The 70177-nt window shown below is 45.5% G+C and overlaps 1 long non-coding RNA gene, 1 other non-coding gene and 1 pseudogene across 2 annotated transcripts; 2 read left to right on the top strand and 1 right to left on the bottom strand.

The window, feature by feature from the left end:
• Positions 1 to 14675: 14675 nt before the first annotated feature.
• Positions 14676 to 25562, top strand: LOC139359581 (TBC1 domain family member 3G-like; annotated as a pseudogene).
• LOC139359582 (uncharacterized) lies at positions 20060 to 62291 on the bottom strand. Its single transcript, XR_011615659.1, has 4 exons — positions 62222 to 62291; positions 61872 to 61946; positions 51347 to 51463; positions 20060 to 20510 (listed from the first exon to the last, which is right to left on the bottom strand). It is a non-coding gene; the product is annotated as an uncharacterized lncRNA (long non-coding RNA).
• LOC112424618 (U6 spliceosomal RNA) lies at positions 47473 to 47579 on the top strand. The gene has a single exon (XR_003015404.1). It is a non-coding gene; the product is annotated as a U6 spliceosomal RNA (small nuclear RNA).
• Positions 62292 to 70177: the final 7886 nt, after the last annotated feature.

The following is a 70177-nucleotide window of genomic DNA, read 5'->3' as shown; positions in this document are numbered from 1 at the left end:
GCTGGGATTACACACGTGAGCCACCGCGCCCGGCCAATTTATCTATTTTCTTTTGTTGCCTGTGCTTTGGATGTTATATCCAAGAAAACACTGCTGAATCCCATGTTTTCAAGGTTTTCTCCTATGTTTTCTTCTAAGAGTTTCATAATTTTAGCTCAAGTTTATGTTTTTGATCCATTTTGAGTTAAATTTGTATATGGCATATGGTAACAATCCTACTTCATTCTTTTATATATACTCAGTTTTCTCAGCACTGTTTATTGAAAAGATTGTTTTTTTCCCCATTAAATGGTCTTGGAATATCTCTTTCCTTTCTTTCTTTTCTTTTATTTTCTCTGTCTCTGTCTCTGTTTCTCCTGACTCAGCCTGTTTATTGAAAAGATTGTTTTTTCCCCATTACATAGTCTTGGCACCCGTCTCTTTCCTTTCTTTTCTCTGTTTCCTTCCTTCCTTCTTTCCTTCCTTCTTCCTTCTCTCTCTTTCTCTCTCTCTCTCTTTCTTTCTTGTCTCACTTTGTCACCCAGGCTGGATCACAGTGGAGTGATCTCAGCTCACTGCAACCTCAGTCTTCCGGGTTCAAGTGATTCTTGTGCCTCAGCTTCTCGAGTAGCTAGGATTATAGGCATGCACCACCATGCCTGGATAATTTTTGTATTTTTGGTAAAGACAAGGTTTTGCCATGTTGGCCAGGCTGATCAACCTCCTGACCACAAGTGATCCTCCTGCCTCAGCCTCCCAAAGTGTTGGGATTACTGGCGTGAGCCACTGTGCCTGGCATGTCTTCGCACCCTTTTCAAAACTCAACTGACCACTGACATGAGGGTTTGTTTCTGGGCCCTCTATTCCACCCCATTGATCTATATGTCTGTCCTTATGCCAGTATCACAGTTGTTTTTTTTTTTTTTTTTGGCTTTGTTTCGTTTTTGTTTTTTTTTGACAGACTCTCGCTCTGTCGCCCAGGCTGGAATGCAGTGGTGTGATCTTGGCTCACTATAACCTCTGCCTCCTGGGTTCAAGTGATTCTCCTGACTCAGCCTCCCGAGTAGCTGGAATTACAGGTGCATGCCACCACGCCCAGCTATTTTGTATTTTCAGTAGAGACAGGGTTTCACCATGTTGGCCAGGCTGGTCTCGAACTCCTGACCTCAAGAGATCCATCCACATCAGCCTCTCAAAGTGTTGGGATTACAGGCGTGAGCCACTGCACCCGGCCTGGTTTTTTTTTCTGAGACAGAGTCTCCCTCTGTCGCCCAGGCTGGAGTGCAGTGGCACGATGTTGGCTCACTGCAAGCTCTGCCTCCTGGGTTCACACCATTCTCCTGACTCAGCCTCCCAAGTAGCTGGGACTACAGGTGCCCACCACCACGCCTGGCAAAGTTTTTTGTATTTTTAGTAGAGATGGAGTTTCACCGTATTAGCCAGGAGGGTCTCGATCTCCTGACCTTGTGATCTGCCCGCCTCAGCCTCCCAAAGTGCTGGGATTACAGGTGTGAACCCCCGAGGCTGGCCTTTTTTCCTATTTTTAGTACAGACAGTGTTTCACCGTGTTAGCCATGGTGCGGCTTGTGCATTCATAGGTTGGGATAATACCTACCCCTTCCAGTGCCATTTTAACGATTTCACATAATACTTTACACAAATACACATAATACAAATAGTTTCCCACTCAGGACAGTGCCCAGTAGAGCTGGTGGGTCAGTAACTGTGGTTCCCCCACCTTGCCCTCTCCCTACCAAGCTCCCTTTCCACCTGCCCTGTAATTCCCTTCCGTGTTCTCTTTCCATATAACATGCCTGGCTCTTCCACTAGAATCAGCTTCTCAACAGCAGCGCTATTGACAGTTTGGGCAGAATCATTCTTCGTTGTGGGGACTGTCCTGTGCGTAGTAGAATGGTCACAGCATCCTAGTCTCCACCCCACTCGATGTCAGTGGCACCCTCCAAGCTGTGACAGTCAAAAGTAACTCTCAACATTGTCAAATGTCCTCTGAAGGACAAAATCACCTCTAATTGAAAACCGCTGCACTAGAATAACAGCTACCAAAGTTTTCCCAGCAAAACCTACAATAAGAAACATTTTGTATGTGTATATACACACAGTATATGAAAATACTTCATTAAATCAATCTTTCCCTGACAGTGTCCCACTCTGATACATTCTGTTCTTTTTAAAAAAACGATGAGTAGGCCAGGCGTGGTGGCTCATGTCTGTAATCCCAGCAGTTTCGGAGGTGGAGGGAGGCGGATCACAAGGTCAGGAGATTGAGACCATCTGGCTAACACGGTGAAACCCTGTCTGTACTAAAAATACAATTAAAAAAAAAAAATTAGCCGGACGTGGTGGCAGGCGCCTGTAGTCCCAACTACTACAGAGGCTGAGGCAAGATAATAGCCTCAACCCGGGAGGCAGAGCTTGCAGTGAGTGGGGATGGTGCCACTGCACCCCAGCCTGGGCGACAGTGCAAGACTCCGTCTCAAAAAAAACAAAAACCAAAAAACAAAAACCCCAAAAAACGGGGAAACTAAACAAAACAAAAAACAAAACAAAACAAAGGCAGGCCGCGGTGGCTCACGCCTGTAATCCCATCACTTTGGGAGGCCGAGATCACGAGGTCAGGATATCGAGACGATCCTGGCTAACACGTTGAAACCCCATCTCTACTAAAAAAACAAAAAATGAGCAGGGCATGGTGGCGGGTGCCTGTAGTCCCAGCTATTCTGGAGGCTGAGGCAGGAGAATGGCGTGAACCCGGGAGGTGGAGCTTGCAGAGAGCCGAGGTCCTGCCACTGCACTCCAGCCTGGGCAATAGAGTGAGACTCCCTTAAAAAAAAAAAAAAAAGCAGCAAACTGGGTATGTGCCTTTAGAGGTGGTGTACATTTCCAGCATTATAAATGAATAGAAATGAGTGGCAGTAGTTACTTTGGTCCATAGATTTTTGGTATCTTAACTGGTTTTGGATCTCTTCCACTGAAGAGATTGCCTATTGAACGTTGTTAGGAATGTAAGCACTGAAGGCAAACTGCTTGGGTTTAAATTTTGTTCTGTCCCTTGCACCCTGCCTGGGTTCAAATCCTAGCTCTACTTAGTAAGTTCTTTTAAGGTGATGATCTTTGAGCAAATGTCTTAGCTCCTGTTTTCCCAAGTAAATGGACACAATAGTTGCTACCTTGTGAAGGATTCATGTAATTGACCAGCCTTTACCAAGTAGCATCAGTGTTGTTTTAGTCATTGGTGATTCTGTATTTGGACTGTGAGAGGGTTGGGGTGGGGGATGGTGTATGTGTGTGTGTGTAGCACTTAATTCCATGTAGAAAGGAAAAGATACTTTTGAATGGAGAGGCAGCTTTTCTCAGCTTTTGTGTCAAAAGGGAAGAAGGGAGTTTTGGAGAGGGATACTAATTCTGTTCAATACTAAGCTCTCTTCCTCAAAATCAGAGGTACATAGAATGTGTAATAATTTACAGAATTTCTTGACTTCAACAATTTGATTTTTTAAAATTTATTTTTATTTTTTCAGGTTTAGACTGAGCTACAGTTAATCTGTGGCGACATTCTGGATGCACTGGACAAACAGCTCATTCCAGCAGCTACCACTGGCAAGTCCAAGGTTTTCTATTATGAAATGTAGGTTCTATACTAAGAACTAACAAGTGTACTTCAATAATTTTAAACACTCTCAAGAATAATTGGCTTTGTTTCTTTTTTTCTTAGATATTTCCTATTATTTTCCTTATTAAATATAACCAAAAATCCCACAGAAATTAACTGAGGAGCCTCTAAGTATCAACAAAATTATCACTTGATAGACTAGAATTAAACAAGCAAGTGGTTCCAAGAAATGCCACAAGTGTATGAATCATAAAATAAAATTTCTACATGAAACATTCAGCCAGCACTGTGCAATGTATGGCCGTTTGGGGAGGAGAATGAGATAGGTCTCATGGAAGCAAAAGAATATAAATAAGTAAAACAAAAGCTAATGTGTTTTTATAATAGCCTGACCATCTTTTTATTCCAATATTAACTATTCTTCTAACATTAAACAATTATTTTTAAATAAAAATTGGAAACCTACATAAAAGAAAGTCATGATTATAAAAAGGCCAACTTTTAATCTTACATTTTCTTTTCTAGTATAGAATCTATATTTCATAATAGAAAACCTTGGCCTTGCCAGTGTTAGCTGCTGGAATGAGGTGTTTGTCTAGTACCTCCAGCATGTCGCCACAGATTAACTTTCAGCTCAGTCTCGACCTGAAAAAATAAAAATAAATTTTAAAAAATCAGATTGCTCAAGTCTAGAAATTCTGTAAATTATTACACATTCTATGTACCTCTGATTTTGAGGAAGAGAGCTTAGTATTGAACAGAATTCCTTTCCCTCTCCAAACTCCCTTCTTCCCTTTTGATACAAAAGCAGAGAAAAGCTGCCTCTGGATCATCAAAAGTATCTTTTCCTTTCCGCATGCAATTAAGTGCTACACACACACACCACCCCCCACCCCAGCACCGCCTCACAGTCCAACTACACAATCACCAATGACTAAAACTAAACACTGATGCTCCTTGGTAAATGCTGGTCAATTACGTGAATCTTCCACAAGGTAGCAACTATTGTGCCCATTTACTTGGGAAAACAGGAGCTAAGACATTTGCTCGAAGATCACCCCCTTAAAAGAACTTACTAAGCAGAGCTAGGATTTGAACCCAGGCAGGGTGCAAGGGACAGAACAAAATTCAAACCCAGGCACGCCTTCAGTACTTACATTCCTAACAGGGTTCCACAGGCAATCTCTTTAGTGGAAGAGATCCAAAACTAGTTAAGATACCAAAAATCTATGGACCAAAAAAACTATTGCTACTTATTTCAATTCATTTGTAATGCTGAAATGTACAACACCTCTAAACGCACATTCTCAGCGTGCTGCTTGTTTTCTTTTTTTTTGTTTTTTTGAGACAGAGCCTCACTTTGTCCCTCAGGCTGGAGTGCAATGGCGCAATCTCAGCTCACTGCAGCCTCCGCCTCCAGGGTTCACGCCATTCTCCTGCCTCAGCCTCCCGAGTAGCTGGGACTGAGAGGTGACAACCTGCTAGCAGCCCTCGCTCTCTGCGCCTCCTGGGCCTCGGCGTCCACATTGGTGGCGCTTGAGGAGCCCTTCAGCCTGCCACTGCACTGTGGGAGCCACTCTGGGCTGGTCGAGGCCAGAGCCGGCTCCCTCTGCTTGCCGGGAGGTGTGGAGGGACAGGCGCGGGTGGGAACCGGGGCTGCGCCCGGCCCTCGCGGGCCAGCGCGAGTTCCCTGTGGGCGTGGGCTCGGCGGTCCCCGCACTCGGCCCCAGGCAGTGAGGGGCTTAGCACCTGGGCCAACAGCTGCAGAGGGTGCGCCAGGTCCCCGCAGTGCGGGACCGCCGGCGCTGCCCTTGAATTATCGCCAGGCCTCAGCTGCCTCCCGACGGGGCAGGGGCTCGGGACCTGCATCCTGCCATGCCCGAGCCTCCCCGCACCCCTCCGTGGGCTTCTGCGCGACCCGAGCCTCCCAGACGAGCGCTGCCCGCTGCGCCGTGGCGCTTGGTCCCATGGACCGCCCAAGGGCTGAGGCGTGCAGGCTCAGGGCGGGACTGGCAGGCCGCTCTGCTTGCAGCCCCAGTGCGGGATCCACTAGGTGAAGCCAGCTGGGCTCCTGAGTCTAGTGGGGACATGGAGAACCTTTTTGTCTAGCTGAGGGATTGTAAATGCACCAATCAGTACTCTGTGTTTAGCTCAAGGTTTGTAAATACACCAATCAGTACTCTGTATCTAGCTAACCTAGTGGGGACTTGGAGAACTTTTCTGTCTAGCACTCTTAGCACTCTGTGTCTAGCTCAGGGTTTGGAAATACACTGATCAGTACTCTGTCTAGCTCAAGGTTTGTAAATACACCAATCGGTACTGGAGAACATTTCTGTCTAGCACTGTGTGTCTACCTAAAGGATTGTGAACGCACCAATCAGCACTCTGTCAAAATGGTCCATCAGCTCTCTGTAAAATAGGCCAATCAGCAGGATGTGGGTGGGGCCAGATACAGGAATAAACGCAGGCTGCCAGCGCCAGCAGTGGCAATCCTCTTGGGTGCTCTTTCGCAGTGTGGGAGTTTTGTATTTTGCTCTTTATAATAAATCTTGCTGCTGCTCATTCTGGGTCCACTGTGAGCTGTAACACTCACCTTGAAGGTCTGCAGCTTCACTCCTGAGGCCAGCGAGACCACAAACCCACCAGGAGGAATGAACAACTCCAGATGTGCCACCTTAAGAGCTGTAACAGTCACCACGAAGGTCTGCAGCTTAGCTTCACTCCTGAAGTCAGCGAGACCACGAACCCACCGGAAGGAAGAAACTCTGAACACGTCCAAACATCGGAAGGCACAAACTCTGGACACAGCATCTTTAAGAACTGTAACACTCACTGCGAGGGTCTGCGGCTTCGTTCTTGAAGTCAGCGAGACCAAGAACCCACCAATTCTGGACCCAGGACTACAGGCGCCCACCAGCATGCCCGGGTTTTTTTTTCTTTTTCTTTTTTTTTTTTTTGTATTTTTAGTAGAGACAGGGTTTCACCATGTTAGCCAGGATTGTCTCGATCTCCTGTCCCTGTGATCCACCCGCCTCAGCCTCCCAAAGTCCTGGGATTACAGGCGTGAGCCACCATGCCCCGGCCACTTGCTTTCTATTTTCTGTGAACTCATGGCACCACTGTTGAACCTTTCTAGGTTCCTCTCATGTCCCTGGAACCTCCTTTCCACTGTAAAATATTCTCTCAGTCTGTTTTCCGTAATTGCATCCTTATCTTAGCTAAGCAAAACTGTTTTCTGAATCAGCTATCTCCCTGATAGCTTTTCAAATAGAGACTGCTGTAGGAGACGAAAGGTTTCCATGTTCTTCTAGCTCCTCACATACTGAATGACTGCTCTCCTGTTTCTTCAAACCCTTCTTCAAAAGCCGATATTCTACATTCCATTTCTCCATTTCTGTCATCAATAGATCTCTAGGCCCTTCTCCCACATTCATTGACTTATCTACAGGCAAACTATCCTATACCTGAGATCACACCAAAGTATGGTGTGGCCACGTTCCCGTCAATAGAGTTCTTTGCTTTCTACTCCAAGACTTGCACTTGTCCATACCCCTAACTGTGCTGCTCCATACTAGAAGTCTTACATTGTAATGCTCCACTCTTGGCCATGACTTCCTCTTTTTGTTCCTTTTCTCTTGTTTCTATTTAGGGACTGACTGATCAAGACATCTACACTCTTTTTTTTTTTTTTTGGTTTTTTCTTTCTTTCTCTCTTTCTCTCTCCCTTCCTTCCTTTTTCTTTTTCTTTTCCTTTTCCTTCTCCTTCCTTCCTTCCTTCCCTCCTTCCTTTTTTATGCATATATCTCATGTAAAACATCCAGACTCGAACTTTTCACATCTTCTCCCAATATATCAGCTGCTGTCTTTGCTTCCTGCTTCCCTTTCCTAGCTAGCCCAAGTCCCACAGTGTACCTCATGGACTTCTTTCTTCAGCTTTTTCAACTTTCTCACTTCCTCATTCCACTGGGACACAAAACTTGTCTATTGGTCATCGAAATTCTTTCACCCAACATATTTCATGGTAATGGTTAACATCAATCTCAGCTTACAACTTTACTTTTAGAGACAGGGTCTCACTTTTTTGCCCACTACTGCAGCTTCCAGGAGAAAAAGTTACTCACCTCTGCCCTGAAATATTCTATAGCCTAATCCACGTGAGCAAAAGACAAAAATCTACCAAGATGTAAAATGTGCACTATATATACAATCATCTGAGCACTAGACTGTGACCTCAAATGCCAATGACTATGGCCAAATTACTAACAGACATAAGCCTGAGAACTAAGCCAGACATTCAAACAAGCCTCCCTTTTCAGAGACATTTTCTAGAACCACAAAAATAAAAAGCAAAAATTAGGACATATTCAGGTAACAACAACCTCCTTCCCCCAGATAATTTCTGTTGTATAAAACCCAAAGATTAAAAACTATGACATGGGATTAAAAAAACTTGAGTCTTTCAATAAAAAAAAGAATGAGACAAATTTAACAAAAAACACTCATCATTTTTCTTGAAAATACAATAGTTCCCTTTTACCTGAGAGGGATCCATTCTGAGACCCCAAGTAAATATGTTGAAACCATGGATAATAGCAAATCATATATAGACTATATTTTGTTCTGTACATACATACTCATGGTAAAGTTTAATTTATAAATTAGACACAGTAAAAGATGAATACCAGAACAATTATAACGTACTCTAATGGAAGTTATATGAACGTAATCTCTTTTTCTCTCAAAATATCTTATTCTGCTGTACCACTGGTAACTAAAACTGCGGATAAGGGGGGACTATGGTACAACAGTCTCACCATTTGCTGGTATTTCTGAATCATCTTTAGCTTGTCTTCTCTTCCCTTGTTTCCCTCTTTCTGTTCAAGGCTGCTGATTCTTCTCCAGGAGGCTCTTCTAGCTCCAATCACATTCTTACATGTAACAGAGAGGAGGTTTCTTTCTTCAGCTGTCAGCTCCACATCCATCCCTGCTACTTTCTTCATTGACTCCACCATTTCTATAAGGGAGAAGCAAAATCTGTACACCTGCAGAATTAGCATCACATGGAAGCTGCCGAAGGGTTTTCTGCCTGTGTTCCCTGGAGGGGTGACATCATGTCTCCCCTGGACAGGAGCCCATTAAGCAACACTTGGAGCAGTCAAGGAGTGCCACACCAGAACGTGGGGACCAGTGACGTCAGGGAGTGTTGGGCAGCAAGCCCCAAGGTCCTCAGGGCGCCCCAGGGCCTTCCTTGGAAACCGTACTGCTGTCACTGCCCTGGCACCACGGGCCTGTGATGAGAGTGCAGCCTGAGCGATCTACAAACTGCCTTCAGGGTCTCTCTTCCATTGTCCTGGTGAAGAGCACAGCCCTGATCCATGCAGGCCTCCTGACCCACACCCTCGTGTTCTCTCCCAAACACACTTCCTTATCTGTTCAATATGGACAGGCTGAGAAGGCTAAAAATTTCCCAAATTTTTAAGTTCTGCTTCCCTTTTGATTATAAGTTCTGTCTCTAAATCATTCCTCTTTTCTTTCATTTTCCTAGAAACATTCAAGAGAATGAAGGTACTCCTTCAATACCTTGCTTAGATATTTCTTCTGCCAAATTTCAGGTTCATTGCTCACAAGCTCTGCCTTCCAGAAAACACTAGGAGCACAATGCAGCCAAGTTCTTTGTCACTTTATGACAAGCATCACCTTTCCTCCAGTTTCCAATAACATGTTCTTCATTGCCATCTGAGACTTCATCTGAATGATTTTTCCCTTCCATATTTTTATTTTTTTAAGAGACTGAGTCTCCCTATGTTGGCCAGGTTGGTCTTGAAGTCTCATCCTCAAGCGATCCTTCCATCTTGGCCTCCCAAAGTGCTAAGATTCCAGGCATGAGACACCATGCACGAACCCCTCCACATGCTACCGACATTCTGTCCAGCTCTCCTCTTCTGAGCCCTGGCCAGAGTCACCCTTAACCAAGAGTCACAGGGAGAAGACGGCCACCCACACGCCAAGAGACAGGCCTGGAACAGAGCCTTCCTGCACAGCCTCAGAGGGACCCACCCTGCTTGATCTTGGACTCATGGCCTCCAGGACTGCGCGACAGTAAGATTCTGTTGTTGAGGGTGCCCAGTCTGTGGTCCTGTAAAACAGCCCTAGGAAACTAACACAGCCTGTTAGCCCACAGATGGTGAAGGGATGGAACGCGCAACGGAGCTCCAGATTTACTGTCTACAGCTCCCAAAGTGCACTACGGGACCGTCGGGTGGGTGTAGGTATGCAAGATAATTTTGGGTAGTGGAGGATGAATAATTTCAATTGACATAAAAATGTGTGTATTTTGCTGGGTAAATCAGGGGTCCTGACCTGTTAGGAACAAGGCTACATAGCAGGAGGTGAGCAGTCAGCCAGTGATCAAAGCTTCATCTGTAGAAACAGCTGCTTCCCATCCCTAGCATTACCCCATGAACTCTGCCTCATGTGAGATGATCAGTGCCGTTATATTCTCACAGGAGCATGAACCCTACTGTGAACTGCGCATGCCAGGGATCTAGACTGCGTGTTCCTTATGAGAACCTAATGCCTGATGATCTGTGACTGTCTCCCATCACCTCCAGATGGGATCATGTAGTTAAAGGAAAACAAGCTCGGGGCTCCCACTGATTCTATATTATGGTGAGTCGTGTAATTATTTCATTATATATTACAGTGAAATAATAATAGAAATAAAGCACACAATAAATGTAATGGGCTTCAATCACCTCCGCATTATCCCTTCCCCTTATCCCAGGTCCGTGGAAGAGTTGTCTTCAAGATAACTGGTCTCTGGTGCCAAAAAATTTGGGAACCAATGATTTAAATGTTTGTAAGAATAGTTAAGGAAGTTAAGCTTTACATGCTACAAAAAATACAGGTTTAAATGCTAATAAAAATGGGTGCAAATGAAAACACTCTTTCTGTGGTCCAGGGAATGTTAACCATTCTATCAGAAAGACTTGCTGCTTGGAGCTGCAGCTGCCCTCCCACATCTTGTCCACTGTAAAGCCCTGCAACACACACACACGTGCCCCCCCCATGCACACAGATGCACATACATAAATACATTCAAATGTACATACCTGCACACACACACGCACACACACACAGATGTACATACATAAGTACATTCACATGTACATACCTGCACACACACACACACAGGCACACACACGCACGCACACACACAGATGCACATACATAAGTATATTCACATGTACATACCTGCACACACACACACGAACATACATACATACACATGCATATACCTGCATGTACGCGCACGCACACACACACACAGACACACACACACACACACACACACACACACACTGTGCTTCATGCCCTCACTAGGGTGGCCAGGGAGGGAATGCGTGTTTTTAGGAGAAATGAAGACAACTCAGGCCCCTCATTCTCCTGGTGTTGGCACAAGTGCCTTCTCTGCAGACCATGCTTCAGTGTCTTTCTTGGTTCTCCCTCTTACTGAAAGACAGAAGCAGAGGCCCGGCACATACTCGGCTGCTTAGGGCTCAAGCCAAGTTCGCAAGCTTCCTGCGGAGCCTCGTGAGATGAAGGCACTGCACAGCCTCCCTAAAAGAGGTGTCGGCTTTTCCTGGATCCTTGAGCCCAGGAAGGCGATAGGTGAGACATCACAGTTCGTCAGAAGACACAAGCAAACTCCAGTGAGAAAGGGCAAGGGTCAAAGATTTGACTCTCCCGGAGAAGGGGTTCTCGGGCTATAAGCAGCAGGCAGAAGACTTCATTGCATGCGCAGTGAGGTGACGGCGAGCTACAGTTTTCACTGGGAACTGAGATCAACAGTGACCTGACCCCCTACTCATGCTCGTCTCTCCCTGTCTCTCTCTTTGCCTTTTGTGTCTCTCTCCCTATCTCTCTTGTTCCTTTTCCTCTCAACCTCCTCTGTCTCTCTCCCTATCTCTCTTCCTCTCTCTCTCTCTCACTCCCTTCTTCCCATCTCTCTTTCTCTCTCCTTCTTTTCCACTTCTCTCTCCCTCCTCATCTCTCTGCCTGCCACTGTTCAGGCTCCTGGGGCCCCACGTGGATGGGCGGACACAGGACTCCTAGGCTACCCGTCACAGCGCAAGCACAGGGCTGCAGGCCCTTGGTCCCCCACCTCCCAGCATCCTCAAAATGAGGGGTGTGGGGTGTGCCCGTGCTCTCCTGGGTGGGCGCCCCACACTCCAGGAAGCAGAAACTGCAAGTCACAGCTGGCTTGAGTGGTGCACCCATGGGGCTGCCAGCTTCCATCGTGCCATCTGCTGAGGCCAAAGCAGAGGACAGCAGCCCAGGCCGGTCTCTGCAGCAGGGTAGGGGTAGGGGTGGGCTTGGGGTTGGGGGTGGGGATGGGAAACGCCAATGCAAACTGGCCCCTGGCTGGTTTCCTATCCTTCACTCTACCATGCAAGGCCTGTCCCACACCTGCCCTTGTCTCCCACCACCTCCACCCCTAGGCTGCCCCAGACCCAGGCTCCAGAGGTCTCCCAGGATCCAGGAACTAAGGGCAATCACTGGGTTCCACAGCCTCTAGTCCATGAGTCAGCCACCCCTCTGTGTGCTGACAAACCTTGGCTCTCATGCCCCACCCCAAGCCAGGACACACCCCCATCCTCCACCAGCATTATTCCCGCCTCCTGATTTTAGCCCTCACAACCCTGCTTCCTAGTAACCTTGCCCCCTCCCAGCCGGGTCCAGGCAAGCCTAAAGTCCAGCACACTCGCCCCACCCTTCCTGGGGGCCACTCTACTATCTGCTTGTCCAGATGTCTTCAGCTGGCTTTACCAGGCTACAGCAAATAGCAGGGATGAGCCCCCGGCCTCTGCCAGGAAGATTTGCCAAAATACTCTCTATTTAGAAGCAGGAAGAGTGATGGGGCCTAAGAAAGACCCCAGGATTGTCACCCAAGCAACAAGAAGGGCAAGGAGCCCAGTTTCCTGCCCTTACCCTGGGAGGATGTGGCCAGGACTCCACAAGGTCCTGGAGAGGGGTGGGCAGGAGAGCAGATCCAACTTCCTCTTGAGGAAGCAGCCACCACCCCAGGAAGCAGCAGATGGGGGCGCACAGGCAGAGCCCCCGGTGCTGCAGGGCAGGGCCAGCAGATCTGTACTCAGCCTCAGCCCCGGGGAGCTGCAAGACAGGCTGAGACCCGGATAGGTTTGGCTCTGTGTCCCCACCCAAAACTCATCTGGAATTGTAATCCTCCTGTGTCAAGGGAGGAACCTGGTGGGAGGGGATTGGATCTGGGGACAGTTTCCCCCGTGCTGCTCCCCTGAGAGTGAGGCAGTTCTCAGGAGAGCTGATGGTTTCAAAGTGTGGCACTTCCTCGTTCTCCACTCACTCCCTCCTGCCGCCTTGTGAAGAAGGTGCCTGTTTCCCCTTTACCTTCTGCGATGATTGTAAGTTCCCTGAAGTGCAGGTCAATTAAACCTCTTTCCTTTATAAATTACCCAGTCTCGAGTATTTACAGAAGTGTGAAAACAAACTAGTACCCCTTCCCTGAGGTGCCTTCTCCTTAGGCATCCAGCTACCCCATGCTCCTGTTCTACCCCCGGTCTTTCTTTTGCCCTCATGAGGCTCAGGTGATCCACATGGCCAGCTCCAGCCCCATCCTACTGCAGCCCGTGTGGCTGCTGGAGAGGCCGCGCTCCTTTCCTCAGCCCAACGGGCCCTGATATGCTCTTTGGATCCTGGAGGAAACTAACCCCCTATTCTCACACTGGTGCAACTTCTTCCAAGACCTCAAAGCTGGACAACGTGAGTCAGTCTTTTTTAATGTCTCCACTTGCTAGGGCTGTCACTGGGACAGTCCTAGAGGGTAGTGCCACTGGATAAATGGATGAACAGATGGACAGTAGTCCAGGGATGACGTCCCTGTCTGTACTGACCTGGGTCCTTCCTCCAATAAGAAGCCTTCCTGAGTGAGTTTATACAGTCATCCCTTGGTATCCATGGAGGATTAGTTCTAGGGTCCCGGGGATGCCAAAATCCATGGATGCTCAAATCTCTGATATAACATGGCCTAGTATTTACATATAAGCTATGCACATCCTCCCATAGACGTTAGACCATTACTAGATTATTTATGATCTGTAACACAATGCAGATGCTACATAAACGGATGTGATACTGTATTCTTTAGGGAATGATGACAAGAACAAAGTCTGCACATGTTCAGTAGAGACATAACTATCCAATTTATTTTCTGAATATTTTCCATCTGCTGTTGCTGAATCCACAGATGCAGAGCTCCCGGTTATGACGGCCAAGTGTGCTTTGAGAATAGGGTGGGTGAGGTTGCTAATGAGTACAGGGGAGCAGGTGTCGATCAGAGGTCCCTGCATAGGGGCATCTGGACGCCCTATCTCGGGACTTGAGACTCCATTTGGATGGTACAGGCAGACTCAGCCCCGGTCAAAGTCCACCCCTTGAAGCTTCATTTTATCCCAAACTCTTTCTGGAGCCTGGAATTTGGCATCCCCTAGGCCCTGGCAGGAAGGACAGATGAACCAGATTTTAGATAACATGTCTAGAATAGAGTGAGGCCCTACTGTGTGCCTGGCACTTTCCCCACAGGATCCTCTAGCTAGAACATTCAAGGGTCATGGAGAGAAATACTCAGTTAAAATATCAGAAATTAAAAAAGAGATACCATTAGAGACACGCAAAAGACCATTAGGTAATAGTATTAGCATTTGTATTCTGAGATTCAACAGTAGTGGTCACTTCCCCCCACCCTTATGTGTATCCCAGACCACCCTGGGCGAGGAGGGCTGAGTTTAGTGAACACCCGTGGATGCTCTGATACTGGTCCTGGACCTCGGGGATGACAGTGATGAGGAACTGGGTGCACACATGAGTGTGTACACGTGTGTACACACCCAGGCCTGGCCAGAGAAGGCACACACACGTGTACAGATGTGTTTACCCATGTACACTTGTGCACGCATGCACACAAACACATTGCAGGCGGGCATGTGGCCGCCTCAGGCAGCGGAGGACCCTGTCTCTGGGCCCTGCTGACCCGGGCAAGGCCCCACTGTGATGCGTGCCATGACCTCAGAGTGTCACTGGTGCTTAGCACCAATCCGCTCTCCGGCCTGCCTCTGTGTTCTACGGCAGTTACACGTGCACAGTGGTATCAGCTACACACGCACAGTGGTATCTGGGAACAGTTTTGTGGACTCGAAGGTTTTCTACCTGAGAGGCATAACGCAGGTCAGCTGATTCATCAGAATCAGGTGAGTGTGACCTGCTCTCTTCCCTCAGGCTGACTTGGGGACAGTGGCTATGCTGTGGGTGGTGTTGGCCTCTGGGCAGCTACCGAGGAGGGTCATCCCTGAGCACTCACCGGTCGCCCGTTCTACACTGCCAGTGTAGACGATTGGCTCTTTCGTCCTCATGGTGGCTTCATAGAGTGAATGCCATTCCCTAGTGTAGCCATTTGACAGGTGAGATGTCTGGGGTCAGAGAGGCGGTAACCGGCCTGGGAATCCAGACATGAACTTGGGTTTTGCTCTCACCCTTGCTGTGTACTGTGCTGGAATTCAGGCCTGAACCCTGTGACCTCCCTGCCCTAGATCCCAAGTCTTCCCAGTTTTCCCATCCCGACGGGGCAGAGCCTGGTCCTGGCAGAGTCACTGAGATGGATCCACTGTAGGTGTGGTAGATAGGAGGGTCCTCAGAACACCTCTGTGCTCTAAGTTGGGTCCTGATGGTGGCTGTGGGTCCCAGTGAACACACAAGGTCCCTTATCCTGGGGAACCTTCTGCCCTTGGACAGCTGTGGAAAATGAAGGAGCCCTGGAGGGCTGGCTGGGGGGAGACCATCTTCCCTTCTGTTCAAAGGGGTCCAGGCACTGGGGTTCTCTCCAAGTATTTCTTGCTGTGTCTGGTCCTCTCGAGGCCTCGCCCTCCTTTTACCCCGAGTGTTCCCAGGAGGAACTGTCCATCTAGGTGTTCTCCAGGATCAAGGACCCACGGTCCTTCCTCAGTGACATGGGAAAATGAAGCCCCCTCCTGTAGGGACAGCTCAGAATGGTGGAGTCCAGTCCCTCCCCGAGTGAGGGTTTCCACTAGCACAATAGATCATTTTCATCCCCCAAACCGAACACCCTCCTGCTCAACTGGCATTATTCCTAAAGTGGCTTCACAGTTCAGACTGAAGGGCCACGGGAGCCAAAGTGATGAGCGGAGAAGAACAGAGCAGTCAGTAGATATTTTGATCCCTGTAGGAAACTGGGCATCTCTGTGGTCCCTGAGCATCTCAGGAGGCCAACTGTACAGAGACCTCTGATCGCTGCACCCAGTCTGCCTCCACATCCCTGGAATAGCCCACCATCGGCCCTTCACCCTTGGCAGGTGGACACTATTCAACCTGCTGGGGCATGTGTGTCCCCATTTCATGGCATTTGGGGACAACTGGACTCTCTGTCCAGGTCGCACTGTCCTCAAGTCCTTGGGATGATGCCCACCCCTGCTTGGGACTGGAGACTCCAGAGACTCATGCAGGTGTGGGCCACTGAGTCTGGCCCCTTTTTACCTGAGGATGGTGGTGGAATGGGGGTTACGCAGCCAGCCAGCATCTGGGAGCCCGATGGGAGCGGTTCAGGTTTTCTCTGAAGCTCTCGGGTACAATGTAACTTTTAGATGATTTTCGGCTCACAGGATGGAAATCGCAGAGGATGCAGATAGTTTGCGGGCACAGGAGCGAGAGAACATCATTATGAACTATGAGAAGGTACAGGTCGGTCTGCTCCTTGGAGGGAGGCCTCTTCCAGTGTGCCCTGGTCAAAGGGTCCTGGGCTCCCTAGGAGAACAGGGTGGGCACGGGTGGCCACTACCTCCAGGCCCTTGCACTCTTTACCTTGGACCCCTCACCAAGCCTCCCTCTGGGTTGCAGGGACACCGAGCTGGGCTGCCCGAGGACATGGGGCCTGAGCCTGTTAGAATCTACAGCAGCACTGATCGCTTCGGGATTCTGCAGTGAGTCCTCTGTGCTCCCCTCACCCCTGAAGCACCTGTCTCAGCTCAGGGATGGGTTTGCTTTTAGAAAGGCCTTTCTGAGGCAGGACTGTCTCACCACGTCGGGTCAACCTCCTTTCTAGGGTCAGAACTCCTCCCTGGCTCCCCTGCAGGTCTAGCCCGAGGTTGCTGTTAGGCCAGAGGTGCGGGGCCCATCTAGGGAGCGGGTGGGAATGGAGACTGGGCTAGGTCAGGCCCCTGGACTCTCAGCAGTTCTGTCCACAAGTTAGCACAAGAGGAGTGGGGCAGCCTGAGGGTCTGGCCATATCTACTTGGAGACAACCCCAGTGAGATCCATGTGTTGTGGCCACAGGGTGAGGGGACACCTGGCCTAGCCTCACGGCTGTTTTCCAGCAGGTCTCTGAGAGACCACTGGCCCCTGTCCTCCCTCATTTCCCTAGAGCTACAGCCCTCACTGCCCCCATCGGGAAGATGGAAAGGCATGGAGACAGTGGGGGCTGTGGCCCTAGGGGAATGGGGGAGAAGACGGGCAAGGCCCCGTTCTGGGCATCTCATGTTAAGGCCAGGGAGGCAGCAGGGCTTGTGGCTACAGACCCTGGGTCTGGTGCTGGGAAGGGATCTGGGGCCAGGTAAGAGGAGCTCAGCCAGGAGACCATCCCTTAGGGATCATAGGATGAAGAGACAGAGGATCCCGGGGGAGGTAGGGTGGGAGGGAGCTGATGAGCGGTGCCACTTCTAAAACGCAGGGTGTGTGGGTCAGGTGCAGGGAGAGGCAGGTGGATGCTGGGAGGTCAAAACTTGCAAGGGCCTTGGGGCTGTCAAGTGGGATGAGCCCCTGGTGCACCAGGAGTACACCGGGCAGGTCTCAGGGCAGGCTCCCTTGACCCCGGTGGGGTGATGCAGTCACTCCCTGAGGGACTCCTGTGAGGGCCCTGTCGCCCACCCTGGGCGGCCCCCATCCCATCTCAGGCCTGACCTTTCTCAGCTCCAGCAGAAAGCACCACCTCTAGTCCAGGACAGGCAGCCCCATTGTGCAGCCTGACCGCCCCCCACGCCAGGGGCCCCAGTAACCCCGCCCAGACTGGCCCGGCACTCCTTCTTCTCCCAGCTCCTGCCCCTCTTGGGAGTCAGCCCCACAGGAAGGCCCTTGTCCTCCCTTCCCTGTGTCTTCTCCTGGGCTGAGCCCTGAGCTGGATAGGGACAGAGCCTGTCCTTTCTGGGGGTTGGCTCCCAGTCTGGGGCAGCTCCAGGCCCTGTGCACGTCCTCAGTTCTGCCTGGGTTGCCTTACAGTGAGACAGAGCTGCCTCCTGCCACTGCTCGGGAGGTGAAGGTAAGAACTTGATGCATGGAGGGGCTGGTTCAGGGGCGTGGGGACTGGACGAGTGGTCGGTGAGGCAGAGGAGGCAGCTGGCCGGGGCGGTGGCCAGTGAGGGCAACATGCTCTCACTGGGAGGGGCAGCAGTCCCTGCTGGATCAGACCCCAAGTTGTGGTAACTTGGGCAGTTTGATAACATTCCAAAGTGAGAACCACAGTTGTGGCCTGGGGGTGGCCAGGACCCCACCCAGAGGCTGGGACCTGACCTAAGACTGCTGTGTCTGTGGCCTGAGGATGGCACGTCCCGGGGTCCCAAAGCCAGCCCACTGGCGCTCATTTGCACAAAGGCTCTCAGCCCTTAGGGTCTGCCCTTCCCTGGTTCCCTCCAGCTGGGTCCACCAGGGCTCCAGAGCCCAAGACCCAGCATTCATGGGCGGCTGTGGGAAGCCTGGCAGCTCCCCTAACGCCAACATTCTTCATTTGACAGCAAATGCGACGGGAGATAACACGAAAGAGCAAGTGGATGGAAATGCTGCGACAATGGGAGACATACAAGAACAGTAAAAAAGTAATGTGTGGAGGGAGAGGCCCCCGGAACCACTCTCTGCAGAGACAGGGGACAGGCACCCATGGCTGTAGCCTGGCGCCATCAGCCTCTCAGAGGGCGGGTGGCACACTGTCCTCACCCAGAGGCCTGCAGGCCTGGTCGGTGGTTTGCCTGCCTATTTGTGCAAGCGTCACCTTGCTGGGAGGGAATCTGAATCTAGGGCTGGGACCACCCGTAGCTCAAGGCTAGAGATGCCCTGGTAACTCAAAGGCAGGAGAATGTTCACATCAGAGTCCCGACTCTGAGTGTCCATGCACTCTTTCAATCCTGGGAAGGGAGACCCTGTCCCAGCTTAATGTCACCTCTAACGAGGAATCACGGGGCCAAAACCAACCATTTCCAGAATCCTCAGGCTCTGGTCCTCACTGGGGTCGCCCCGTGGCCTGTGACACCAGGTTGTTTTGTGCCCACAGCTGATAGATCGAGTATATAAGGGCATTCCCATGAACATCCGGGGCCAAGTGTGGTCAGTCCTCCTGGATATACAACAAATCAAGTCGAAAAACCCCAGAACATACAAGGTACGCTCAGGCAGAGCACAACAAACAGGACAGGCCGTGTTAGGGGCCCAGGTCTCCAGCTGGAGGGAGCATGAAGCCCAGCCTGGGGTGTGGGTGGGATGGTCAAATGCACATCCTGGGCACGGACGGTGACATAGTCACCACAGACAAACTCGGCTCCGGTGACCCTCCCCGGCTTCAGTAACAAGCCAAAAAGCAGCTTTGTGCACAAGGAAACCTTCCTGCTTTCCTTCCTTCCCGGAGTGCTGACTGTGGGCGGACTGCCATTTGGGGCAGGGAGTCTTCCATCTGTTCTGAGGCTGCTTCCTCCTTTTGGCCCTGCCCTACAGGTCATGAAGGAGAAGGGCAAGAGGTCATCTGAACACATCCACCAGATCGACCAGGACGTGAGGGCGACACTAGGGACTCACATCTTGTTCAGGGATCGCTACGGAGCCAAGTAAGCCTATGGGAGCCACAGGATCACAGCAGACATGGAGTGAATGAAAGGGATGGGGCCTTCCCCGGAGCAGAAGCCAGGGTCACCTAGGAGGGATGACAGAGCTGCCAAGAGCTCTCCTGGCCCAGGGAACAGCTGGCACCATGAAACAAGCACCTCCCTGGTTCCAAGCCCTGGGCCAGACTGGAACACGTGGGGCCAGAACCCAGGAGGATCCTGAGGAGACAGAAGGCAGCAAACAAAATCATGCACAATGGTGAAAGGTGCTCTCCCGGACCCACGGGGACCCACGGTAGGACTCACGGGAGGGTGGCAGGACAGAGGGCCCTAGAGCCTCCCGAGGTAACACTGACATCACCAAATGCTGGGGCAATAAGGGGTCCTGGAAACTGTCATCCTTGTCTGCTGGGAACGTGACATGGCACAGCCACTTTGGCAGCCAGTTGGGCAGTGACTCACAAAGCTCAATGGACTTCAACCACGTGTCCCCAAAGTGTCTCAGATATTGAACCCACTGATTTGAAAACTGACATCCACATAAGATGTTCACTACTTAATTCATCGTCACTCATACACGGAGACTTCGGAGATGGCCTTCAACACGGGAATGGGGAGAGCAAGGCTGGTCCTCCCTCCAAACGGAAGACCCAGTGAGAAAAGGGAACGAGCCAGTGATGGCCGGATGAACGTGGGTGGATCCTACATGCATTTTGCTGAGGGAAAGGAGCCAGACACAATAAGCTACCACATAGGATTCCCATTCCTGGGCCATTCTGGAAAAGGCCAAACCATAGGGACTGAGAAGCAGTCTGGGTGGCTAGGTGCTGACACATCGGGGAGAGGCCGGGTGCATAGGGGCCACCCTGGAGACTTGGAAGATGAAGGAGTCACTCCAGGAGGGGCTGAAGCGGTGGCCGGGAGACTCTGCCCATTGGTTTAGAACCGTGGAGGAACTGTACATCCAAAGACTGAACTGGCGTGTGTGCAAACTGAAAAAAAAAATCAGAGTGAAAAGGATCAGGCAAGTCACTGTACAACTGGGCTATCTGCATGTCACAGATGTGGATTTTACTGAAACATTTCCTCAAAGGACCTGAAGAGCTCACTGCTTATCTGGTGAATCATCTGAACCTGAAATGGGGTTTGTTGTTAGGCTTTGTGGACAAAGTGAAACCAACGGCATCTGCACAAAACAAACAAAAGCCTCCTTTCTCTGTTTCCTAGGCAGCAGGAACTATTCTACATCCTCCTGGCATATTCGGAGTATAACCCGGTGAGTATTCCCGGCAGTCGGACGTTCCCAGGCAGTATTTCCCGGTTCACAGGAGTGGGTGTCTGGTGGGGTGCTGTTGCTTCTTTTAAAGTTAGTATTTGTGAGCCACCAGGATATAGGAGGTAGGACTCCAGATCACTGCTGGCATAAACCTCCAAGCAAGGGGGTGGTCTCAAGGGGTCAAGCTGAGACACAAAGGAGTCAGGGCCTGGACTCCTGGTGTTACCTGGGTCTGACCACCACTTCTCAGAACCTGAAATGACGCCCTCCTCCTGGGGCTGCCCCAAAGCCCAGGAGCTTGGCAGAGTCACACGCAGGACGGTGCCATCAGGAGACATTTTGGACAAGGTGCTGAAGTGCCTGATGGACTTGGCTCTTGTCATGAAATGAATTTGCACCCTGAGGAAGCCTCTTCTTCAGAGGAAGCCTCCCCAGTCACCTCTCCCGTCTCCAATGACATGAGTCCTCCCAGGTGACCTCAGTCCTCCCAGGTGATGTCCTTTCACGGTGACTCTGGCTCTTGCAGGAGGTGGGCTACTGCAGGGACCTGAGCCCCATCGCGGCCTTGTTCCTCCTGTATCTGCCTGAGGAGGACGCATTCTGGGCACTGGTGCAGCTGCTGGCCAGGGAGAGGCACTCCCTGCAGGGTAGGTGGACAGCTGCCCCCAAGACTTCATGCAGTGAGTCCCAGGGGCAGCCACCCTGGCCAGATGATCTCAGCTTTCAGCCAAGGCACCTTCCTTGTGTTGCCAGCTTGTTGGGAGCCTTTAGTATGTCTCTGCTGAGGGTCCCACGGGAGTTCGCGGCTGACCCCCAAAGCCCAAGTCAGACGCCTTTCATCCCCATCAGCGGAGGGCATCTCATCCTCCCCGTGGCCACCCTCTGTGTCCTGCTGCCACGCCCTCCGGCTCTCTGTGCAGATGACTGTCTCCTCTCTGACAGTCCTCCTGCCCTCCAGCTACCCGGGCTCCAGTTGCCCTTGGTGCCCACTAATGGGCCGACCAAGCCCAGGTGGCAGCATCTCCCCATCCCGTGTCCCCTGGCCCGACCTCACTCTCAGGAGATGACCAGGAAGCTCAGCACCCACCCTGTTCCGGCCACCTTTTTGTGGCCTCAAAGTCAGGCTTGCCCTTTTTGCACCCTGGTCCAGGAGGCGTCCAGGGGAACCTCCAGCCAGGCTCCAGGGGATGTTCCTGCCCCACCTCCCCAGGGCAAAGGCTGCATGGTGAGGTCATCAGATGGGGGGGGTGGGAGGCCTTGCGGTTTGGGGGCCCCTGCAGCTGCCCAGCTCTTCCAGCTGATGGCTCCACATCTTGGGGGAAGGCTCTGATTTCATGACGGGCTGGGGGCTTCTCAGGGTTCCACAGTTCAAATGGCGGGACAGTCCAGGGACTCCAAGACCATCAGGAGCATGTGGTCCCCACGTCACAACCCAAGACCATGTGGCATCTGGTGAGTTTATGGTCCCCTCTGCTCTTCCCCAGAGGCCCTGCCTCTCGTGGGACTGGAGGAACGGGGCCTGGAGCCCCTTGTGGGGCTGGTGACTGGCTCAGTCCAGCCAGGGCCTGACCTGGGACGTCGGGTTCTCCATGGGCTGGGAGTTGGATTCCTTTCCTGCCCTGGAGAAGACAGAGGCACAGGGATGGGGGCCCAGCTCCCGCAGAGCAGGGCAAAGGGCAGTGTGTCCACCGGGAGTGTGGGAAGGGGACGGTGTTGTGGGGAGCCCTGGACACCGCCCAGTGTTCTTCACTAGGGGAAGGGTCTTCAGAGGCCCTGGAAGAGGGAGGATTTTAGGGCAGCCCAGGGGGCCCTGAGCACCTCTGTTCCTCCCATCAGGACAAGGAAGGTGTTTGCGCAAAGGGTTCCTCATTAGGCTGGCTTCTCCAGATGTTGAATGATGGGGTAAGAAGGCACAGGGAGACCCTGGCTCAGGGACCCTCCTTGCCCTGCAGTGCCCTGCTTCCGCAGCCCGGGGGTCTGGCTCACCCACAGCCCACAGGAGGCTCCGTCCACAAGGGGGTCCCCACAAGACACCCAAACAAAACCCTCTGCCCAAGAGGGGTCATCCCAGGGCAAAGGCTGGGGCTCAGGCCCAGTCTCATGGGCAGACAGGGCCAGGACCCGACTTGAGAGGGCTCTGGGAAGCCTCATGCCCTGGGCAAGCCCCTCTCTCCAGGAGCCACATCCCCCCTCAAATGAGTGCCCCCCATGAGGAGCTGCAAGACCTTGTCTGACCGAGCGCCCTGGAGGGCTCAGGCGACCCTCATGGCGAAGGTCACTGACTCTGGGGACTGAAGCCCCAATGGACCCAGCTCGAGCCACCAGCCCCAGCCTGGAAGGGCTACAGTCTCCCACACCTGCTGTCCCCACAGATCTCTCTTGGGCTTATCCTGCGCCTGTGGGATGTGTATTTGCTGGAAGGAGAACAAGTGTTGATGCCGATGACAAGCATTGCCTTTAAAGTTCAGCGGAGTAAGTGTACATGTGCCCAGTGGGGCCTGGGAAGCCCTGGGGTCAGACCCAGACTGTCCGGAGGCCAGCTACCTCACACTGTCCTCATGATCCTCTGTTCTGGTCCGGAGGGAGGTCTGGCCAGGTGGGCTGGGCAGGGGACTGAGACACCGAGCCCATCCTTCACATGACCCAGATGGAAGTCAGGAGTGTCGTGAGCACTTCCTTACCCAAGTTGCCCTCCAGCCACAGTTTCTTGTGCACATCTGGGTCCCTGGGGTGGCCACAAAAGGATCCAGCACTGCCCAGTGGGAGACTGAAGTGGCCACAGGGTATCAGCTGTGCCCCCTCCCAGGGAACTCTCCTGGCCTGATGTCCACCCTGTCCCTAGAGCGCCACATGAAGACGTCCAGGTGTGGCCTGTGGGCACGGTTTCGGAACCAGTTCTTCCATACCTGGGAGTTGGATGATGACTCTGTGCTCAAGCATCTTAGGGCCTCTACGAAGAAACTAACGAGGAAGCAAGGAGACCTGCCACCCCCAGGTGGGCTCCAGTGCCATGTCCCCTCCCATGTCACCCTCTGGGGCAGTCAATAGTGGGGGAGTGCCCGAGGCCCGCAACCCTACTACCTGGGCCTTCCTCTTCACCTTTTCTTCCTCCTCTTCCTCCTGGACTCTAAGAAAGTACAGGAGGCCCACCGGTCCTCAGGGCAGGCGCTCAGTGCGTGTGTACTGGATGTGTTGTGCCCGCAGGAGGAGGATGTGGGCATGACCCTCTAACAAGCCCCATCCTACATTCCACAGTGTCTCTGTCTCTCCCTCACAGGGCCCGCTAGGGCACTAGATGAGCCAGACCCATTTGTGGGAAACCCTGCCCCTCCCTGCAAGCACCCACAGCCTCAGAGAGCAGCAGAGGCCCCTCACTGCTGCACGCTCCTCCAAGGTTGCCAGGACAACCAGCCTTGAGCCAGGGAGACAAGGGAATCGGGTGTTCCTGACCCCCACAGCATTCAGGGAGAGGGCACAGGCAGGACCCCGGGCCCAGAGCCAAGATTTCAGCCAGATGTGGGAACGGTCAGTGGCATGGACTGGACAGCCCAGGAGGGCAGAGGATGACCCATGTCAAGGCCCAATCACCCACTGCGTAGATGGATCCCCATGAGAGGTGGCAAGTGGCTGGGTGACATCCAAGTCCCCTCCCACCTGAGTTCTCACTAGGGGCTGTATCCCTGGCCCAACAGGCCTGGGACGAGGGTGTGTGGTAGGAAGCCCCCTGCCAGTCCGAACCCTGGGGGCAGTGCCAGGAGCCACCTGTCTTGCCCTAGCAGCTTCCCCACGCCAAGTGGTACACACCCCTCCCTCTGGGATCAGCAGACTACAGGCGTGTCCTCAGTGTCAGGCCCCGGGGGCCCCACAGAGACCCCGAGGACTCCAGAGACCCAGGCAGGTGGGGCCCAGCCGGGAAAGGCCTGCATGGGCTCATTAGAGACGCTGACCACGTCTGTTTTCCTTTCAGCCAAACCCGAGCAAGTGTCCTCAACACCCAGGCCTGTGCCGGCTTCACATGGCAGGATGACCCTCTGCAATGGGGACAGGCAGGCCCCTCCAGGCCCACCAGCCCGGTTCCAGCGGCCCATTTGGCTAGTTTCCCCACCATGGGCACCTCTTTCTTCCACATCCTGTCCTGGTGGGGCTGTCCGGGAAGACACCTACCCTGTGGGCACTTGGGGTGTGCCCAGCCCAGCCCCGACTCAGGGAAGACCTCAGGGTTCCTGGAGATTCCTGGAGTGGAACTCGATGCCCCGGCTCCCGACGGACCTGGATGTAGGGGGCCCTTGGTTCCCCCATTATGATTTCGAACAGAGCTGCTTGGTCCGTGTTCCTTCTGAATGTGTCCTGGACAGCCCTGGGACTATGGGACAGGGCTAGCCTCGGAAGCCCATGGGGACCCTGACACCAAGCCCTGCCAAGGCCATCAGGACTGAAGGAGATCGGGAGACATCCCACTGCAACAGGGCACCCCATCTGCGGACAAGAGACTTGCACCCAATTTCTAGAATGGCACCGTACCCCAGGAGGACCAGCTGGCCACCTGCTGGCAGGCGGAACACCCTGCGGAGGGGGTGAGATTGATTTTCACTGCACTGAGCCACAATGTGGACATGGACTTCCAGCCCTGCACTGCACCCAGCACTGATTCCAACCAGGACACCTCCTTAACAGCTATGCACCAGCAGCAGCGCGCTCCCACCTCAGGGCCTTGCCTCTGCCACCTCTACTTGGAAAGTTCTCAGTTCCCTCCAGGCTTCTAGAAGCATCTGGGCCAGGGCTCATGGCTGGATAATTTCCCGAGGCTTAACAACCCAAGCCAGCTTTGCCTCTTCGCTTTATTTTTTGTTAAACTTATGAAAATTGATTAAGAAAGTGTGCAGCTTGAAAGACCTTCACAGATGGAACACACCAGCCCCTAGATCACAAAGCCAACCATGCCCAGCCCCTCCCAGCACCCCCAGCCGTGTGACCAGCTTTCTGAATTCTGACGACACCGTGTGCCTGCCTTTGTATTTTCAACTCATAGATGATAACCCCCTTCCTGTTTTAAAATAAATGTTTTCTGTTGAAATTATTTTAGCTATAAAAGATTGAAAAGGCACTACAGTGTCCTCCTACACCTTCCATCCAGCTGCCCCTAATTATGACGTTTTGCAGTACCATGGCACATAAGAAATTTAGGCCGGGTGTGGTGACTGACACGTGTAATCTCAGCAATTTGAGAGGTCAAGGCGGGAGGTTCAGGTTCACTTGAGTCTGGAAGTCTGAGACCAGCTTGGGAAACACAGGTGAACCCTGTCCCTAGAGAAAAGTCAAAGAAATTAGCCAGGCCTGGTGGCGTGTGTCTATGGTCCCACCTAGTGAGGACCTTGAGGCAGGAGGACTGCTGGAGCCCATGACTTCCAGGAAGCAGTAAGCCATGATTGCACCACTGAAGAATAGAAAGGTAAATATTTGAAGTGTTACTTTATGCCACTAGGGAAAGCAAGAAGACTGTTATACCATCAGTATTAAGGTATACAGTTTTCTAAAAATTTATCTCTGTAGTTCAATAAGAAAAAATTCCTGCACATTATATTTGATAGAGCAAATAAATAAAAAAATAAAAACATTAAAGGAAATGTCAGTATTAGACTCATGCACTTTTCAAAGCATTACTAAAAAGCATCTCACATTTCTGTTTAAAACACTTGTACCATTGCATAATTAAGTATGAAGATGAGTTATATGAGGTGTTTAAAAGTTGGTGGTGCCACATCTAACTGGTGTAAACTAGATAAAAATCACTATAAAAAAGTTCAAATTCCATGCAAATGTAAAGATGATACAATCTTATTAAATTGTTAGACATTTTTTCCCAACTACCAAATGGGATAACATCATGTCTATAATTAGCAATGAGAAAATTCTATTTGCACACTCTTCAAAGTCCATTTTTAAAATTTTACACATATCATCTCTCATTTAGAAAATGAATATTTCAATATGCTTATTACACCTAGGAAGAAAAATGTTCAATTTTATAATCTCAAAATTTTTGCTAGTCATTAAAATAAATCAAAGCATTCAGCATCAAAGGATATACAGATACACACTCTTAAGTAATTCATATACCAGGGCCAGAGTGTTAGAGACCTAATCTGCTCATTTCGTAAGACAGGGGACCCTTGTAGTATTTATTTTAAAAAGAAATAGCCCCATTCAACAAGGGAAAGATCATAATTTAAAATTAGAAACTAAAAGAAAAATAAGCCTTAAAGCTTCAGTGTATGAATATCTACCATTAAAAAGAATGAGAAATAGACACTCGGGACATCAGACATACTGACCCTTCAAAGGAACACGGATACAAATATGGAACACCCAATCAAATGGTACCAACACCATGATCCTGTGTGACAGCAAACAGTGACCAAATCTAAAGAATTCCCAAAGTTGTATTGAAATATATTTTTCTGAAGGTTTTTAAGTGAGTTACAAAACAGCCTTACTTCAATTTTACTGTTTCCCAGTAAATAAAAATGAAAATAAATAAATGGGTGATAGGAATTCAGCAGAAAATGAGAAACAAAGTGATCATCACAAAATGTATAATTGGGGCCAAAATCCAACTAATTAAAGGTGTTGAAAATATAAAGAGTTTCCTACAGATTAATTTTATTCACTAAATGTATACCAAGATTCACTATCAATATTAATATTCTTTTATATATTGATAATACCTGAAAATTTTCCAGAACAGAAGACCCAAAGCCACTGACTGAAGAACCACTATAAATCAGAGTAAATAAACATATACACCAAGGGACGTTAATAAAACTACAGAAAACTAAGGGAAAGAAATGAAAATTTTAAAAACAAAAGGGAAGTTATCAAACGAAAAACTAGATAACTAAATAAAGCCAGAAAACATTTTTTAAAAGATTTCCATTAAAGGGAACACCAAACAATTTTCCTTGGGTAATAGGAAAATGATTCCAGAAGGAAGCTCAGAACTGAAGAAAAACATGAAGAGTGATAAACATGGAGGCACACTGAATATATAATGACGATATAAAACATTAATGCCTTCGCACTCATTTACAATGCAAATGACCATGTACATTAAAGATTAAAACACGGGTTGGTTTGTGAATGTGTGTAGCTTTCTGATAAAACTATAACAAAGACTGGAAAAGCAACAGGTGAAAGAAGTCTCTAGGGTTTCATTCTACATTTCGTGTTCAGTGGTACACACAGGCCGGGTGAGGTGGCTCACGCCTGTGATCCCAACACTTTGGATAGCCAAGGCGGGCAGATCACTTGAGGTCAGGAGTTTCAGAGCAGCCTGGCCAATACAGCGAAACCATGTCTCCACTAAAAATACAAAAATTAGCTGAGTGCAGTGGTGTGTGCCTGTAGTCCCAGCCACGCAGGAGGCTGAGGCAGGAGGACTGCTTGAACCTGGGAGGTGGAGGTTGCAGTGAGCCAAGATACTGCCACTGCAGTCCAGCCTGGGCAACACAGCAAGACTCTGTCTCAAAAAGAAAAAACACAAAAAAGGGACACACTCAGTAGACTCAATTTACTGATAAGAAAATTACAATCCCTACAGCAACCACTATATAAATATAAATACTTATCTATATAGGAAGAGATATGGCCAAAAGGCAATTTAAGGCAATTTAATGTAATTAATTAAATTTAAATGCAGTACTAACCATTGCATTGCTAAACTGATTAAAATACAGCGCTAAAAACTAATCACAAAAAAACAGAAGAGAAGAGGGAAAATCAATGTTAAGAACAAACAGCAGAAAACTTCTATTTCTGTCCAAGACAGACCAAGATAGTGAAGAGAAAGGCACAAGGGAAAGTGGAAAATGTCTTGAACGGAATGGCAACAAATATGAAATTTATCAAAACTTGAGATGTAGGCTGGGGCAGTGGTGGCTGACGCCTGTTAATGGCTTGAGCTCAGGAGCTTGAGACCAGCCTGGGCAACATGGTGAAACTCTGTCTCTATGACAAATACAAAAACATTAGCCAGATAAGGTGGCGTGCACCCGTAGTCCCAGCTACTTGAGGGGCTAAGACAGCAGGATCGCTTGAACCCAGGAGGTTGGGGCTTCAGTGAGTCGAGATCACACCACTGCCCTCTGGCCTAGGTGACAAATTGAGACCCTCTCTCAAAACAACAACAACAGTGGCAAAAACAAAAACAAAAATAACACAACTTGTGGGATTCAATAAAAGCAACAGAGAGGAACTTACAGCACATATATTTTCATTAGAAAAGAATATCTAAAAGAAAAGACCTAAGTTTCCACCTTTTTAAGTTAGAAAAGAAGAGGAAAATATAACACATAGTAAGTAGTAGGAAGGAAATAATAAAGAGCAGAAGTTTAACAAAATAGAAAACAGGGAGATGGCATAAAAAATTAACAAAGCCCAAAACTTTCTTTAAAAAGGTCAACAAAACTGAACAATTCTATTTGGACTGGTCAAAAAAATAAAAATTAAAATCAAAACAAAGAAAAATCCAGAACACAAATCACCAGCATCTGGCTGGGTGTGGTGTACACTGGAGCACAGTGGGGCGATCTCGGCTCACTGCAAGCTCCGCCTCCTGGGTTCATTCTCCTGCCTCAGCCTCCCGAGTAGCTGGGACTACAGGTGCCCGCCACCACGTCCGGCTACGTTTTTTGTATCTTTAGTACAGACGGGGTTTCACCGTGTTAGCCAGGATGGTCTCGTTCTCCTGACTTTGTGATCCACCCGCCTCAGTCTCCCAGAGTGCAGAGATTACAGGCGTGAGCCACCGCGCCTGGCCCTTTACTTCCTGTCTTATGGCCAGTAGGATGACTGCAGTCAAGTAGGTCTGGTTTCTTTTAAAGAACCATAGTCACGAATTTAGAATTTTAATTTAAGTGGCAAGAAATGATCTCACGCATGCTGATTTCCCTTCTGAAAGGAATTAGGCTAATCAGCTATTATTGTTCAAACACAATGGTACTCAAAATTTATTGTGGATCCCTCTCCCTCCCATCCTCAGAATGTAAAAGCAAAAATAAATGTAGAGCCCGTACTACCCCTTCTTATGAAACACAGTAAGTTTCAATGGCATTGTCTTACTATGAAGAGTAAGTTCCTGAAAGTTGCACTTGAGTATTATTTATATCCCAGTTTGTTTCCAAAAGAGGTTCTACAGCATACGACATGGTAATATAGGCCGGGCACAGTGGATCACACCTGTAATCCCAGCACTTTGGGAGGCTGAGTTAGGCAGATCACTTGAGCCCAGGGGTTCGAGACCAGCCTGGGCAACATGGCAAAATCCCACGTCTACAAAAAAAAAAAAAAAAAAAAATTAGTTGGATATGGTGGTGGTACACCTGTAGTCCCAGCTGCTCAGCAGGCTGAGGTGGGCAGATCAATTGAGCCCAGAAGGTCAAGGCTGCAGTGAGCCATGATTGCACCACTGCACTCCAGCCTGGGTGACACAGTGGATCCTATCTCAAAAAAACAAACAAAAAATGTGTATATATATATACACACACACACACACACAGATGCTATATATAAACACACACTATATTTACACACCCTACATATAAATATATATACACTTACATACATATATAAACTACAACAAACAATTAGAGTGGAAAATTAAGTTGAAATAGTTTTAAAAAGACAGAAGGCATAAGCCATAAAAGCCTACTGAGGCCGGGTGCAGTGCCTCACACATATAATCACAGCACTTTGGGAGGCCAAAGCGGAAGGACCACTTAAAGTCAGGTGTTCAAGACCAGCCTAAGCAAGAAAGTGAGACCTCATCTCCACAAAAAATAATTTTTTAAAAAAATAGGGTCTATCGGCAAGGTATGGTGGCGCATGCCTGTAATTCCACTACTTTGGGAGGTGGAGGCGAGCGGATCACGAGGTCAGGAGATCAAGACCATCCTGGCCAGCATGATGAAACCCCGTTTCTACTAAAAATACAAAAAATTAGCTGGGCGTGGTGGCACGTGCCTGTAGTCCCAGGTTCTTGGGAGGCTGAGGCAGGAGAATCACTTGAAACTGGAAGGCAGAGGTTGCAGTGAGCCGAGATCGCACCACTGCACTCAAGCCTGGGCAACAAGAGCTAAACTCTGTCTCAAAAAAAAAAAAAAAAAGAAAAAGAAAAAGAAAAAGAAAAAGAAATGACAGAGCGTATTGATAAAGTGGATATTTGTGCCTCTAAATCTCGTGTAAAAATATACTCCCAATGTTGAAGGTGGAGCCTAGCAAAAGATGTTTGGGTAATGGGGGCAGATCCCTCATGAATGTCTTGGTGTTTTCCTTGTGGTAATGAGTGAGTTTCTTGCTGGTGTTAGTTCACGTGAGATCTGATTGGTAAAAAGAGCCTGCCATCTTGCTCCCTTCTCTCACCAGGTGACACTCCTGGTCCCCATTCCCACTCCCCCATGAGTAAAAGTTTCCTCAGCCCAACGGTGTTGGTGTTATGCTTGTACAGCCGACAGAACTGTGAACCAAATAAATCTCTTTTCTTTATATTAATAATCTACCCAGTTTCAGGTATTCCTTTATAGCAACACAAAACAGACTAATACCGCTATATTTCTTGCCTTTCAGTATTTCACTCTCCTGATTTTCCTATTACCTCTTTGGCAGCACCTTTCTGATCACCCTATCAAACCTTTAAATGGTGAAGTTCTTCAAGTCTCTGGCCTAAGATGTCATCTTATTTCACGTGAAACACTAGGCAATCTTATTCATCGTCCAAATTTCCATTACCAACTAAATTTTAAAAATATAACAGAGAATCCCAAATTTTATCTATCTGTATCTGTCCTCAGGTTCAGGTATAAAACTCTATAAGCTACATAAACACTTTATTTTATTTTATTTTGAGGCGGAGTCTTGCTCTGTTGCCCAGGCTGGAGTGCAGTGGCTCACTGCAACCTCCACCTCCAGGGTTCAAGCAATTCTCCTGCCTCAGCCTCCCAAGGAGCTGGGATTACAGGTGTGTGCCACCACTTCCATCTAACTTTTTCTATTTTTAGTAGAGATGGGGTTTCATCATGTTGCCCAGGTTGGTCTCAAACTCCTGGCCTCAAGTGATCCACCGACTTCAGCCTCCTGAAGTGCTAGGATTACAAGCGTGAACCACTGCACTCAGCCTACATAGACACTTGAAACGCTCCACAATTTATGACAAAACCTGCTCTTCCTGTTCTTTCCATATATTGGTAATGATATTTTCAATGACACATGGCTCATGCAACACACCTAGTATACATAATCTTTGACCACTTCAAACCTTACCCTAACCTCACTTTTTTTTTTTTTTTTTTTTGAGACGGAGTCTCCCTCTGTCACCTAGGCTGGAGTGCAGTGGCCGGATCTCGGCTCACTGCAAGCTCCACCTCCCGGGTTCACGCCATTCTCCTGCCTCAGCCTCCCCAGTAACTGGGACTACAGGCGCCCACCACCTCGCCCGGCTAGTTTTTTTTTGTATTTTTTAGTAGAGACGGGGTTTCACCGTGTTAGCCAGGATGGTCTCGATCTCCTGACCTCGTGATCCGCCCGTCTCGGCCTCCCAAAGTGCTGGGATTATAGGCTTGAGCCACCGCGCCCGGCCAACCTCACTTTTTTGTTTTTTTGAGACAGAGTCTCGCTCTATCACCCAGGCTGGAGAACAGTGGCGCGATCTTGGCTCACTCCAAGCTCCACCTCCCGGGTTCATGCCATTCTCCTGCCTCAGCCTCCCGAGTAGCTGGGACTACAGGAACCCGCCACCATGCCCGGCTAATTTTTTGCATTTTTAGAAGAGACAGGGTTTCACCATGTTAGCCAGGATGGTCTCGATCTCTTGACCTCGTGATCCGCCTGCCTCAGCCTCCCAAAGTGCTGGGATTACAGGTGTGAGCCACCACACCCGGCCCTAACCTCACTTTTAATCCATAACTATATTGTGCCCTTCCTCTTCCTCAATACTGGTGAGATCTGCCTATCTCTCTCCATCTCCACTATTACCCTACTTAAAGCCAGCATCGCCTTTCATCAGGACCACTTCAGTCACCTCCTAAATGCAGTAGGCGCCCAGTTATCCATGGGAGAAACATTCTAAGAACCCCAGTGGATGTCTGAAATGACAAATGGTACTGAGCACTTGATTCTGTTTTTTGCTATACATACATACCTATAAAAAAGTTTAATTTAGAAATTAGGCACAGTAACAGATTAACAACAATAATAAAATAGAACAGGCCGGGTGTAGTGACTCACGCCTATAATCCCAGGACTTTGGGAGGCCAAGGGGGGGGCAGATCACCTCAGGTCAGGAGTTCGAGACCAGCCTGGCCAATGTGGTGAAACCCCATTTCTACTAAAAAGACAAAAAATTTAGCTGAGTGTGGTGGTGCACACCTGCAGTCCCACCTAAGCAGGAGGCTAAGGCACAAAAAATCAATTGAACTCGGAAGGTTGCAATGAGCTAAGATCGTGCCACTGTACTCCAGTCTGGGTGACAGAGAGAGATTCCACCTCAAAAAAATTTTAAAAATTAAAAAAAAAATTATAACAATTTACTATGAAAAAGTTACATGAATGTGGTCTCTCTCAAAATACAGTCTGCATAACAACCACCAGATACACAATGGTGGTCCCATGAGATTAAATGGAACTGAACAATTCCTATTGCCTAGTGACGGAGTGATGTAATAGCCATAGTAACATGACAGAGCAAATTTTAAACTAAATGTAGTGTACATTAAGTGCACAATGTTTATGAAGTCTACGGTAGTTGCAGCAGTCCATTCTCTCACTGCTATAAAGAACTACCCGAGACTAGGCAATTTATACAGATAAGAGGTTTAATTGACTCACAGTTCCACATGGCTGAGAAGACCTCAGGAAACTTTCAATCACGGTGGGAGGGGAAGCAAGCACGTCTTACATGGCAGCAAGCAAGAGAAAGAGAATCTGTACATAGGAAAACACTGCCACTTTCCAAACCATCAGATCTCAAGAGAATTCACTCACTGTCACGAGAACAGGATGGGGGAAACTGCCCCTATTATCCAGTCACCTCCCTCCTTCAACACATTGGGATTACAATTCCAGATGAGATTTGGGTGGGGATACACAGCCAAACCCTATCAGTAATGTACAATAATGTCCCAGGCTTTCACATTCACTCACCACTTACTAACTGACTCACCCAGAGCAAATTCTAGTCCTGCAAGCTTCATTCATGTTAAGTCCTTAAAAAAGTGCATTTTTTTTCCTTTCACACCATTATTTTAGCAGTACCTTTTCTATGTTAAAAACACAAATAATTACCATTATGCTAAGTTGCTTACAGGATTCAGTAATGAAATGTACAAGTTTGCAGCCTAGGAGCAAAAGGCTATACCATGTAGCCTAGGTATGTAGTAGGCTACACAATATAGCTTTGTTTAAGAACATTCTAAGATGATTGTGCAATGACAGAAACACCTAATGAGGTATTTCTAAGCAAATATCTCCCTCCTGCATTACACAACACATGATTCTACCTCACTGTACTCTACTCACCTATTTTCAGAGGGGTTGACCATGGGGAACTAAAATCAAGGAAAGAAAAACCGCAGATAATGGAAAATGACTGTAGTCTCTTAGTATTCACTCTTTTTTTTTTTTTTTTGAGACGGAGTCTTGCTCTGTGCCCCAGGCTGGAGTGCAGTGGCGCGATCTCGGCTCACTGCAAGCTCTGCCTCCCGGGTTCACGCCATTCTCCTGCCTCAGCCTCCCGAGTAGCTGGGACTACAGGCGCCCGCCACCTCGCCCGGCTAATTTTCTTGTATTTTTAGTAGAGACGGGGTTTCACCGTGTTAGCCAGGATGGTCTCGATCTCCTGACCTCGTGATCCGCCCGTCTCGGCCTCCCAAAGTGCTGGGATTACAGGCTTGAGCCACCGCGCCCGGCCAGTATTCACTCTTAACCAACTATCACCAATCTACAGAATGAACTTTTCACAACAAAACGAACTTCAGAAATGCACATCCAAATATACCACTGCCCACTTAAAAACACTTCAATACACCAGGCACCGTGGCTCAAACCTGTAATCCCAGCACTTTGGGAGGCTGATCATGAGGTCAAGAGATCGAGACCATTGTGGCTAACATGGTGAAAACCCATCTGTACTAAAAATACAAAAATCATCTGGGTGTGGTGGTGCGTACCTGTAGTCCCAGCTACTCGGGAGGCTGTGGCAAGAGTATGGCGTGAACCCAGGAGAAGGAGGTTGCACTGAGCCGAGATTGCACCACTGCACTCCAGCCTGGCGACAGAGTGAGAATCTGTCTCAACAACAAAAAAACAAAACAAAACAAACAAAAAAAAAAACCACTTCAATAGTTTCCCTATATCATATAACCCTTTCTCACCTCCACAACCTTCCCTCCTTCCAACATTTCACTTTATGGGCAACACTGGCTTTTTCTTCTTTCAATTCTATAAATTCTCCAGAGCTCATTCCCACTTCAGAGGCTTTTAAAAGGGGTTGTTTTTACGCTAAATGGAATATTATTATTCCCTGTACCCTCTTTTGCAGCTGGATAACTTCTATGTAACCCTCTGGTCCTTGCTTAAAGTCACTTCATCAAAGACAATGTCTCTGAATCTCTAGATGAGGTCAGGTGCCATATGATGATTTACCTATGCTTCCTTCTTGGGAAATATTACAATTACAATTAACTATTTACGCAATTAAACTAACTCCTCTGCTAGATTATATGCTCCATTTTATGACTGTAGCTACCCCTAACATCAGGCACAGTCTCCAAGCACAGTAACTCAAAAACTACATGATGAAGGGACAAAAGGAACAAAACCACAAACATCCCATTGCTGCTATAACAAAGAAAAAAAAAAAAAGAAAGAAAAATTTTAATTTTCAAAAATAGGCCAGATTCGATGGCTCATGCCTGTAATTCCAGCATTCTGGGAGGCCAAGGCGGGCAGATGACGTAAGGTCAGAAGTTCAAAACAAGCCTGGCGAACATGGGGAAACCCCATCACTACGAAAAATACAAAACTTAGGCTGGGTACAGAGGCTCATACCTGTAATTGCAGCACTTTGGGAGGCCAAGGCAGGTGGATCACAAGGTCAAGAGATTGAGACCATCCTGGTCAACATGGTGAAACCCCATCTCTACAAAAAATACAAAAATTAGCTGGGTATGGTGGTGCATGCCTGTAGTCCCAGCTACTCGGAGGCTGAGGCAGGAAAATCACTTGAACCCAGGAGGCGGAGGCTGCAGTGAGGCAAGATCACACCACTGCACTCCAGACTGGGCGACAAAGAGAGACTCTGTCAAAAAAAAAAAACCAAAACTCAATATTCATTTTTATATAATTTCGATGACACCATAATCTGATTCTTTTGGACAGCAATTAAGCAGTAAGAATCGAGAAAAAATTCAATATTATTACTTCACTTCTAGAGAGCCAAAGCAAATAATGTAAGATATAGCATTTATAAATTACCTTTTTGTCCTTTATATCATTTATATACTTTATCTTCAAGACACAAAAATATATGTACAAAGGTATTTTATATAACCACTTATAACCATAAAACTTTTATAAATGTCTGGCCGACTGCAGTGGCTCTCACTTGTAATCCCAGCACTTTGGGAGGCTGAGGCGGGTGGATCACTTGAGGTTAGGAGTTCAAGAACAGCCTAAGCAACATGGTAAAACCCCATCTCTACTAAAAATACAAAAAATTCACTGGACGTATTTACTATTAGCAATTTAAATCCAACAATATATAAGAAGAATAGGCCAGTTGCGGTGGCCCACACGGATTACGAAAGTAATCCCAGCACTTTCGGAGGCCAAAGAGGGAGGATCATTTGAGGTCAGGAGACCTGCCTGGCCAACATGGTGAAACCCTGTCTCCAAAAAACAAAACTAACTGAGCATGGTGGCACGTGCCTGTAATCCCAGCTACTTGGGAGACTGAGGCAGGAGAATCACTTGAACCCAAGAGGCGGAGGTTATAGTCAGCAGAGATTGCACCACTGTACCCATCTCCAAAAATAATAATAATAATAATAATAATAATAATAAAAATAATACACCCTGACACCAAATGGCATTTAGTATATAACATTTGAAAATAAAACAATGAAATTTATATTAATATCTTTAAATATATAGCATTATCTCAATAGATACAGAAAAAGCTTTTGAGAAAACTCAAAATGCATTCATGACATAAACCCTCAGGAAGCGAGGGCTAGACCTTACTCAACTGTGTATTCTCCATGGCATGGCATGACTATTCCTCTTGGGGTCTGTGACTATAACTATCTTTTCAATGGGAGTCATGTGGGCTTCTGTTGGCCTTGTCATATCTAAACAGTAATAAAACCTATATTTGAAAACAATCTGATAAAGTCCATCAATAAAATCCCTACAGCTGACTTATAATTAATGGTGTGACACTGAATGCTCCCCTCGAAGAATGAAAACAAGATTAAGTCCATTCTGTAAGGGAAGAGAAGAAAAGGAATTACAACGGGAAAAAAGAGAGGAAACTGTGTTTTATGACAATCATTTATTAGAAAATCTAAGAAATCTACCTAAAAAACTAGTAGAATTAATAGGACTTAAGTAAGGTTGTAAGAAACAGGTCAATATACAAAAATTCAATTTCCAAACAAAAATTAGAAAATATTATAGTACTTTATAATTGCTGAAAAATGTATTTAATATTTTAAAATACAAATAGCATCAAAAAAGGACCAAATATTTAAAAATAAAAATAATTTTAGGCCAGGCGTGGTGACTCATGCCTGTAATCCCAGCACTTTGGGAGGCTGAAGCAAGCAGATCATTTGAGGTCAGGAGTTGACCAGCCTAGCCAACATGGTGAAACCCATCTCTACTAAAATTATAAAAATTAGCTGGGCTTAGTGGTACATGCCTGTAATCCCAGCTGCTTGGGAGGCTGAGGCAGGAGAATTGTTTGAACCCAGGAGATGGAGTGAGCCAAGACTGTGCCACTGCACTCCATTTAGGCGACAGAGTGAGACTCCGTCTCTAAAAAAGGAAAAAAAATAAGTAATTTTAAAAACAGACCAAAGGCTAAAAGCAACAAACGACCGCTCAGGCATAACAAAAAAGACCTAATAAATGGAGAGATATACTATACTAATGATTAAGACTCAATGGTTGTCAAGATGTCAGTTCTCCTTAAACTGATCAGCAGATTCAAGACAATTACAATCATGATTCCATCAGCCTTTTTTGGAGAAGAGAGAAAAGAGATTATTAAAATTGATATGGAAATGTGAAGGACGTAGAATATGCAGAACTTTGAAAAAGAAGAAAAAGGTTTAAGGACTTGCAATTCTGATTTCAAGACAATATCAAGTTACAAAATAATCAGAATACTCTAACAGAGCTAGACAGATTTCTGGAGCAGAAGGAAGATTTCTGAAAGAGATCCCACTTATGCAGCCACAGGATGTTCTCAAAGCAACCCACAAGAAAAGGAGACTCTTTTCAACCAATGGTGAAAAACAACTGGACAGCCATATGCAAAAAACTCAAACCTACAAAAATAACTGCAGATGCATCACAGAGCTAATATAAATTAGCGAAAGCAAAACCTTTAGAGGAAATCAAGGAAACTACCTTCAAGATGTCGAGGTTAGGCAAAAGTGTCTTAGCTCACAGCAAGCAGTAACTACAAAAGAAAACACTGATAAATTAAATTTATCAGATATAAATATTTCTGCTCAACAAAAAGTACAGTTAAAATAAATAGGTAAACCACATAGACTTGGGGAAAGTATTTACAAAACATTTATCTAACAAAGGATGAGTATTTAGGACATATAAACACCTTCTGCAACTCAAATAGATGAAAAAAAGAAAACAAAGAACACTAAAGGCTGAATGAACAAACTCATCACCAATGAGAGCACACAAATCGTCAACACACGAGCTAAAACGTGCTCAATATCACCAGTTCTCATGAAAATGTAAATTGAAACCACAATGATATCACTTCTGGTCAAGACGCCGTGAATAAGGGGACCAGATTTACCCTCCTTGTGTGAAATAATAAAAATCTAATAAAATGAATGAAACAACAACACTGAAGATACTGGACAAGTAACAAAAGACAGTGATCCCTGGAAGACAAAAATAAATGGGCTGCACGCGTGCCCAGCTTACTGCCTCGAGAGAGTTTCCAGGTCGTGGAACAGGGAGGAGGAACCCAGGCAGAGCATGTGGTCTCCCCAAGTTGAGGAAATGAAGCTGGAAGTCCAAGGAGACCAAGGTGCCTAGAGCTCACAAGGGAGACCAGCACTGAGTAGAGAGTTGGAGAGAGAGAGAGAAATGAAGAGATCTACAAAGGCTAACCCTAGAACTTTTGGTTGAATGACAAATCAGCACTTGCAACGTAAAGGAGCTATACAAGGGCAAGGTGAGAAATCACCAAAAGAATTAGAGGTAATAGCATCCAGAACTGACATAAGAATATGAATGGTACCCGTACTCAAAATCCAAAAGGAAATGATGTGATGTAATTTATATCACATTGGAGATATGACATCGGAATACTAGGAAAGAAAAGTCTTCAGAAGGAGGAAAAAATTAACCCTAAACATAGCCCTGGTCCAATCAAAGAAAACATAAAAGACCCAACAGAAAGAAACTGTTTTCAAGCAACTGTGGTTTTCAATACCACAGAACAAAGTCCACAAATATATATATATATATATATATATATATATATTTTTTTTTTTTTTTTTTTTTTTTTTGAGACGGAGTCTCGCTCTGTCACCCAGGCTGGAGTGCAGTGGCCGGATCTCAGCTCACTGCAAGCTCCGCCTCCCGGGTTCACGCCATTCTCCTGCCTCAGCCTCCCGAGTAGCTGGGACTACAGGCGCCTGCCACCTCGCCCGGCTAAGTTTTTTGTATTTTTAGTAGAGACGGGGTTTCACTGTGTTAGCCAGGATGGTCTCGATCTCCTGACCTCGTGATCCGCCCGTCTCGGCCTCCCAAAGTGCTGGGATTACAGGCTTGAGCCACCGCGCCCGGCCAGTCCACAAATATTTTTAAAAGACAAACAAAACTAGAGAAACGAGAAAACAAGGTAAAATTCCCACTGGTTAAAAAGTCAATCAAAATTTGTAAGACTTACACAGAAGCAGGAAATTACACCCCACAATGAAACAAAAAACAAACCAATTTTGAAATGAAACAGAAAATAGAATTAGTACACAAGTCCTTTAAAACAATTATGATGCTATTTCATGCGATCATAAGGCTAGAAGAAACAAACATATTAGGTAAAAATCTGAAATATTTTTAAAATTTGAACTTCTAAAGATGAAAAATTACAAAATCTAAGATGAAAAATACACTTTGAAATTTACAACACGTGAAACCAAACTTACTAACCTAAATGAAACACAGAAAAAAAAAACCACTAAAAAATGTAATACGTGATAATTGAAATAACTTCAAGAGGCCAAACATACTTGTAGCCAGAACCACAAAACAGGAGATAATATAGAAAAAAAAATCTTTAGAAATCATGGTCAAAAACTTTCACATGTTTGATGGAAATTATAAGCATATATAACATGGCACTCTATTAATCAACTATCAGTCACTAGAAACATGAAGAAAAGTGGCTGAGTGCAGTGGCTCATGCCTGTAATCCCAGCACTTTGGGAGGCCGAGGTGGGAAAATCTCTTTAGGCCAGGAGTTTGAGACCAGTGTGGGCAACATTGCAGAACACCGTCTCTTTAAAAAACAAAAACAAAAACAAAAACAAAAAAAAACACACACACACAAACACACACACACACACACACATACACACACGAAACATGGCCTGGCTCTGTGGCTCACACTTGCTGTAATCCCAGCACTTTGGGAGGCCAAGGCCAGCAGATTACCTGAGGTCAGGAGTTCGAGACCAGCCTGACCAACATGGACAAACCCTGTCTCTACTAAAAATACAAAATTAGATGGGCATGGTGGTACATGCCTGTAATCCCAGCTACCGGGGAAACTGAGGCAGGAGAATTGCTTGAACCAGGGAGACGGAGATTGTGGTGAGCCGAGATTGTGCCACTGCACTCCAGCCTGGGCAACAAGAGGGAAACTCCGTCTCAAAAAAAACCAAAAAACAAAAAACCACACACACACAAATTAGCCACGGGTAGTGGCACACACCTGTGGTCCTTCTAGCTAAGGCAGGAGGAGGTTGAGGCCATAGTGAGCCATGATTGTGACACTGCACTCCAGCCCAGGCGATAGAGTAAAAGCCCATCTCTAAAAAATAAGGTAAACCATGACCAAAACAACTAAAATCAGAAATGAAAATTCTAATGCAGCCAAAGAAAAAGATCGTATTACACACTACAAAATCAAAAGAAAGCTGAAATCGTTATAATACTATCATGTAAAGTAGACAAAAATAAAAATTTTATCAGGAAAAAAGAGCATCATTTTATATACATTAAGGGTTTAATTTGTCAAGAACACACGCAAATCCTAAACATTTATTTACCTATTAATAACAGGGCTTCAAAATAAATAAAGCAAAAATGGAAGAACTGTAAGAAGAAATGAAAGAATCTACAATTATATTTTAAAATTTCAGCAAACCTCTCTATGTGATAGAACCAGGTCAGGCGTGGTGAATCACACCTGTTATCCCTGAACTTTGGGAGCCCGAGACAGGATTGCTTGAGCACAGGAGTTCAAGACCCACCTGAGCAACACAGGGAGACCCTGTCTCTACAAAAAGATTTTAAAAAACTAAGTGGGTGGGCCGGGCGTGTTGGCTCACACCTGTAGTCCCAGCACTTTGGGAGCCTGAGGCAGGCGGATCACCAGAGGTCAAGAATTTGAGTCCAGCATGGCCAAAATGGTGAAACCCCGTCTCTACTAAAAATACAAAAATTAGCTGGGCGTGGTGGCATACAACAGTAATCCTAGCTACTCGGGAGGCTGAGGTAGGAGAATCGCTTGAACCCAGGAGGCGGAGGTTGCAGTGAGCAGAGATCGCGCCATTGCACTCCAGCCTGGGTGACAGAGTGAGATTCCATCTCAAAAAAAAAAAAAAAAAAAATTTTGCTAGGTGTGGTAGCATATGCCTGTAGACCCAGCTACTGGGGAGGCTGAGGTGGGAGGATCACTTGAGCCCAGGGGGTGGAGGCTCAGTGAGCTATGATTGTGCATGTCACTGCACTCCAGTCTAGGTGACAGAGCGACATCACGTTCAAAGAAAAGGAATGATAATAATAATAATAGGACCAGTAGACAGAGAATCAGTAAGGATACAGAAGCTTGGATAACACCATTAACCAAACTGACGTAACTATAGAATACTCTGCACAAACTACCAGAATACAAATTCTGTTCAAGTGCATTTGGAACACTTACGAGATACACTATATTCGAACCAGAAAAACAACTCCTGGTAAATTTAAAAGGTTTCAGGTCTTATCACGAGTTTTTTTCTTAACCACTGTGTTATTAATTTAGAAATCAGTGACAGAAAAAAAAATCAATAAGACAACCCCAATATTTGGAATCAAAACATACTTTTAAAACAACCAATGGGGACCAGGAGCAGTGGTTCATGCCTGTAATTCCAGCACTTTAGGAGGTCAAGGCAGGTGGATCATAAGGTCAGGAGTTCAAGACCAGTGTGGCCAAGATGGGGAAACCTCGACTCTACTAAAAATACAAAAGTTAGCGGGGCATGGTAGCAGCCACCTGTAACCATAGCTACTCAGGAGGCTTAGGCAGAGAACTGCTTGAACCGGGGAGGTGGCGGTTGCAGTGAGCCAAGATCACGCGGCTGCACTCCAGCCTGAGCGACAGAGCAAGAATCTGTCTCAAAATATAAAATTAATTAATTAATTAATTAAATAACATAACCAACGGGTTAAAAAAAGACAAAAATATCAAGTATTTTTAAGACGGTTAAAGCAGTAATTGAAAGAAAAATTCATACAATTACACGACTATATTAGAAAAGAAACAAATCAGTGATTTCATCTTTTCCTTAAGAAACTAGAAGAGCAAAAGAAAGAAAGAACGAGCAGAAGTCAATGAAACAGAAACAGAAAAATAGGGCACACTCAATGAAATCAAAGATTAGACTTACACTTCTGGGAGGATGGAACGTACATACTTTTCCCTATTCCTCCCACTAAGTATAAATTTAAAAAGTGAATATTTTAAATGAAACGAATATTCTCTGAAAAGTGGAGAGAAGGCAAATTAGTTCAGGATCACAAGACACAAGGCACAGTATAGCAGTAAATTCCCTGGGTATTCTTCTTGACTAATGTATCCTACTCCTGAAATGCAAGAAGTGAGTACATCAGGAACACCGATGGGCACAGACCAATACAATTCCCAACAGGGCCGGGCGCGGTGGCTCACGCCTATAATCCCAGCACTTCGGGAGGCCGAGGCGGGTGGATCACCTGAGGTCAGGAGTTGGAGACCAGCCTGGCCAACATGGCAAAACCCCGTCTCCACTAAAAATAAAAGTTAGCCGGGCGTGTTGGCCGGCGCCTATAATCCCAGCTGCTCCGGAGGCTGAGGCACGAGAACCGCTTGAACTCGGGAGGCGGAGGTTGCGGTGAGCAGAGATCGCGCCGCTGCACTCCAGTCTGGGTGATAGAGAGAGACTGTCTCCAAAAAAAAAAAAAAAAGAAGCCCCAACAAAGGCCTTCTCTCTCCGGACCAAATTACCAGTAAAGTGGGATGTTCCCCAGAAAGAAAACTTTTGAAGAAGAACTGCTCTAATCCAGCATAACACCACAGAAAACCTAGCCCCACCCATACCAGCAATGATCGCATGGGAACCTAGATATCTACCCTCCTGAGACTGTCATGAAAACAACCCTAGATTCCCACCAGGTGGTGTCAGAGCAAATTAAGCAGGGCACTGGAACTTTCATTCCAAATGGCTAGTTAATGAGCATCCCCTCCCCACCGTGTCAGTGGAGAAACGTGGGGAAGCCTGGCCTTCACTACTATCTGCCAGTAATAGGGCATCCCTCCCTGTTCCCACTGGAGCGGTAGCAGAGAAGACCTAGGAGAGAGTCAGAACTTTCACCTACACACAGTAACAAATGAGGCCACACCCACCACGGAGATCAGGTGGGAGCCACAACTCCCACCTCTGCAAAGAACTGAAAGGGAGGCCGGCCACGGTGGCTCACGCCTGTAATCCCAGCACTTTGGGAGGCCGCGGCGGGAGGATCACGAGGTCAGGAGATGGAGACCATCCTGGCTAACACAGTGAAACCCCATCTCTATGAAAAATACAAAAAAATTAGCTGGGCGTGGCGGCGGGCGCCTGTAGTCCCAGCTACGCCAGAAGCTGAGGCAGGAGAAAGGCGTGAACCCAGGAGGGGAGCCTGCAGTGAGCCCAGATCGCGCCACTGCACTCCATGCTGGGTGACAGAGCGAGACTCCGTCTCAAAAATAATTAAAAAAAAAAAAGGGAACTAAAAGGGAATTTACTTCAAATATCAACATAGACAAGGTAGAGAACCTGAACTTCATCCCCAACCTGGCTTAACACTCTGCTCCTGTTAGATCAGTGTAAGAGAACACTAGTTAAAACAGTTGTTTAAGCCGCATAGTCTCATGAGAACACAAAAATGTGCAGGTTTCAATCAAAAGTTATTTGTGATACCAAAAAGATACCAAGAATTGGAAAGATTTCAAACTGAATGGAAAAAGGCAATAAACAAATGCAAACATTGATATATCTTACATCTAATATCTCACAGATACATCAGGATTAACTGAAACAAACCTTTTTTTGTTTATTCGTGGTTGTTTTTTGTATTTTGAGATGGAGTCTCGCTCTGCTGCCCAAGCTGGAGTGCACTGGCATTATCTCAGCTCATCTCCCAAGTTCAAGCCATTCTCCTGTCTCAGCCTCCTGAGTAGCAGGGATTACAGGTGCTGCCATCATGTCTGGCTAATTTTTGTGTTTTTAGTAGAGGCGGGGTTTTGCCATGTTGGCCAGGCTGGCTTCATACCCTGACCCCAGGTGACTAACCCATCTTGGCCTCCCAAAAAAAATGTTTCGGCCGGACATGGTGGCTCATGCCTGTAATCCCATCACTTTGGGAGGCCGAGGTGGGTGAATTACCTCAGGTCAGGAGTTTGAGAACAGCCTGAGTAACATGGACAGACTCCGTCTCTACTAAAATTAGCTGGTGTGGTGGCGCATGCCTGTAATCCCAGCTACTTAGGAGGCTGAGGCAGGAGAATTCCTTGAACCTGGGAGGCGGAGGTTGCGGTGAGCCAAGATCGCGCCATTGTACTTCAGCCTGGGCAACAAGAGCAAAACTTTGTCTCAAAAGAAGAAGAAAAACAATTTCAGTGGAACAAATATCCAAACAATATCAACGAACTAAAATAAACAGATACAAAACACAATAAAGAAAAATGGTTTTGTCATAGTGAATTGGGGTAGAAAAAAAAATACAAGAAAAATGGAATTCCAAAAATGTTCAAGTAACCCAAAAGAAAGCAGGAAAAAGAACAATCAAAAAACAAAAAAAAAACTTAAACGAGGCATGATGGCTGAAGCCTGTAATTCTAGCACTTTGGGAGGCCATGGTGGGTGAATCATCTAAGGCCAGGAATTCAAGACCAGCCTGGCCAACGTGGTGAAACCCCATCTCTGCTAAAAATATAAAAATTAGCTGGGCGTGGTGGCACATGCCTGTAATCCCAGCTACTTGGGAGACTGAGGCACAAGAACTGCTTGAACCTGGGAGGCAGAGGTTGCAGTAGGCCAAGATTGAGCCACTACCCTTCAGCCTAGGCAAGAGTAACACTTTGTCCCCGCCCCAACCCCCCCCAAAAAAGGGACTCTGACAACATCTGTAACTATGTAAATGACCCAAATACCTAAATACAGCAAATAAAAGACAAAAACTGGCCAGGTGCAGTGGCTCATGACCATAATCCCAGCACTTGGGGAGGCCGAGGAGAGCAGATCATTTGAGGTTCGGTGTTCGAGACCAGCCTGGCCAACATGGTGCAAAACTATCTCTACTAAAAATACAAAAAAAAAAAAAAAAAAAAAAAAAAATTTAGCCAGGCGTGGTGGTAGGCACCTGTAATAGCTACTCTGGAGGCTGAGGCAGGAGAATCATTTGAACCCACTAGGTGGAGGTTGCAGTGAGCCAAGATCATACCATGGCACTCCACCCTGAGTCACAGAGCGACACTCTGTCTCAAAAAATAAAAGACAAAGATTGACAAACTGGATTTTAAAAACTAACCTAAAGCCAAGCATGGTGGCTCACGCCTGTAATGCCAGCACTTTGGGAGGCCATGACAGGAGGGTTTCTTGAGCCCAGGAGTTCAAGACCAGGCTGGGCAACATAACAAGACCTGGTCCCTACAAATAATAAAAAAATTAGTCAGGTGTGATGGTGCACATGTGTGGTCCCAATTACTTGGGAGGCTGAGGTGGGGGAATTGTTTGAGCCCAGGAGGTCCAGGCTGCAGTAAACCACGATTGTGCCACTGCAGTCCAGCCTGGGTGACAGAGCAAGACCATGTCTCAAAAAAAAAAAAAAAAAAAAAAATGGCCAGGCACGGTGGCTCACACCTGTAATCCCAGCACTTTGGGAGGCTGAGGAAGGCAGATCACGAGGTCAAGTGTTCGAGACCAGCTTGGTCAACATAGTGAAACCCCATCTCTATTAAAAATATAAAAAAAAACCAGGCATGGTGGCGTGCACCTGTAATCCCAGCTACTCGGGAGGCTGAGGGAGGAGAATCACTTCAACCCAGGAGGCAGAGGTTGCAGTGAACCAAGATGATGCCATTGCTCTCCAGCCCAGGTGACGGTGCAAGATTCCATCTCAAAAAAAAAAAAAAAGAAAAATAAATAAAACATAACCTAACACTATTTTGTGTACAAGAAATTTACTTTGAATATAACAATCTAAGCAGGTTGAAAGCAAAGAAAAAATTAAAAACGTATATGATGCAAACATTAATTAAAGAAATGCTGGATATCAATATCAGAAACAGTATACTTCAGAGCAAACAAAAAGTACTAGAGACTAAGAAGGAAATTATTTATTGAGAGAAGGGTCAATCCACCAAAAGGACATAACATTCCTGAATGTGTATGCACCAAAAAACAGGACTACAAAATATGTGAAAGAAAACCTGATGGAACAGAATGGAGAAATGCATAAATCCACTAGAGAGACTTCAATATTTCCCTGTAACAACTGTTAAAACTACACATATATTCACAGCAAGAATATTTAATTCAACCCCATGAACTAACTGCATCCATGGATATTAACAGAACATTGCACCCACCAAGAGTAGAATACTTTTTTTTTTCTGACAGTCTCACTCTGTCGCTCAGGCTGGAGTACAGTGGTGCGATCTCAGCTCACTGCAACCTCTGCTTCCTGGGTTCAAGCAATTCTCCCGCCTCAACCTCCCAAGTAGCTGAGACTACAGGCATGTGCCACCATGCCCGGCTAATGTTTGTATTTTTTTAAGTAGAGATGGGGAGACTCCGTATCAAAAAAAGAAAAAGAAAATAGCCAAAAGTGATGAACAGCAGATATATAAAGGTACTAGTTTGCTTGTCGCAGCAGCACATATACCAAAATTGAATCAATACAGAGAAGATTAGCATGTTCCCTGCACAGTGATGACATGCAAATTCTTAAAGTGTTCTGTATTTTTTTTTTAAAGATACCAAATAAGCACCTGAAAAGATGGTCAATATCATTAGCCACTAAGTAAATACATATTAAAAACACAATGAGGCATGTGTAGTGGCCTGTAATCCCAGCACTTTAGGAGACCAGTCTGGAGCATGGCTTGAGCTCAGAAGTTCAAAATCGGCCTGAGCAACATAGCAAGACCCCATCTCCTCAGAAACGTATTTTAAAAACACTGGCTGGGTGTAGTGGCACACACCCAGAGTCCCAGCTACTCAGAGGGTTAAGGTGGTAATGAGCCATGATCACAACATTGCCCTTCAAAGCCTAGGTAACAGAGCAAGACCCTGTCTCAAAAATAATAATAATACACACAGTGAGATCACTACCCACCTATCAAAATTACTAAATGAAGACCTATGTTCACATGAAAACCAGTGTAATTTTTTTTTTTTTTTTTTTTGAGACGGAGTCTCGCTCTGTCACCCAGGCTGGAGTGCAGTGGCGCGATCTCGGCTCACTGCAAGCTCCGCCTCCCGGGCTCCCGCCATTCTCCTGGCTCAACCTCCAGAGTAGCCGGGACTACAGGCGCCCACAACCGCGCCCGGCTAATTTTTTGTATTTTTAGTAGAGACGGGGTTTCACCGTGGTCTCGATCTCCTGACCTTGTGATCCGCCCGCCTCGGCCTCCCAAAGTGCTGGGATTACAGGCGTGAGCCACCGCGCCCGGCTGTAACAGTTTTATTCACAATAACCTACAAGTGGAAATAACTGAGATTATCTTTCAGCAAATAAGTAATTAAACAAAATGCAGTATAACTGTAACAAACATTAAGCAACAACCTGGAGGACTCTCCGAAGAATTAAACCTAGTGTAAAAAACTCAATCCCAGAAAGTTACATGTTGTTTTGTTTTGGTTTTAGACCGAGTCTCACTCTGTCACCCAGGGTGCAGTGCAGAGGCACAATCTCAGCTCACTGCAACCTCTGCCTCTTGGATTCAAGCAATTCTCTCATGTTTCAGCCTCCCAAGCAGCTGGGATGTCAGGTGAGCGCCACCACAGCTGGCTAATTTTTGTATTTTCAGTAGAGACAGGGTTTCACCATGTTGGCCAGGCTGGTTTCGAACTCCTGACCTCAAGTGACCCACCCACCTCAGCCTCCCAATATGCTGGGATTACAGGCCTAAGCCATGCACCTGGCCTCTGGAAAATTACAACTTCTATTATCCCGTGTATATAACATCCTTGAGATAACAAAATTACCAAAATGAAGAATACATTAGTGGTTATGACTAAGTCTGGCAGCAGGAGGAAAGCAGGCGTGGCTATAAAAGCACAACAGGAAGGGAGAGGATTCTGGGAAGATGGTGCAATAAGAAGCACCAGGAACCTGAGGTCGGGTGTTCAAGACCAGCCTGACCAACATGGAGAAACCTCGTCTCTACCAAAAATACCAAATTAGCTGGGTGTGGTGGCGCATGCCTGTAATCTCAGCTACTAGGGAGGCTGAGGAAGGAGAATCACTTGAACCCAGGAGGCAGAGGTTGCAGTGAGCCAAAATCAGGCCACTACACTCCAACCTGAGCAACAAGAGTGAAACTCCACCTCAAAATAAATAAATAAATAAATAAATAAATAAAAAACAGTGTTGTATTGGCAGAAACACAGAGCACTGAAAGAGAACAGAGAGTTCAGAAATAAACTCTCGCTTATATGGTGAAGTGATTTTCAAAAAAGTGTCAGGATCATTCAGTGGGAAAGAGTCTTTTCAACAAATAATGCTGGGAAAACTGGATTATCTACATGCAAAAGAATGTAGGTGGACACTTACCTTACACCACACACAAAAATTGATTCAAAATGGATCAAAGATCTAAACATAAGAGCTACAACTGGGCCAGATATGATGGGTCACACCTGTAATCCCAGCACTTTCGGAGGTCGAGGTGGGTGGATCATGAGGTCAGGTCATCAAGACCATCCTGGCTAACACAGTGAAACCCCGTCTCTACTAAAACTACAAAAAAAACTAGCTGGGCGTGGTGGCGGGCGCCTGTAGTACCAGCTACTCAGGAGGCTGAGGCAGGAGAATGGCATGAACCCAGGAAGCAGAGCTTGCAGTAAGCTGAGATCGCACCACTGCACTCCAGCCTGGGTGACAGAGGGAGACTCCGTCTCAAAAAAAAATAATAAAAAAATAAAAATAAAAATAAAAATGTCAACAAAGTTGCTCAACTATAACAGAAAAAGAAAGCTTACAAGAGAATGTAGAGCTCATAGTTTCTACTTAGTGTTCGTTAGATAAATGCTTTAAATGGACTGAAAATCCTGAAACACTGCTTGAATCATAAAGAATCTATGAAATATTATGGAAGCATTTTCTAGCTTGTTTCTGAAACCTCTGGAAACAACCTCCTCATGTATCAATACAAGCTAAACTGCTTTACAGAAATAAAAAGGAAATTATGACTGGGCGCAGTGGCTCATGTCAAAAATCCCATCACTTTGGGAGGTCGAGGCTGGCAGATCATGAGGTCAGGAGTTCGAAGCCAGCCTGGCCAGTATGGTGAAACCCCCTCTCTACTAAAAATACAAAAATTAGGCAGGCATAGTGGCGCACACCTGTAATCCCAGCTCCTTGGGAGGCTGAGGCAGGAAAATAACTTGAACCTCAGAGGCGGAGATTACAGTGCACCAAGATCGCACCACTGCACTCAGCCTGGGACCGAGCGAGACTCTGTCTCAAAAAAAAGAAAAAAAAAGAAAAAGAAAAAAACAAAAAACAAAACTATACATTTTATTACATGTATACATTTGTCTTTCATATACTTGTAACTCAGAAAATCATGCTTTCAGAAATTGAAATACAATAATATTAGCAATCATAACATTCATTCATAACTGTACAGAATAAACTGGCCAGATGCTGTCTCTTACACCCTAGAACCCAGGTTCTGGTCAAGGCTTCTCTTGGTTGTATGAACTCACCTCATGCACCTGTCATAAGGCTCAAAAGAGATACGGTAAACAAAAGCGTCTTGTAAACTGTATAAGCCTGTAGATATGTGGTTCATCTTTTTTTTTTTTTTTTTTTTTTTTTTTTTTTTTTTTTTTGAGACGGAGTCTCAGGCTGTTGCCCAGGCTGGAGTGCAGTGGCGCGATCTCGGCTCACTGCAAGCTCCGCCTCCCGGGTTCACGCCATTCTCCTGGCTCAGCCTCCTGAGTAGCTGGGACTACAGGCGCCTGCCACCGCGCCCGGCTAATTTTTTGTATTTTTAGTAGAGACGGGGTTTCACTGTGGTCTCGATCTCCTGACCTTGTGATCCGCCCGCCTCGGCCTCCCAAAGTGCTGGGATTACAGGCTTGAGCCACCGCGCCCGGCCATATGTGGTTCATCTTAATCCAGGCACTTTAACGACTGACAGCTGCCCCCCAGAATCTCTTTTCTGGATTCTTAAAATAAATAACTTCGGCCGGGCGCGGTGGCTCACGCCTGTAATCCCAGCACTTTGGGAGGCCGAGGCGGGCGGATCACAAGGTCAGGAGATCGAGACCACGGTGAAACCCCGTCTCTACTAAAAATACAAAAAAATTAGCCGGGCGCGGTTGTGGGCGCCTGTAGTCCCAGCTACTCGGGAGGCTGAGGCAGGAGAATGGCGTGAACCCGGGAGGCGGAGCTTGCAGTGAGCCGAGATCGCGCCACTGCATTCCAGCCTGGGCGACAGAGCCAGACTCTGTCTCAAAAAATAAATAAATAAATAAATAAATAAATAAATAAATAACTTACTTATATTTCCAAGTCCGGTTCAAAAGTGATATTCTTAGAAGCCTCCGCATCCCATCTGTCCATCAGGCGGAACGAATCCGTCTCCACTCTAGTATTATGCTCTCATAACTCTTGGCCCTTCACCAGTTCGTTCAAGGGTATAAAGAGCAATTAAAATATGTCAGGCATCATGCTATGCACTGGAGAAAAACATCTTAAATGTGTAAAGCTTACAAAGGTTTTCACACACGTTATCTCATTTCGTACTTTAAAAAATACCCCATAGGATCATAATGGTTTGTTTACAATTTCTCTCACCAGAATGAATTCCCAGGGGGTAGAGACTAAGTGTGATTCACCTTTGACTCCCCAGAGTCTAGTGCAGTGTCTGGCACCCAGAAGGCACCCAATTAGTGTTTGATAAATAAATGAAAAAGGAGTAACAGACACTTGTTCGATTACTAAAATATCCATCAGGGTTAACACTGAAATAATCCTCCACAAAGTTTCCACAGGGGAAAGGGGAAAAATATATTATATTACACAAACACATCTGGGGAGTGAAAATTCCTCCCTCCGGCAGAGCATCTCCAACTCAAGTTTAACTGTGTAACAAAGGCACGTAGCAACTGAAGATGGATTTGACTTTACTACGGGACTAACAAGCTCTAAGTGAAGAACAATGAGTTCTGTATAAAAGCTCCTATGTAGATCATTCTGCTTGATAAACCTGGACATTATTACACAAATATTAAAAAAAAACTTAAACTAAAGGGCTTCTGCACAGCCAAAAAACTATCATCAGAGTGAACAGGCAACCAATAGAATGGGAGAAAATGTTCGCAATCTATCCATCTGACAAACGTCTAATATCCAGAATCCTCAAGGAATTTAAACAAATTTACAAGAAAGAAAAACCCAACAAAAAGACGGTGAAAGATATGAACAGACACTTCTCAAAAGAAGATATTTATGCGGTCAACAAACACATGAAAAAAAGCTCATCATCACTGCTCATTAGAGAAATGCAAATCAAAACCACAATGAGATACCATCTCATGCCAGTTAGAATGAGGATCATTAATAAGTCAGGAAACAACAGATGCTGGAAAGGATGTGGAGATACAGGCACGCTTTTACACCATTGGTGGGAGTGTAAATGAGTTCAATCATTGTGGAAGACAGTGTGGCGATTCCTCACAGTGACCCCTTTAAATCTTATTTTACATGTAATAAAACCATTTTCTCTTTACATGAATCAAATAAAGTCTCCTAAAGCAAACACTTAGGCCTCCATTTATTTCCCACTTTTGGCACAAAATTGGGTTTTCACTGTAACTGTGGTGTGCTAAGTGCATGGTTAAGCCAGTGTCAGCGTCATCTTCCTGTAAATTACAGATGCCGTCTGTGAGCAGGTCTCCTACGGACTCATGGATGTTGTATTTTGAAATCTGCTTTAGAGGATATTTTAAGACTTTTAGAACCAGAAACACCATTTGACCCAGCAGTACCATTACTAGGTATATGCCCAAAGAATTGTAAATCATTCTACTATAAGGACACATGTACACATGTGTTTATTGCAGCACTATTTACAATACCAAAACTTGGAACCAACCCAAATGCCCATGAAGGATAGACTGGATAAAGAAAATGTGGCACATGTACACCATGGAATACTAGGCAGCCGTAAAAAGGAATGAGTTCATCTCATTTTTGGGGACATGGATGAAGCTGGAAACCATCAGCTCGGCAAACTAACACAGGAACAGAAAACCAAACACCGCATGTTCTCACTCATGAGTGGGAGTTGAACAATGAGAACACATGGACACAGGGAGGGAAACATCACACACCAGGGCCTGTCAGGGGACGGCGGGCAAGGGGAGGGATAGCATTAGGACAAATACTTAATGCATGCGGGGCTTAAAACCTAGATGGCAGGTTGATAGGTGCAGCAAACCACAATGGCACATGTATACCTGTGTAACAAACCTGCATGTTCTGCACATGTATCCCAGAATTTAAACTATAATTTTTAAAAATTTTAAAAATAAAAAAAATAAAATAAAGTCTTGTTTCAGGATAATTTTAATTTGCGTTGCCACCTATTTCAACATGGCAGACAATTGTACCATCTGAACCAAATGGAGCCTTGACATGAAATCTGAAAATACCCCATGAACGGAGTGATAGACATAAAGTGAAATAATCCAATGCTACCAGTTCTCATAAGCTCAAAATGCAATTCTCTACTGTACAAAAATCCCTGGTATAGGTGAGAGATACACTTCAAGATCTTTGCATATTCCAAAGTTTACGGCTATCACTATGACACAGAGCTTCTTCTGTAAACTTCCCATGTTTCCACCGAAGAGCACTGTGTCTGGGGCTACTTTACTGTCACTAACTGCACAATGGTGTTTTCTCCTTGGTGTAATATTTCACAAGACAGAGAATATGTATGTGTGTATGTGAATCATTCATGCTAGTTACCACATAAATAACAACAAGCAGCAAATATGAAGATAAAAGTAACGTTGAAGTATAAATGCTGCTGTCCAGATGGGTGAGGCTTACTCATCCGCCAAGCGATGTCCTCGGCCCAATACAGTGAGTTTTAATAGACAGGGACAGGTGACATTCGTCTATCTAGTCCTACATGCCATTTTGGCATTGAAGGTTTCCCCAGGGCTGGAGTCACTTAGCTCTAGGTGCACAATTCTAATGTATGAGTATACTTTTTTATTCTAAAGCCACAGTGGGCAAAATAGCTCAGTGTAATGTTAGAATTCGTCTACTACATACCAAGCACTGGAATAGGTAAACATTTTACATATATCCTCTCTAATCTTTGCAACATTCCCCAAAGTAAGGGTTATTTTACCCACTTAAAAGTCACTGGATGCCGGGCGCGGTGGCTCAAGCCTGTCTGTAATCCCAGCACTTTGGGAGGCTGAGGAGGGCGGATCGCGAGGTCAGGAGATCAAGATCACCCTGGCTAACACGGTGAAACCCCGTCTCTACTAAAAATACAAAAATGAATTAGCCAGGCATGATGGCGGGCGCCTGTAGTCCCAGCTACTCGGGAGGCTGAGGCAGGAGAATGGCTTGAACCCGAGGGGCGGAGCTTGCAGGGAGCCAAGATCGCGCCGCTGCACTCCAGCCCGGATGGCAGAGGGAGACTCCATCTCAAAAAGTAAAAACAAAAGAAATAAAACTAACTGGAAAGTCAGAGGATTTAAGTCCACTGCCCCCAAAATCTACAGCACACACCAGGATATGAACCCAAATCTCTCTGGCTTCAAAACCCTGCCCTAATCATTTCACTATATCACCAATCCAAGGAAAAAGTTAAGGTATGTTAGTCAGATAAAAGTGGCAAATTAGACCGAGGGCGGTGGCTCACGCCTGTAATCCCAGCACTTAGGAAGGCCGAGGCGGGCAGATCACGAGGTCAGGAGATGGAGACCATCCTAGCTAACATGGTGAAGCCCCAACTCTACTAAAAAAAATACAAAAAATTAGTCAGCGTGGTGACACATGCCTATAGTCCCAGCTACTCAGGAGGCTGAGTCAGGAGAATCACTTGAACCCGAGAGGCAGAGGTTGCAGTGAGCCGAGATCATGCCACTGCACTCCAGCCTGGGTGACACAGCGAGACTCCATCTCAAAAAAAAAAAAAAAAAAAAAAAAAAAAAAAAAAAAAAGGGGGGGGGCAAATTAATGGGAGGAAAATATTAAAAGTTAACCCTACAAACCAAGAAATCTATTTATGATTATGTTTTTTGTAGGAGACAGAGTCTTGCTATATTTTTCAGGCTAGTCTCAAAGTCCTGACCTCAAGCAATCCTCCCGACTCGGCCTCCTGAGTAGTGGGGATTACAGGCATTACAGGCATGAGCCAATGCCCCCAGCAAGAAGTCTGTATGTTCTTATCACGCATGTGACTAAACAAAATTATACGTAAGAAACTGACAAATCGGCCGGGCGCGGTGGCTCAAGCCTGTAATCTCAGCATTTTGGGAGGCCGAGGCGGGCGGATCACAAGGTCAGGAGATCGAGACCACAGTGAAACCCCGTCTCTACTAAAAATACAAAAAATTAGCCGGGCGCGGTGGCGGGCGCCTGTAGTCCCAGCTACTCAGGAGGCTGAGCCAGGAGAATGGCGTGAACCCAGGAGGCGGAGCTTGCAGTGAGCCGAGATCGCGCCACTGCACTCCAGCCTGGGCAACAGCGTGAGACTCCGTCTCAAAAAAAAAAAAAAAAAAAAAAGAAACTGACAAATCATGGTAATATTTTAAATATTATGACTATACTGAAACCCTGCCAGAGGTATTTTTAAAATGTCAAGGCTTTTTTTTTTTTTTTTTTTCCCAGACAGAGTCTCCCTCTGTTGCCCAGGCTAGAGTGCAGTGGTGTGATATCTTGGCTCACTGCAACCTCTGACTCCCGGGTTCAAGCGATTCTCCTGCCTCAGCCTCCCAAGTAGCTGGGATTGCAGGCACGTGCCACCACACCTGGCTAATTTTTGTATTTTTAATAGAGATGGGGTTTCACTGTGTTGGTCAGGCTGGTCTCGAACTCCTGACCTCGTGATCTGCCCACCTCGGCATCCCCAAGTGCTGAGATTACAGGCGTGAGCCACCGCACCCGTCCAAAATGTCAAGGATTTTTACGCTGATGTGCTTAATGTGCCCAATCTGTAATTCTAGTTGTGATCAATGACATGCGCATAAATCAGAGGGTACTTCTATGAAACAATCACAGCCTGCAAGTATGGATAAAACGCCTCAGCTTTACCTCTTAGATGGTTCTAGACAGTTTCAGAATTCGTGCCTCTTTCTTCAACTCTCTCATTAATTTTATTACCCTTGGCAGTGAAATAATCTTACCAATTGCTTTCCCTATGAAATTGTGAATGAAAATTCCCATTTCTCTTTGCTAGGTCTTGTTAGCTGCCATCTCTGGGAAGGAGAGAGTGTTTTCATAGACAGGCATATCAAGGACAAATAATGGAGCTGAAATACAAGGGTGAATGGCAAATAAACTGCATCTTATGAAGTAATTCCAACTAATTTCTGCCTGGTGCACTGTGTTTAAAAGGATTCCTAGGCCACATCTGGAGGGACCTGGGAAAAAACACAAAAGAGAAGTAAGGAAGGTAAGTGGAGAACCAGTAAAGTGTTGTGCTACAGTAGCCTAGGGTTTCAGGAAAGGAGATTATAATATCAAGTCAGGCAGAGCAGCAGAAAAACAGCACGAAGAAAAATGACGGTGAGACTTGTCATGCAGGAGATCACCGATGTGCCTATTGACAAGTTCAGTAGTGTTGTGAGGGAAGAAGTCAATGGGCTAAAGCGGAAGTGAGTGCTGACACAGAGACAGCAGGTGTAAACCAGAGACAGAGCCAGCGTACCGGATGGCTGAAGTCAAATACTTACGTAGCAAATGGGGATAGAGACAAGCGTCCAATGGATGTATTGGCCTTCTCAGGACAAATATTCCATCCCCTAAAAACCATAGGAAAGGGGTGAAGAAGGATACTCCTATAGGTCAATTTATGGAAGACAGCAAAACCTTAACATTCTCAATGAAGTAGGAGCTAAGAACCTCAGTATCAGGTGAAGAGACAGGAAGGTCAAGATGGGGAAGGAGATTGGGTAAAGATGTTGAAGAGAATGAGAGAACTAAACAGGGTTGGGCAAGGAAAAGGCATCAGGCAAAGCTGAGTACTTAGATGAGTTTGAAAAGATTTAGTAGTTACTTTAAAACAGGGTTCATCTGTATGACTTGTTGCTTTTTCTTTAGCCCTCAGATACAGAAGTAGAACAACAGACTGGATTGGGCTGGCATTTTACCAGGGTACAGCAGGAAGACGGGCACAGGAAAGGCCCAATGTTGGGAGTATTTCAGTTAATCTCCTGTGAGATCCAGGCGGGCTAGGGTAGCAGGGTAGGTTATAAGAAGAAAAATACAGACAAACTTGTGAGACTGCAGAGGCCTGGAAGGAGAAAATGTGTTGGGTGACAGTGAGATGCAGAAGATTTCTGAGGTGATACACCTGTAGATGAGAAGGTGGAGGTCCCAGCCCGGGTAAAGGGTGGCTGATCTACAGCTGGTGATGACCACTGGCATTAAAGGAATCCAGAAGAGACGAGGCTTTTTCTGTTTGTGTAAGTTATCTCCTTATTCTAGTTTCTCTTCACCCCTGAAAAACTCTGAAAGTTGTCAACTTAAGGTAAATTCAGAAGACCTATTTTATTCAAAATGATAAAATGCTTCTAGAGAAAAAGCATATTATGTCTGGTCAGATAATGCATGTATGACTTGGGACAAATCATAGCATTTCAGTGTTTGAGGTAATCTAGTCTGTCCTCTTTATTCCTTAACTCTCCATCTGTACAGACAGAAACAATATAATCAGCCACATATCTTGTATAAAATAAATATGAATAGAGAAACAATTATAAAGGCAGAAGTTCTTGGGGTGAGGAGAAGAACTTTAAAATTAACTAGCTACGGCCGGGCGCGGTGGCTCAAGCCTGTAATCCCAGCACTTTGGGAGGCCGAGACGGGCGGATCACGAGTTCAGGAGATCGAGACCATCCTGGCTAACATGGTGAAACCCCATCTCTACTAAAAAATACAAAAAACTAGCCGGGCGAGGTGGCGGGCGCCTGTAGTTCCAGCTACTCGGGAGGCTGAGACAGGAGAATGGCATGAACCCGGGAGGCGGAGCTTGCAGTGAGCTGAGATCCAGCCACTGCACTCCAGCCTGGGTGACAGAGCGAGACTCCGACTCAAAAAAAAAAAAAAAAAAAAAAAAAAAATTAACTAGCTACTTCTTCAAGAAGAAAAATATCAGGGAGTACTGAAAGATAACAATTGTAGAAAGGAAGAGAAATTAATCGAAACAGCAACCAAAAACTTTCTAAAAATGTATCAACAGGCCCGTGAAAAACAAATAGCTGCAAGCTTGACACTAATTCAAAGTCAGTATTTTCTTCTGACTGAGACTCAGGGAAAGCAAGCCAAAAATGAAAGTTATCTTATTCACCTTGTAGGAAAAGAAATTTCTGTCTTCCATAACGCAACCTACTAAAACCTACAAACATCCATTTTCAGATAAAAAGAGTATTAAGGAGAACTGGTAAAAACAATTCATTATAAAGTTAATTATCTCTCTCTCTCTCTCTTTGTCTCTCTCTCTGTGTGTGTGTGTCTGTGTGTGTGTGTGTGTGTGTGTGTGTTAAAGTCTGGCATTCATTTACAATAATTGATCAACTCTTTTTCCAAGCCAAAATATGTACTTTTGGAACAAGTAAAAATTTACATTATCATGAAAGAAGATTTATGAAGAAGCATAAGCTTAAACATAGTTCTTGCCATAAACAGTCTGATCCTTCTGCAAAATATCAAACTTGGAAATTTGGCAATATTATAGAAAAAACTGCGAATGAGTGTGTTTTTTGATCCTGCAATTCTAATTTAGGAACTTATCAAAATAATGATGGATACACACAAAGGCTTTACTGTGTATAATAATAAAAACAGAAAATAATACAAAAGGCCAGCATTAGGGAAGTGGTTACATAATTTATAGTTTCTCTGTATTATGCAATATATGCACCATATATATGTGTATACGTGTGTATATATATATATATATGCATATATATATACACATTTATGTATTTTGAGACGGAGTCTCGCTCTGTCACCCAGGCTGGAGTGCAGTCGCTGGATCTCAGCTCACTGCAACCTCCGCCTCCCAGGTTTACCCCATTGTCCTGCCTCAGCCTTCCCAGTAGCTGGGACTACAGGCACCCGCCACCTCGCCCGGCTAGTTTTTTGTATTTTTTAGTAGAGATGGGATTTCACCGTGTTAGCCAGTATGGTCTCGATCTCCTGACCTCGTGATCTGCCCGTGTCGGCCTCCCAAAGTGCTGGGATTACAGGTGTCAGCCACCGCGCCCGGCCGATCTGGATTTCTTGACTTCATGATCTTCCCCCTTGGCCTCCCAAAGTGCTGGGATTACAGGCATGAGCCACCGTGCCCGGCCACACCATATGTTTAAAAACAACAACAACAAAAATCAGATTACCTGGGAAAAGGCTTGCAATCTACTGAAGAGTAAAAGACGTTAGAGAATTTGTAGTAATGTGTGATTTAAATTTTTCTTTTTGTGTTGTTGAACTATCTATGCTTTTTAAAATGAGCACTACGACAAAAGCACATTTAGAGCTTTTGTTATTTCAAAAAAGTTATTTCAAAAAAATCTTCCCACTTCTTCCTCAAAGCACTTAGCAAATGAAATACAGTAACATTGAAAAACTAGTTTTTCACATTACTTTGTAACCATATTTTACTAATAATTTTAATATTATCTTGCTTCCTAGCAAGTATTTTTAATTTCAAAAAAATTGACTACAAAAAGTATTTGGAGGCTGGGCTGGTGGCTCACGCCTGTAATCCCATCACTTTGGGATGCTGAGGTGGGTGGATCACAAGGTCAGTAGTTTAAGACCAGCCTTGATAATATGGTGAAACCCCATCTCTACCAAAAATACAAAAATTAGCTGGGTATGGTGGCAGGTGCCTGTAGTCCCAGCTACTCGGGAAGCTGAGGCAGGAGAATTGCTTGAACCTGGGAGGCGGAGGTTGCAGTAAGCCTATATCGCACCACTGCACTCCAACCTGGGCAACAGAGCAAGACTGTCTCCAAAAAAAAAAAAAAAAAAAAAGGAAAAAGAAAAAAATGTATTTGGAAGCTCGTGTACTCAATATTGAGAGCAAAGACTAAGCCCTGGTTTTCACAATCAACAACTCCTCTAATTCATCAGACGCTCTCATTCCATTCAGTTTCATCCTATCTCAGTTTCTCTCTGTATAGATTTGGCACACACAAACTTCTTCACAAGAATGTTGAAAGAAATGTATATAAAATATATAATATATGTAAAGTGTATATATTGGAAGTATATATATATTGAAGCTCTCATTCCATTCAGTTTCATCCTATCTCACTTTCTCACTGTATAGGTTTGGCACACACAAACTTCTTCACAAGAATGTTGAAAGAAATGTATATAAAGTATATAATATATATAAAGAATATTGTATGTAAAATTGTCTGAGACTTTATACTTTGATCTAAGATGGAAAAATACCTTTTGATTTCTGTCTTCTCAGTATGTTTATAGCCTAAACAAATTATTAAAGATGTGTATACTTGAATTGCTTCATTCTCCTGTAAAATGAATGATATTCAACTCCTCAAGGATTTACTTTGAATAATTAAAGCAAAGGCAAAACTTTCTGCAAAATTCATACATAAGTTTTAATATGGGATGTGTTCTGAAGTCATGAAATAAATAATATTTGTGTGTATAATATAACCGGTAGACGCTTCTCAGCATCGAATCATTCTTGTCAAAGTCAACTACTGCATTTCTAACTGTGTCTTTTGAAGCAATAAATATAGAGATACTGATGCAACCTAATCTGTATTTTGTGCTACTAGAATATTCTATCCTCTAAATTACTGTGTTCCCCAAGAATAGATTAATATAATTTTGGATGCAACACAAAATTCTTTTCACAGTGGTCTTTGTCAAATACAAAGAGAACTACCAAAGCTATGAATACCACAAACTAAACATGCTCTAGAAGAGACTGCCCACATGTTCGAACCAATAATGTCCAACAGATTCAGAAAACTAGTTTCAACGCTAGGAGCACCCAGGCTTCTAAAAAGCTCTGGATCCTTCTGTGTTTTGATTTCAACAGCTTATATTTAAAGTGGTGACTTTTAAAGAAAAGTAAATTGAAAGGTATGTTAAGTCCGTAAGACATGACTAATTTATGACATTCAGTAGCAAATATCAACATAATTCCTAACACTTAACTCTCATGGATACAAGCTGCTCAAGTGCTTATAGGCTAAGTCCACAGAGATAAGTCATTTTCTAATCCTTAGTTTCTACAACAAAACACAAAGTCAAGAGCAAAGAAACCTGTAAATTTCAGAGAAAAGTAGAAAAACAAAGAAACAGACTATGGTGGCTTATTTTTAAAACTATATCTACTTCATCCAAGTATTTAAGTACTTTCTTCTGAAATCTTGAAAAATAAAACCTTTTTAGAATTTGATATATGACCTAATGTCTCTTTATATGGCTTCTTCATATATAAGTGGTAACAGGCCATTCAAACATAAGTCATTATCAGCATGATTTTTTAACTAATAACCTGTAGTATTGGACAAAAGCTTTAGAGCAAGACTTGCTAAGGAAAAGAGCACATTAAGGCAATAAAAAACATGGTAAGGTAACAATTAAGTGATTAGCACAGGATCTTTTCTCACTATGGTCGGAAGAGTTGCAATTCCTTTTCTATGGAAAAGAGTCATTAGGAGAATAGAATGAATTAGCATGGATAAAGCACTTACTATAATAAACATCATAAAATGTTTGTTACATAAGTCAATGAATCAATAAACACGGAAAATCACATCATGCACGTACATTCAATAATACCTACTTTTGAAGGTGGTCATGTTCTTTCAAAAATAGCTCAGTTCGTCTGTTGTTTACTCCAGACCCACTTTTATATGACCTGGGACAAAAGAGAACATTTATAAACATTTTTGGCAGAGGATACAAAATCTGAGGAAATGAGTGACCCCAGTGATCTTGAAAGTAGATGCATGGACTCTCTTCATAGTTTTGAATGAACAACAAAAGTGCGTCATCCTTTCCCTTTCAGCCCCAAAAATGATATCTAGTATAAACAGATAAGTATTAATGCCTCTCTATTTTAGGCCTAACAGTTTACTATGTTTTTCACGAAAATAACTCAACATTCAGAAACAAACAAACAAAATATCTTACTTTTACTTTCCTTTCCTTCTCTGCTATCTTCATTTTGTCCAAGCGGAAGTAAACCGTAGCACTGATTACTATGTAGCATATGGGGAGGGAAAGCCGTTGAAATGGAATGTTTTCCATAACAGTAATACGTGTGGTCCACCAACGGAAACTTAAGGAAGCCAACAATTTTTTTTTTTTTTGAGACAGGGTCTCTTTGTCACTTAGGCTGGAGTGCAGTGGCACAGTCTCAGCTCACTGCAGCCTTCTCAACCTCCCAGGTTCATGTGATCCTCCTGCCTCAGGCCCGCAAGTAGCTGGGAGTACAGGAGCACGCCACCATGCCCAGCTAATTTTTGTATTTTTGGTAGACATGGGGTTTCGCCATGTTCCCCAGTCTGGTCTCGAACTCCTGAGATCAAGCAATCTGCTCACCTCGGCCTCCCAGAGTACTAGGATTACAGGTGTGAACCACCATGCCTGGCTCCAAATTTTTAAAATTCAAGTTAACTGTACGAATACTACAGTAAGACCAAAGAGAGTCATGCTGTTAAAATGGAAATACTGGCTGAGACGCAGGGCTACCGTGCAAAACACAGGAGAAAACACCACCGAGGAAGGCAGAATGATATAACCAAGAACACACTGGACTCGGGAGACTGATGACTTGGATTTAAATCTATACTCCATCCTTTCATAGCGGCTTCACCTTAGACAAGTGTGTCAATGTCTACATTTGTAAAATGAGACTGATTATTTCTATCTTAACGGAAAGATCATTATGGAGCCAAAAAAAAAAATGCATGAAAAAATACTGTGTAAGTTACTACACACACACACCCACCCACACACGCACACACAATGTCAGGTATCATTACTATATCACATCTCACTAATCATATTCTGCCTTGGATCATACTAACTTGAGTACCTGCGTTACTTTCCTCCAGCACCTGGATTATAAACTCCCGCAGGGCCACGTTGGTCTTTACATTTCTACCTGCTACTGTGACTAACTCAGAGTTGGTCCTCAGGAGCTAGTTGAAGGAATGGATGAATATATCTTTTCTGCCCATTTCTCAAAAACCAAGTGATTACAATGGGTTGCATTCTAGTGATTCCCACACATTGTGTGTGAGGGGTGCTCGGTGTCTGTACATTAAAGGCATCCCGTACACAGGTTCCAGTGTATTCCTCAAAATGTGTATGTAAATACACTGAACGGAAATTAAACAAAAGGCTTACATGTCCTGAAGGACTAGAAATCTGACAACTGTCTTACTGTTGAAACTGTCACAACAAAATAAAGGATCTCTAGGAAAGTGTTTCTGAGAGTACACATAATGTACAGTTGATAATCGTGTATATCACAGTTTATGAAACTTATCACATAATCTCTCACCAGTGACACGATGACAGGTATCATTTGATGGCTCCAGATTGGAACGTCTTCATCTTCAATGAGATGCCCACGGGACTTAACACTGTCAGTAGTGTTCAGTTGTGAAAAAATTTCCCAAATTGTGTATCAAATGCTAGAATAGATCATTAAAGGAGAGGCGAAATGACTTCACCTTAAAAAATATTTAAAATGATAGATTGAGATCAGCATAAAAACATTGGGAGTCCTTAAATAATGTAACATTAAGGCTATGAGTTTCTATGTATTATTGTTGTAATACATACAAATGTAATATACAATTGTTGGGACAAGGGAGGGGGCAGAGATAGTGGATAAACAGGAAGACAAACATGGAGAACTTCAGTAACTGATAATGCTATAATTTTAACAATTTTATTTTCTTTAGCACATCTGCAGAGGATCATAAAAATAATGTTGTAATTCTTAGGGTGGGTGGTAAGAGATCAAAATACCGTGAAGATACCATCTAAGCTGCACTTTGAACTAAGACAGGAAAGTCAAGGTTGGCAGCAGCCAATGGTAAAATAAGAGGAAGCATGAGATAAAAACGGAAAAGTAGATTAGGATGACGCTGTAGCAGCAATGCTCAAAGACAGTGAAATGGGAATTGGAAACTGTGAAATCTCCACCATGGTTCTGCCACTCAATTTGCAATTAACCGTGAACATATCCTAAAGCCAAATTTGAATAAATATTCTGCAAAATAATATAAAGGGTAACTTACTCAATATCTTTTCATACTGATCCCATGAGATTCTGCCTTTCCCGTATTGCCATAAAGTTTGCTTTGGTTTTATGGAATCCACGTGTATAATCCTGTAATAAATCAACATCTAGTTTCAACATAAGCTAATTATTGGATTTTTCATCTGACTGAACCAGTTACGTATTGTCTTTACACTGTAAATTTCTGTCAAGGAAAGTGCTATTTAAGAAATCAAATTAACCAAAGGTAAAAATAACTTTATAATTACTTTTCTGAAAACTGACCAACTTCTTCCAAATGAAAATAATTCAGTGTTAGGGAAACAGAGCCATTACATCACTATCCTTTGTACCTCCTAGTACTTTGTCTTATGAGGCAGAATTAGGAAGAAAAAATTCCCAAATAAAATAACTTCAAATAGCCTAGGAGAAAACTTGAGAGGCTCTTTCTACTTAATAGTGCACCTAATAGAGCTTATTTTCCAATTTCATCATTTTGGACTCTCCCCAAAAATTTGATTCCTAAACTAATCAAAAAAGAGCAAGAGAATCGTAAAGAACAAAATAATCTTTAAACATTTTCCTTTATTTTTGTACCATTGTATTTTTAAAAGATATTAAGGATATTAATTACTTTTTAAATACGCAGTGATGGCCGGATGCAGTGGCCCAGGCCTATAATCCCAGCACTTTGGGAGGCCGAGGTGCGTGGTCACTTGAGGTCAGGAGTTCAAGACCAGCCTGGCCAACATGGTGAAACCCCATCTCTACTGAAAATACAAAACTTAGCCGGGCATGTCAGTGGCTGTAATCCTGTGCCTCAGCCTCTTGAGTGACTGAGATTACAGGCGTGTGCCACCATGCCCAATTAATTTGTTTTGCAATTTTAGTAGAGACAGAGTTTCACCATGTTGGCCAAGCTGTTCTCAAGCTCTTGACCTCAGGTGATCCACCCGCCTTGGCCTCTTAAACTGCTGGGTTTACAGGTGTGAGCCACTGCGCACAGCTGAACCCACTTTCTGACTATGGCCACTGCATTGAGGGGGATATACTGGCGGTGTCATTATCACTGTGTAAACTAAGGCCAGGGAGCTAAGCCTATGGACTGGGACTGTTTCCACAGCTGCTTTCACGTAAGCTTTGGTGGCCTGCCCTCTCAGCAGGAAGGACAGAGATGGCTATTGCCATCTCTGAGATAAAGTTGACTTCACTTTAGAAAGCAGAATACTTGATGTTTCACTTCTGGTTCCTAATTCTGGGTCTACAGGGAGAGACCCCCTCTGTTCTACTTCATGTATCACAGTTCCTGAAACGCTACTAGTTAGAGGTCCTTTGGGCAAACAACTGACCTTTTCTGCAAATCCTTCTTATCTAACAAGACCCAGCTTAAATGTCACCTCCAAAACTTTCCTCAACCTCCACCCCAGGAGAGTAACATTCTCTTGGTACTTATCTTGTCATAGGACTTATCGGACTCTATTGTAATTAATTATTGTGATGATTTTACATTTCTCTCCTGTATCTTGATGGCTAGCATGGGGTCTTACTGATCTTTCGCCCTCAGCGCTCAATCATGGGCACTTACTGTCCTCAGTAATGTGTGTTTTGGGAGGATGAGGAGAATTCAGAGAGCCGTTGTAATTAGGAAGACACTCACATGGCTTTCCATACAGATAGGCATTATTATTGCCATGTTACAGTTGAGGAGACTAAGCCACGGAGAGTTTTAGTAGCCCGAAATAATAGTTAAATGCAGAACCACAATCAAACTCCAAAGACAGTGGTCTAAACTAGTCCACATGACTGTCAGGCTACATCCAAATTCTGAGAAAATAATTTGGACTCATCTCTGGGTACAGATAAATGACCGTTTCGAGGTCAGAGAATTCTCCTTTATTGAGCGTGGCACTCATCATCACGATTTCATTAGCGCAGAGTAACTGCTTTGAGCAAAGCAACTCACTCTAGAGGCTTCTGAGTGCTCAATCCGATTAAAAATAGGTGCCATCCACCCAAAACTGTTACTTTGGATTTCAGTGAGTTGAGGAACAGCATGTGGCCTTTATTGCTGGCTGTTTGCTAAAGCCGTTTCGAGCTTGTGAAAAGAAGCCTGATCCAAGTATAGCACAGTGGCTGAGAGTGAGGACCCCGGAGTGTGACAGGTCTGGTTTGCATCTGGCTCCACTACTTGCGCTGTGTGACCTTGGGAAAATTAACTTCCCTTTCTGAGCCTCACTTCTCTTTTCTGTAAAGTGGGGACTATAATTCCTACTTCAATGTTGGACAGACTAAATTATAATATATATACACATACATACTCCTGGCACAGAGCCCTCAACACTGGCAGCTACTATTCTTGTGGATTTCTGTGAAAGGGGATGCGTGTCTTTCTATTCCCTAGAGCGGGGCACCTACAGACAGCTCATGCAAACTGTATCATTTCATTAAGGAAATATTTCAAGATAAAGAAAACTCAGAACCTGTCCCTATTTTATTCAGCTGGATATTGTAAACTGAACCATGAAGAGACTCCAAGGCTGAAGCTAGTATTACTGTCACTTCCATAGCTCTATGTGGGCTCATGATTCCCATATGGAGATCAGGAAGCTTCATATGTGACCAATTCTGCCTCAAGAGTCATTAGCCAGGGGAGGGGCAATAAAATCACTCTCTTAAATAAGTTCCTCACAAGGTGACAAAGAGCATCACGATTGTCTAGAGTGGACAGTCGACACCCAAAGAGCTCCTGCTCCCAGTGAGAGCCTTTACAACATAAGAGGGTCATTATCAGCTATGGCTTGTGAGTACCCAGCTCTTCCAAATATCAGCTCCACTGCTCCCCATGCTCCAAAACTAGAGCATGAGACCAAGGCCTGGGTTGCTGTGAGGGGCCTGCAGGAGACAGCTGGACCCCACAATAAGCATGCGTCCTTCCACCTACACCTCTTCAGCTTGTACCAGACCTAGAGAGTGTAGCGAGTCAGCCTAAGAATCTGAGCTCACGACCAGATCACCTGGACTCAGATCCTGACTCCAACTTAGCAGCTGCGTGACCGAGGACACGTTATTTAACCCCAGCATCATGTTGCTAGGGGAAGTTTCCTCTGATGACAACACAGATGGGCAGAGATGGGCTGAGAGTTACATCTTCCCTCCCAGCATGTGCGTCCTGGATCATGACACAGGTATTTGGAAGCTTAAGTCCCAATAGGAAGCTGACCTTTCTGGATTCTATAGACATGTGTTTAGCATTAAGTATTTTCAAACAAGCTTTCTAAGCCAAGGGAAACAGCTTCTTCCGCCTAATAATAAAGACAACTAAAGATGGTGGCCACATTGAATGACAGAGAAATGGGACAGGGAGAAAGGAACTGGCATATACTGGACACGTCTCTATGCCAGATTTTATCCCCCTCCCCCACATCTCCTATCTCCACCCCCTTTAAAGATCAAAAACATTATCAGAGGTTGTCTTCATTTCACACATGAAGAGACAATAGTTTGCCCAGGTTTACACAACTTAGTTCCCCAATTCTTTCGATTTCAAATCCCAACTTCTCTCCTTCACATGACACTGTTTATTACTTTTCCTTACACACTGCCGTTTACCTGATTTTAGATGCAAATATTAATATTACAGGGCTCGGCTGGACGCGGTGGCTCATGCCTGTAATCGTAGCACTTTGGGAGCCCAAGGTGGGCGGATCACAAGGTCAGGAGATCGAGACCATTGTGGCTAACACAGTGAAACCCCATCTCTATTAAAAAATACAAAAAATTAACCGGGTGTTGTGGTAGGCGCCTGTAGTCTTAGCTACTCGGGAGGCTGAGGCAGCAGAATGGCGTGAACCTGGGAGGCGGCGCTTTCAGCGAGCCTAGATCCTGCCATTGCATTCCAGCCTGGGCGACAGAGTGAGACTCCATAAAAAAAAAAAAAAAAAAATTGTACAGGGCTCAGGTCTTGGCCTAGGAACAAGGACTGGCATCCTGTTTTCTTCTTCTCCCAATCTTCACAGAACTATCTAGAATTCCTCATTCAATCACAGTATCTGAAATGTTAACAAGTAGAGACTTCCTAGGGTAAGAAGCCTCCTGGCTGTTCAGATGTAGGAGAATCCCGTATTTGATTATAATCACATTTTACCTCCTCCTTCCAACTTGAAAAATACTTAAGTCTTCTTGTATTATAGGTTCTCAGAAACATGGATCCATCTTTTATATCTAAGTTTTTATTTCTCCTTTTGCAAAAGCTGCTCCAAATACCAGCTGTGCTGCTCCGCAGGCTCTGAATGTTCAGAAGAACATTCTCGTTACGAGGATGACTCCATGGATTGCTTGACCGCTAAGTTTGATAAACAACTGGTCAGTCTTTTTTACTTTAGCCGCAGCTGGGGAGGGAAGCCTCTATATGAGTGGCAGAGGCTGGCTGGCTGTTTAGCAGACTCATTTCTTCTTTCTGAGGACACAGTAGCTTACATTTCCTAGCTTTCTTTGCCGTTGGTTTGCTACGGCCATGCAATTGAGTTCTAGCTAATGGAATATAAGCAGAAGTGATGCACCCCACTTCCAGGGTGAGCCCCCGAACTCCCCTGCTGCCCATGCACAGCCTTCCACGCTCTCCTTCCTATTGCTGGCATGAAGCACATAAGCAAGCTGTCTTGGAAGCCACGCGTTGAAGCTGGTGAAGACTACACGATGGAAGGAGCCTGGTCCCGGAATCACCACTTGGAGGAAAGCTGCTTGCTGTTCACATACACCAGTTTTGGATGTCACACAGGGAGGCATAACCAGTAAAGAATAACCAGTTAAACCAGTAAGACTTGGATTTCTGACCCCCTAGCTGACTGACAGATCAGCTGACCCCCTTCTGATCCTCTAGCTGACTGACAGATTCATGGGAACGACTGTTATTTCAAGTCACTGAGCTCTGGGACAATTGACTTTTGTTGCAGCAACTGATTAAGACATTGCAAATTCTCATTAGTTGCATCACTTTGACAAGTCAGTCTAACCTCTTTCTTCTACCAACACCACCACGACCACCACTGCCGCCGCCCTCCACTGTACTCCTAAAGACAGTGGCTACTTTTGGGGATTCTTAATTTCTTGAAGTCGCTGTGTGGAGGCCAAAGCAACTCCACGTTGGATGCTAATCTGCCAAGTTGACTTCAGATTAACCTCTGCTCTGGGAAGACCATTAAGATTTCCAGTTTGTCGGCCGGGCGCGGTGGCTCAAGCCTGTAATCCCAGCACTTTGGGAGGCCGAGGCGGGCGGATCACGAGGTCAGGAGATCGAGACCATCCTGGCTGACACGGTGAAACCCCGTCTCTACTAAAAAATACAAAAAACTAGCCGGGCGAGGTGGAGGGCGCCTGTAGTCCCAGCTACTGGGGAGGCTGAGGCAGGAGAATTGCGTGAACCCGGGAGGCGGAGCCTGCAGTGAGCTGAGATCCGGCCACTGCACTCCAGCCTGGGTGGCAGAGCGAGACTCGGTCTCAAAAAAAAAAAAAAAAAAAAAAAAAAAAGGTTTCCAGTTTGTCTAGTATTCCGTGTGTAAGATCACATACTTACTGTAAATCTTGCCCTTAGGTCAAAACAGCTTTGCTGTTATCATACTTTAATTGTCCTACACATCACTTCTGAATCATGTATACTCTCTACCTGTGGGATATCAGCCCTGGGTCTGTAGGGTAACGGTGCGGGGATCTACCATCTCATCTCTCCACCACCAGACACTGACATGGCTTCTGTTTATAAGTTCCTATTAAATATTACTTTATGTTTTTGTTGTTTGTTTATTTTGTTTTGTTTTTTTCAGACGGAGTTTTTCTCTTGTTGCCCAAGCTGGCGT

Source organism: Macaca nemestrina, chromosome 17, assembly GCF_043159975.1.
Source record: "Macaca nemestrina isolate mMacNem1 chromosome 17, mMacNem.hap1, whole genome shotgun sequence".
Taxonomy (NCBI): domain Eukaryota; kingdom Metazoa; phylum Chordata; class Mammalia; order Primates; family Cercopithecidae; genus Macaca; species Macaca nemestrina.
Note: the sequence above shows the minus strand (reverse complement) of the source record. Positions and strands in the feature narration are given on the sequence as shown.